This window comes from Leucopleurus acutus (assembly GCF_964270905.1).
Source record: "Leucopleurus acutus genome assembly, chromosome: 9".
Lineage (NCBI taxonomy): Eukaryota > Metazoa > Chordata > Mammalia > Artiodactyla > Delphinidae > Leucopleurus > Leucopleurus acutus.
Window position 1 is genome coordinate 14817198 of NC_139144.1, and position 72089 is coordinate 14889286.

The 72089-nt window shown below is 42.2% G+C and overlaps 1 protein-coding gene across 2 annotated transcripts; it reads left to right on the forward strand.

Annotated features, from left to right (window-relative positions):
- Positions 1-23441: 23441 nt before the first annotated feature.
- On the forward strand, positions 23442-44047 carry INHBA (inhibin subunit beta A). Of its 2 annotated transcripts, none has more exons than XM_082845991.1 (3): positions 23442-23629; positions 32342-32867; positions 41979-44047. In XM_082845991.1, exons 2-3 carry the CDS (start codon positions 32480-32482, stop codon positions 42866-42868), a joined length of 1278 nt encoding a protein of 425 aa, XP_082702117.1. In that variant the 5' UTR covers positions 23442-23629; positions 32342-32479; the 3' UTR covers positions 42869-44047. The 2 variants fall into 2 exon arrangements, with proteins under 2 accessions (XP_082702117.1, XP_082702116.1); XM_082845990.1 differs by lacking the exon at positions 23442-23629 and adding an exon at positions 28311-29917.
- The last annotated feature ends 28042 nt before the right edge of the window (positions 44048-72089 follow it).

Below are 72089 nucleotides of genomic sequence, written 5' to 3' on the forward strand. Positions count from 1 at the left end.
CAACAGTGTAGGAGGGTTCCCTTTTCTCCACACCCTCTCCAGCTTTTATTATTAGAATTTTTGATGATGGCCATTCTGACTGGTGTGATAAAAAGGAAGAAACTGCCCGTTGCAGCGACATGGATGGACATACTAAGTGACGTAAGTCAAACAGAGAAAGACAAATACCATATGATATCACTTACATGTGGAATCTAAAAAAAAAAAAAAGATACAGATGAACTTATTTACAAAACAGAAATAAATTCACAGATGTAGAAAACAAACTTATGGTTACCAAAGGGGAGAGCGGGGTGAGGGGAGGTAGAGATAAATTAGGAGTTTGGGATTAACATATACATACTAATATATATATATAATAGGTAAACAGCAAGGTCCTACCATATAGCACAGGGAACTATATTCAATATCCTGTAATAAACCATAATGGAAAAGAATATGAAAAAGAATATATATATGTATAACTGAATCACTTTGCTGCACACCAGAAACTAACACAACATTGTAAATTAACTGTACTTCAGAAAAAACAAGGAGGGCTTCCCTGGTGGCGCAGTGGTTGAGAGTCCGCCTGCCGATGCAGGGGACGCGGGTTTGTGCCCCGGTCCGGGAAGATCCCACATGCCGCGGAGCGGCTGGGCCCGTGAGCCACGGCCACTGAGGCTGCGCGTCCGGAGCCTGTGCTCCACAACGGGAGAGGCCACAGCAGTGAGAGGCCCGCGTACCGCAAAAAAAAGAAAGGAAAGTGTGTTGAATCTAACGTAGCCAGAAAACCTGAGTGTTGGATGAAGAAAACTCCACTTCAGTCACACAGAGGATGCCTAATGGCTGCACAATGTAGAGAAGGACGTGAGGGTGACCTGCCAGGACTCAAGCTAAGAGTATTCCACACACCTTTTCTGTTGACAGACTTAACCTGGACAGTCTGCATCCCACTCTGGTTCAGGCAGGGCGAGATCAAATCGAACATAGGGCTCATATTATGTACAATGAAATTATATTGAAAAATTCCACTGTCCACCCAAAGGTTCATAACGTATTGCTTTGTGAGTATACCCCCTGAAGAACATGAGATTCACATCCTCTTCCCCTAATCTTGGGCATATGCATAGAGTAGAGTGGCAGGTAGAATCACCCACAACACTGTTATGTACCCTCTTTCCTTCCACTTCAAGGAATTCAAATCGCACGAGTTAAATTTGCATATGATGTGACTGCCCTGTAAGTGGGAAAGGGAGCCATATACATGCGAGGTCTTGAGAAAATAACATCACACAGGGAAAAGCAATTATTGTCCAGGAAGTGCAAGGAAAAGCCTACTTCTAAAATAATTTTGGTGTGGAAACAGGAAAATTTTTTTCCTGTTCTCAGTAAGCTGTTAGCCTGAGATGAAGCCAAGGTTACTAAAGAAGATATGAACACAATTCTTTTTTTTTGTAACATCTTTATTGGAGTATAATTGCTTTACAATGGTGTGTTAGTTTCTGCTGTATAACAAAGTGAATCAGCTATACATATACATATATCCCCATATCTCCTCCCTCTTGTATCTCCCTCCCACCCCACCTATCCCACCCCTCTAGGTGGTCACAAAGCACCGAGCTGATCTCCCTGTGCTATGAGGCTGCTTCCCACTAGCTATCTATTTTACGTTTGGTAGCGTACATATGTCCCTGCCACTCTCTCACTTTGTCACAGCTTACCCTTCCCCCTCCCCGTGTCCTCAAGTCCATTCTCTACATCTGTGTCTTTATTCCTGTCCTGCCCCTAGGTTCTTCAGAACCATTTTTTTTTCTTAGATTCCATATATATGTGTTAGCATATGGTATTCGTTTTTCTCTTTCTGACTTACTTCACTCTGTATGACAGACTCTAGGTCCATCCACCTCACTACAAATAACTCAATTTCATTTCTTTTTATGGCTGAGTAATATTCCATTGTAGATATGTGCCACATCTTCTTTACCCATTCATCTGTTGATAGACATTTAGGTTGCTTCCATGTCCTGGCTGTTGTAAACAGAGCTGCAATGAACATTTTGGTACATGACTCTTTTTGAATTATGGTTTTCTCAGGGTATATGCCCAGTAGTGCGATTGCTGGGTCATATGGTAGTTCTTGTTTTAGTTTTTGAGGAACCTCCATACTGTTCTCCATAGTGGCTGTATCCATTTACATTCCCACCAACAGTGCAAGAGGGTTCCCTTTTCTCCACACCCTCTCCAGCATTTATTGTTTGTAGAATTTTTGATGATGGCCACTGGTGAGGTGATACCGTATTGTAGTTTTTATTGTTTGTTTGTTTTTTGGGGTACGTGGGCCTCTCACTGTTGTGGCCTCTCCCGTTGCAGAGCACAGGCTCTGGACGCGCAGGCTCAGTGGCCATGGCCCACGGGCACAGCCGCTCTGCGGCATGTGGGATCCTCCCGGACCGGGGCACGAACCCGTGTCCCCCGCATCGGCAGGTGGACTCTCAACCACTGCGCCACCAGGGAAGCCCCGCATTGTAGTTTTGATTTGCATTTCTCTAATGATTAGTGATTGAACACAATTCTTGAAATATACTCTAAAATGTCTCTAACTCTGCTTCGAGGCCACCACCCCAATTTTCCTGTTGGACTGGTCCTTCCTTCTCAATCTCCTTTGCGTCTTCCCCCTCACCTTCCCAACATCGAAATGTTGGGATCCCACAAGGCTTAGTCTTTGGATCTCTTCTCTCCTAAATATATGCTTGCTTGGTGATTTCTTCCATTCCCATGGCTTTATATACTATATACATATATATCTGATGGTTATGCCTTTATATCTACAGCCCAGAGCTCCTCTGGGAACTCCAGACCCACCTAACGTTTCCACTCCAATGCAATAGGCTTCTTAAGCAAACACGTCTAAAACTGAATTCTTGATTCCTTATTTTCATCATAGTGTCTCTTCCTGTACCATATCCTCTGTCAATGGCACCTCCATTCATCAATTGCTCAGGTCAAATATATGAAGTCATCCTTCACTCTCTCTTTCTTTCCCACACCATGTCAAGTCCATCAGCACATCCTGTTGTCTGAATATTCAAAATATATGCACAGTTTGGAGTCTTCTCAACATCTTTCTGGACACCACCCTGATTCAGGTCATGGGCATGTCTTGCCTGGACCACTGCCATCCTTCCTTAACTGGTCTTCCTTCTTCTACTCTTGCCTCCCACAGACTATTCTCCCCACAGTGGTCAGAGATGCCTTTTAAAGGTATAAATCAGAGCACCTATCTCCTTTGTCCAAAAGTTTCTGATGGTTTCCCACTGAGGCTAGAATAAAATCTCAAGTCTCTTTATGGCTTTCATAGTCCTCCAGGATCTGGCCTCTGCCTAGGTCTTCAACCACATCTCATGCCTTTGGACTTTTCTTTGACCAACCCCAAGTCACTTTGGCCTTTAATAGTTCCTAGAACACATCAAACTCTTTACTTCATGAGAACATTTTAATTTATTTTATCTTATTATTTATTTTATGTGTTAATTCCTTAAGCCTGGGATCACCCTCTGCAGTTTTAACATAGCTGTCTCCAAGCCTACAAAGTTCTCCATAGAGCAGAGGGGAGAGTGTAATTTAAAAAGATAACCAGATCTTAATTTACACTTCAGATTCTTAGTGTTATGGATCAAACTTATGTTGGGAAGAAGATACAGTTGTTTAAATCAACTTTATGATTGAATCTTTAATCTGGATGCATTTTAGTAATGAAAATATTATGGAATCTGCCCAAGATATTGTTAAGAGATATAGATGGGAAATTTACCACAGTGTAAACTTTGAAGACAAAGTTTAAGGGGAGATTAAGAAAAAATGAATAAAACACATTTCGTATTTGTAGTGCTTTAAGTTGACACATCTCAACAAACCAGTTCCTGTGGTTTAGGAAAGACCACTGATGCACACATATCACAATCAACCATGTTGCCAAACTTCCGTGTTCGTTCTAATAATATTACAGCTGATTTGTTTAAGTTTTCTGAGTAATGTATCTGGGACACATTACAAGAATATCATACCCCAATTGAGTAGTAGTGTGTACGAAGCAATACAAAAATTCTCAAAATGCACTCATAAAATGGAACTCTGCATGCCTTTACTAACACAAAGCAGAACAAAATAAACGTAAAGATGTACTTCAAATGATGAAGATGGAGATTTTAAATAAGAGCAACTATTCAAGAATGGAAAAGTTAAACATAAAAGGACTCAAAGTAGACATTCAAACCAATAGAGCATATAGAGTGATTACATTACACGTAAATTATACATGTATATATAAATTAGAAACATAATGCACAAGTCAAAACAGTTCTTTAAAATATAATGGCGCATCATGAAATTCATCATGTAATAACACAATGGATCTATTATCCCAGGTCAATTAATAGCAATTAAGAAGTAGAACAAGGGAAGAGTAGATGAAGTAAAATGCACCAAATTCCTTATGAATAGTATCAGGTTCCAAAATTACCGAGAATGAGAGATGTATAAGTTTAAATATGTAACCTGATACTCTACTATGACCAAAGTGGAATTAAAAAAAAAATTACAGCTTGAAAATTCCTACAGAATAGAAAGTAAAGCCCTTGCCGTCGATATAATTGTCGAGTCCTTGTGATCTGAAAAAAAAAAAAATCACTTTCATATTGCAAAAAAAAAAAAAAAATCTCAAATATAGGAAAAAAGTTAGGAAAATGTCAGAGTGCTGTAGTCATTAATACAGTGTCTGTTAAAGAGAATTATTTTTTAAAAAATCTTTGGCATGTGAAATGTATATAATATCCATAAGGATAAATTAGTATGTATCTATTTATTTTTAATTTAAAAGAATAAAAGTATGTCCTCTTTTTATATATTCATAAAACATTTAGAAAACATGAAGCATAGATTAAGATACAAAACTTCACTCATTTTCAAACAATAGAGATTACACAAAATATCAGATCAAAATTCCATGAAGTTAAAAAAAATAAGTGCATTTCATTGTATTTTTAAGCCCCACTCTCATTAATTTCTCTGTACCTTTGTTTAGCATTTAGTACACAGATTTCAAAATGCCCCAATATTAGTTTTTTCCTTCTTCCTTAGTCATAGAACCTCCAATTTTGGTTGGATATTTGGCCAGCCAGAATATTCCCTTGCATCCAGGTCTAGACGTGTGACTGCATTCAAGCCATTGAATTAAAGTTAAGTCACACTAGTGTGCACAACTTCTGGTAAACGTCCTTCAGGGGAAGGGATGCCTCTTTCTGTATCATTTCCTTCTTCCTAGTGGCTGGGCAGTGGATTAGAGCATAACCAGTCTTGGGCTCTGGCACATCAGCTAAGGATGGCTGAGAACAAGGTAGGTAATCCTGGGAACCTCATGTTACAAAGGCCTTTCATTGTCTTTGAGAGAGCAGTTCCTGATTTGTGATAGAAAAATAAAACCAAAGTGGGTTGTATAGAGGAGTGAGTGTTTAATGGAAAGTAGAAGCAAGGAATACAAGCTACTCTTTGCAAAAGCTTCGCAGTGAAGCCAGGGAAATACGGGGCCGTCATTTGTGGGAGAGTCAAGGTTGGGAAAGGGTCATACATTTTGGGTGGGGGAAGCGGAACGGTGGAGAATCTGGAATGTTTATAGTCTGAGTCTAAGGAAGAAGTACCTCGGGGAGAGAGAAAAACTGAACAGATCATTGCAAAAGCAAAAAAACAAAAAAGAGAGAAAAGAAAAAGGGGGTTGAGAGGGGGTAGAAACCAAAGCAAATGGAGAAAATGCTAATCTCCCATTGCAGAAGGGAAGAAGGATGCAGATATAAAGAAACCAGGAAGTGCAGGATATGGGAATTTAAGGTCCAGCAGCCTCAGTTTCTTTCTGAAAATTAAGAAGCAAATTGAGTGTTTAGAATGAGGGGAGAAGGCAAGGATTGAGTGATCCTTAAAGGATTAGAAAAGTAAGCAAACTACAGATAAGAAAGAACATGGTTGAGCATTCCTGAGGCCTCACCTGAGATTAGCCCAAAGAATTCATCATCAGCCAATGAACAAAGCAATATGATTTTCTTCAGCAGTGCTTCAAAGCTTAGAAATTGGAGTCAGTTAGAATGAATCATCAAGCTTTTGTAGAATAGATTATTTGCAAAGCTTATACAGCAGACGATCAAAGAGTTGGTGGAAATGAGTGGGTTGATGACAATGTGGTTGAAATAATAAACCATGAAGTCCAGACATGTTAGCACATAAATTGGAATAGGGAGGGGTGGAGAGTCTGATTAAACAGAGACCAGGGAGGGAGTCCAGGCTTGGTCTTGTTGACAGTGGGCGTGACGATGTTCGGTGGGTGGCGATGAAAAGAGGAACTTTGTGGTGCACAGGGGCCATTTCGGAGGTCAGAGCGGAACAGACAGGTCAAGGGGTGGTTACAGATGAAAGAAAGAAGAGAGCAGGGAGAAAGTGGGAAGAGCAGAAAGGGTGAAAGGCCTGTGAGGCTGACTTAGGAAATGTGGCAACCAAATGAAGTTGAAATCATGCAAGGTTTTGGACGAAAAAAGTTTAATAAAGAAAACTGGTCCAGGCACTAACTCCACTTCAGAGGCCACGGCTGTAAACCAAAAACTAATGGCATGGAGACTTGGAGTCACTGGAAATAAGGCAGCAGGGCAACCAGCTACCAAGGGGCTTCTTGTCCATACTTCCAGGAGTTTTTGTAAATGTAAAACCCGCAAGATGTGCACCATGAGCTCCATTAAATAAGTCATTTTTAGAAAAAATTTCGATCACGATCAGGTCACTGTGAATGAGATAGGTTGAGTTCTCGCAGTTCTTATTATTTCCCCAATAATAATACCATTTTAGTCGTTAGGACAAAACCCTACCAAGACCTCTGTGCTATTGATTTTTCACTTTTTTCTTGTTCCAGTAGAGGGCACTCAAAGCTCAAAGAAATGCCTACCATCATTTTTACAGCAATGGTGGTTTTATATAATTAAAGCTCATATTTAAATGCAAAAGAAATTCTGATTTAATAAGACTTAATTACCAGTCATGCATGTAAACGTCACTAAAATAAGATGAGATCTTATAAGTGACTAAATGAGGATGTGCCTCCCCAGACACGCTTCTTTCCTTTCCACTCAGCACATACTGAAAGTAGAAAGGAAATTCTCTTGTCTAAGAAACAAAATGGGCTTCCTAAATGCATGTCTGCCACGGATCCCTGACCTTCAGTTTTATTTTCATTCCCGTGTGACTTCTTTGAGAGGGGTCTTTTAAAATCTAGAAATAAACTGGTGGGCTACTGGAGAAATATCCTTCCATGGAAAAATCTGGGAAACAGCTAATTAGAGGAACGGGACTCTAAAACTAGAGAAACCTCCTGTTGGCAACTCTCTAGGACGAATCAGTGAGATCTCTAAGACGGAGGCTGCAACCACTATGCACGGCCCACAGAGGTCCTTAGGGAAGTTCCCAGAAGACCCTGTGCTCTAGAGAGTTGTGAAAAAGCAAGTATTGCTAGTACTTGAGGAGAGACTATTTTCCAAGCAGAATATTAACTTTGTGTGGCTTTGGTTGCCAATTTGGCAACATTACAGTGGAAGATGTGAACAGTGATAACGTAGCTGTCAGCATTTCATCAGACATTCTCCTGGGTTCACGAGCTCTCATCTTTGCCACAAAAAGGCTGCCATGATCCAAATACAGCAACTTTTCCAAACACAGAGGACCTTTCGGTTTGGCTTTCCACATCTTAGGTCGGAGGGAGGGTTATTTGCAGGAGGTGAATGGAAATCACTCCCAGCCTCCTATAACGGTGGTGAGGCATCAATATACGTTAGCTTCTTAGGTAGAGCTCAGGCTGCTAAAGGAGAGAGAGAATTCTCTGCCCAAAAAGTCTTTTTGGCAGAGATGGTGGATCTGGCATTATAAAGGATATGTTATGAGTTTGCAACTTATTTATAACAGATATTTTAAAGCACTTGTTGCTAGACTCTGAAGCTTTACTATTTAAACAACTCCCCTTATCTGCCCCCATTCTCACCAGACACACAGCCCTCCCAGCACTCATAAACTCGGTCCTGTCTCCTCTGGAGTACCTTCGTGCTGGGCGTCTTCAGTTGTATTATAAATGCGTTAATTCCCTTACACTCAGGAGGCAAATGGTAGTGGGCCAAGGGTCTGTGAACCTATGCAAAATGGAATTTTTTTAAAAGCACTTTTCCTTTTTTCTAATACCATGACGGTACAAGATAATGGATTTAGAATGTAAGACCCGGAGGCTGTGCAAACATCAATAATGAAAATCAAACAACTTTTAAGATCGTGGGGTTAAGTATAGAATATATATTTATGGCTTGGTTGTAACCGTTGGGCATGTCTAGCCTTGCCATATATTGGTGACAGATCAGGAGGCAGCTGTCTCACTGTTTATTCTTTTCCTCAGTTTTCTGACATTGGCTTGATTCATAGTGGTAGGCAATAAATTCTAAGGCTGAGTCTAGTTTCTTTTTTTTAAAATAAATTTATTTATTTATTTTAATTTTTGTCCGTGTTGGGTCTTCGTTGCGGTGCGCGGGCTTCTTGTTGTGGTGGCTTCTCTTGTAGGGGAGCACAGGCTCTAGGCACACGGGCTTCAGTAGTTGTGGCGCGTGGGCTCAGTAGTTGTGGCTCGCAGGCTCTAGAGCGCAGGGTCAGTAGTTGTGGCACACGGACTTAGTTGCTCCACGGCATGTGGGATCTTCCTGGATCAGGGTTTGAATCCATGTCCCCTGCATTGGCAGGTGGATTCTTAACAACTGCACCAGCAGGGAAGTCCCTGAGTCTAGTTTCTAACCCTCTGGCTAAAGATTTCCCATTCCCTGGTTAGGCAAGCTAAATATTTTATTTGAAATGACATCAAAATCGTAATAAGAAAATCATTCAAATGAAATTGAATGCCAGCGGATTTAATTTAACAAGCAACTCCCTATATGACAGCATGGTAGAGTGGAAAACACATAGTCTCATGAGCAAATCTGGCTTCTATAACTAAGGCAAGCCACATCTTCTCTGTGGGTCTGAGTTACTCTTTCTCCACGCCAAACAATCTCAAGATTCTGTGCCTCTAGGGATGATTGTTGTTATTATTTAGGACACATTCAGCTGCAAGTAACAAATGACCGAGTTAAAAGTGACTTAACAAATAACGAGGTTACGATCTCACTTCACAGGAAGTCTGGGCACTGGGTAATCCCAGGGAAGTTCATTCAGTAGCTCAATGATGTCAGCTCTCTTGCAATAATCTGGGATTTTTCTTCTTCAAGGTCACAAGTTGACTGAACCCAGTATCACATCTGAGTGACATTCAGAGATAGGAAAATAGGTATCTTTCATATTTCCATTTTCTTAAGGGCAAAGAAAACTTTCCCAGAAGTTCCAGACTTTACTTACTGGCCAGAATTGTGCACTGGGTCCATCCCTGGGTGAATCAGCGGTCCAGGAAATGGAATAACCCTAGTTAGCTTGGATCAGTCAGCACTGACCCCTGCAGCAGGAGGAAGGCTCAGCCTGCCCTGGAATACAGGGTGAATGTGAACAAAAATCAGGGCTCAGTGGGATAAAGGCGATGGTGACGGGTCTTGTGTAGGTGATGGGCAGTGTTTGTGGATTCCTCTCAAGCTCTGTTTGCATGTAACCGTGCACATAAGACTCACTCGCTTGTATGTTTAAGAGTAACCTGAGAGCACAGTAAATACCCCAAACGACAGATCTTCCTATCCAACTAAATACAATTCCATTAGCTACTACACAGTTTGAAAACCCTCCTCTTTGAACATATTTGGAGTTTGTTCAAAGTACTTAGGAACACATATTACATTTCTCAAGCAGGATCACCTAAACCTACTGAGTTTAACTGAATCCTTGTAACTAATGACTGAAAACACATGGCACTCTGTGATATAGATTATGGGGGAAAGCTGCTTCCTCATTACTGCCCAAACCTGACTACGTGGTGATGGCGGGGGAGGGGAGAAGAGTGCAGTGTTGCTTCTAGAACCCATCATGGTCAAATCGTAAAGTTCACACCATCAGTTTTTACTGCTCTTGGCATTGGATAATTTCCTTCCAGAAAGATCCAGAAGACTCCCTCTACCAGGTGTTTCCCACTCTTTCCATTTCAGGGAGCCTCTTCAGTTTAAGATGGTTTTGCTCATGACGGACACGATGGTCTTTCTTCACTTCTCTTCATGTGGATGGTAACACAGATGAAACCAGGGATCGCTTATGACCAGGACAAGTATCTAGAGGCTGCCACCCTTTATTTTCATCACTGCCGCTCTCCAAACCCCAATAAATTGATGGTGTAAATGATATGGAAGACCATTTTTACCTCTGGCTTTACTATATTGTCTGAAACTTTCCTGTTCCTGGGCATGGAGGGAAAATGGGGATTTTCTGCTGGAGTGGGGCTGGATTTCCTTCTCATCCGAGTCCAACTGAGACGGAGGTGCAATGTGAAGTTCTAGGAGATAGTCACGGTACAAGAACAACTGCACTCATAAATTATTAGAGCGGAGGCCCCAAATTCTAGAAGGAGAATCAGGATGTTCTCAGCAGTTAGGGGAGCAGGGTGGAGGTGGATGTCTGTTGGGAAGTGGATCCAAAAATTCATAGCCAGGATATTATGAGCAAAAGAAAGCCCACCAGGATCTAAGAGCACAGGTAGAGAGAAGGGGACCCAGCAACTGACACTCATGCAGGTGAGTCAGCCTGGCTTAACCAGCAGCAGTTTGGATAAAAAGAGTCTTCCAGATCATTTACACCATCTATTTATTGGGGTTTTGAGAATGGCAGTGATGAAAATAAGAATGCATTTCAATAAAAAAAATTTTAGAGTGGTTGCTTTGGGATCCAAAACTATTTACTCTCAGGGTAATCTGAGGTTCTGTCAACTCCTTTCTTTCTCATATTTTAACCTCATCTTACTCAAGATTCTTTCTAGATTTGGGGATAATTACTCCACAGGCAGTTACATTATGTCTTCAGGAATAATGAGTTGATGTGGAACTTGTTGTGTGTGCCTACCTATTATTGCTATAGGTTTAGGTGTATATATCTTGTAGAACAACACAAAGAAACAGTCTGAAGACACTACACATATTTTGAGTTCAGATTACAAATGTAGTCTATAGATTCACATCATATAGAGTGATTAAGCTGTATTTGCTTATATGTACCAGTATTGAAAAGAGTCAGAAGAGTTTTCAAGGGAGATACACACACACACACACACACACACACACGAGTTTAGGTTGGTTTGTGGCTTCAAGTAATAGAACACTTGCTTAATAGTGACTTAACCAAAGAGAGACTTGTATTTTTTCAGTTAACACTCCTCGAGACAGACAGTCCAAGCGCTGTTTTTTTCCCTTTTATTCTGCCATTCTCCGCATGATGGCTCATTGCCTCAATGTCAAAAGATGGCTGCTGTGGCTCAAACCATCTCTTCTGTGTTTGAGGCATGAGGTAAAGGAAATTGCTGGCGCCATCTATCCTTTTATCAGGAAAGGACAGGTTTTATTGACCAGAACCAAATCACATGGACATTGCTAGCTGCAAAGAAAGCTGGGAAAGTGTGTATATTATTTTTCAGACTTAATGTAGGAGGTGGCGAAGGGAGAATGGGGTTAAGAAGGGACTTGGAATAAACCAGCCGACTATGACTGCCACACCTTGCTACAATAAAGGTCCCACACAGGGAAGCTATTGAGTTCCAAAGGCAAGTTCTTATTTAAACAAAACTTTGTCTGGCATGCCGTAACAGCCCTGAAAAAGAGGAGAAACTTAGAGTTTCACAGACTGAATTTAGAAACAGTCTGAGAGCTGATGACTATGAATGTGAAAACCAGCTTTTAAAGTCTAATTTGCTTACTTATTTGCCTTCTTATTTTTCTATACCTATACCTATCTCTTCATAAAAGAAGTTCATTTGCCCTAATACTCTGCCCTGCAACCAACTTCTCTGAAGGCTGTTCTAGGAAGATTCCTGGACTTGGAATCGGAAGGCTTGCTTACTACTTCCTGATCTTTTACTTAATAGCTAGGGTAATTCACTGAAGCCTCCCAAAGCCTGGTTTATTTATCTGTGGAGTGAGGATGTTGCTAGGACCCCACTCACTTCCTGGCAGCGGTGGGGGGGAGGGGACGGATTGGTGTCAAACGCACCCTAGATCCTCTGTGTTGTAAACGCTTTGGAAAAATTCTAAGCTTTAATCACATTCAATGCATTATTTTTTATTTATTACTGTGATCTCAAGATTTTCAAGGATATATCATACAACATGGGGAATATAGCCAGCATTTTACAATAACTCTATATGGGGTATAACCTTTAAGACTGTGAATTACTATATGGTGCACCTATGACTTATATAATATTACAGTAGGTAGACTATACTTCAATAAAAAATAAAATAAAAATTCTTTTAACAAATTCTATTAAAAGATACTATCTCATTTTGTTGAATTTTGCCTTTCTTTGATGATTAATTGGATTAAACAGTTTTTCATAAGTAAAGAAAAAAAAAGATTTGTTATAGAGAAAATCTTACTTACCCTTTAGTTTTCCGGCTTCAGGTAACCTTTTAGGAAGGTCTGACCTTTCTGTCTAGGAAAACACTGACTTTGTGAACACACAGTAATCTGTTCCGGGTACTCACCTCAACTGTAATCAAATAATCAGCTCTTGTTGTGTGAGAAGGGAGTTTGCCTGCGTTATTTGAAGCTCCGTTCCCTGCACCCACTACACTGGTTAGTGGGTATCAATAGGGATTTGATGAATTTTAATGTCAAGGATACTGTCCTGCTGAGGAGTTACTTAGACAATTCCTAAAAGGTGAAAGAGTGAATTTCTCTTACCCTATATCACCTGCCAGTGGGGTCGTTCCTTTGGAAAGGGAAGGCTTTTCAGGTCATGCCCAAGGTAAATTGTTTTTGACTCAGACATCTCGCAAGGCTGACCCTATTCAGCTGTAAGAGGAAGAACTCATGCTGGAGAAGTAAGCACAGGAACTGCTAGATAATAGATCCTAATTGACATTTTAGTGCCCCCTTAAAACATGAGTTGCCTGTGTGCTGCATTTATTCACACACAAGCACATGGGCACTCATGCCTCTCTACATGGGCTCACGTGCGCGAACATGTACCATTGCACCGGGCACCTCTGAAGAGCCTTCCCTGGGCAGAAGGGTGACTTGAGAAAACCAGCTCATTCTCCTGTAGACCCCTTTGTTACTAGCAGCGAAGTCAGCCACCATGTAACCACAGAGTCAGGAAGTCTCTGGATCCAACCCTCTGGATTCCCAGTCTTCTGTCTCAGCATAATGCCCACAATTTAGAAAAAATAATAAGTGGAAAAAAAATTTTTTTTCTCATAATGAATGGACGCAAACCAAACTCAGCTCATACCTAGAATCCAGGATCATGTTCTTCGACTTGGTTACCTGGAAACAAGACATTTGAAGCAGGGTCCTCCCAGCATGACTGCCTAACCACCAACACAGATCGGGTACATGTACAAGACAAGAAACACAGAATATGGAAACATTCAAGGGAGACGGTAGGAAAAGTTTCTTTTGACTGTGCAGCCAGTCGAGCAATGGAATAAATTACTTGGGAAAACATTTGTGGCTCCCTAAACAGTGGCGTTCAGGAGAAAAGGGAGGTGGAACACACACCCCCACTGTCACTATTAAGCAGCATTTATTGAGTGTGGACAGGGTACAAGGTAGCTTTCCAAACGTGGAGGCACCCCCAGTTCCTGTGGTAAGTCTGGAGAAGAGCTGCATTTCGGGCAGCTCTGGGCTGCGGTGGAGCTCATGACTCATGGAGACTCTGCTGGCCAAATGTGCAGCTCCGTGGCAAGCTGACAAACTCTGAGATGCCTCTTGCTCAGAAAACCGTGTCTCAGGCTGGCTATGAACACAGAAACATCAATTACTGTCGTGATCACTAGTGGCAACTCTAACAATTAGTACGCTTAGAAGTCTATGTGTCATTGGACTTGTTACCATGTTTTAAAACATTACTAATCTGACAAATCTTTGTCTTTATTTGATAGAGAAAATTGTGATTGGGAATTGCACCCAAGTCGTGACATCTACTGCCTCATTTAGAATAGAAACAGGCTGGTTAACAGAAAATGGCATGCATACAGGGAATCTGCTTTTCCTTAGAACCACTTCACTGATGGAAAATAGAGACATAGTTGAATTGATTCATTGTTTCACTGAAAAAAAACATGCTCCTGATTTACTTTTTGGTTACCTTCAATACCAACGGACAACCAAACCGAGAATTTGGGGACCTGTTTCATTAACTCTGATTTCACTGGCACCTGATTGGCCAACCTGTGCATTGATCCATGAAATAAAGAAGCACTTTTCATTGTACAGAAGAAAGGAAAACATTTATTTCTCCCCAACATTTGATTCCTGGCTAGTCAACTTAGCATCCCCACTTTCACTGCATAGGTAGGGCTTTCCAACGGGGTTAAAACATTGCTCTTTTCCCTTCTTTCCTCTACTTTTCTGTCCCTTTCACCTTTCTGCATCAATCTTGGGACTGTCACTTCCAGAGAACAAAGGGACAGATACTGACACATTGAATTCTGGAAATATCACTCCCTTGGTAAAGCTCTCCTGCTTAGAAGTGGAAGTACCTCTTCAAGGGTGTCTTGGGAATCACAGGTTTTCATATATGCCATTGGTACAGAATATCACAGAATCAGTCCTCTTAAGAAGGACACTTGCCAGATTCTAGGAATCACTACAAACCTTCCTTCCAGGGTACTTCACCACATCATAGAAGTCAGAGAACAGAGCCGAGGAATCCACACGCTCTGTCTAATTGCAAACATCAAATGTGATAGCTCTCTTTGCAATGGAAGAGGAAAAGGAAAAAAGAAAATGCCAACATAAGAACTATGCAGTTGAAAAAAAGAAAAGTGCCCACGATATATAACATTCAATGGAAAAGTATTCTTCCTACAACTATTTATTAATAGAAGAACATTTTAGAAATCTGGCATTTTAAAGCAGTCTAAGAAAAAGTAACCTGGAAAGAGAAGGCGATGTGATAAAAGGCAATAGAATAACTTACAAAGAAATAAAGGATGAAAAAATAGCTATGAGAGATAAAAAAGACTTGTAAAGAAAATAAGATTGCAATAGCAGAATTAAAATCTGTACTAGAGACTATACAGAACACGACCCATATTAAATAACCTTTAACACTGATGTGAGTGACACACTACAGAAGCTCTTCCAGAAAGAAGAAACATACCAAGAGATGAACACTGAGGGAAGAAAGATATGTGGCTCAGAAGATGAAAAGCCAAGCTAAGAATGAAAAATTTCTCTGGAGAGGAAACCAGACGAATTATAAGAAAACTTTCTTGAGCTAAAAGAAACACCAGAGTATGCAGGTTGAAAGCTCTAAACAGGCTTCAGGAAATATTACTAAAAGAATCATCTATCATTGCATCACGATGAGTTTTTGAGATATAAAGATAAAGAAAAACAAAATAAAACAGAGCTTATAAGCATCCATGAAAATAAAGAAGAGAGGAAAAATCTAACATTGAGAACAACAAAAAAATCAAGTGGGCTCTTGATTTTTTGCGATTTTTTGGAGAGTGAACCTCTCCAGTAGCAAATAGAAAGCTATGAAGAGAGAACATCAGTAGAGTGTTAAGATTAAGAGATTAGTGCCAGAGAATCTGATTCAATCAAGTTTTTATTCACACATGACAACCCAGAAAGACATTCTCTGATATGTGCTGTGGTATGACTTATAGGTACAATTATACGTACATAATTATGGTGCATAGGTACAATTATGGTGCAATTATGAATGAAGGCTGGTGATGAGTATTTGTAAAACATATTGTTTTTAAAGTGATTGAAATAGCTTTTTAAGACATTTACTCAAATTCCCACAAAACCCTGGGAAACAAGCATTTGATGCGATTTACGGCCTCTATATTTAGAGAAACTAGGATCTAGCTAGATTAGGTAATGCCAATTAGAATCTCACTAATACCAGTGTCATCAGGATTCCTATTTTCTGCTTCTTGATGCAGAGGGTACTAGTAATCAGAGTAGCATTACCTCTTTCTATTTTTGATTTAATTTTAGGAAGTTTCTGTAATAAAGACAAGAGAAAAAAGAAAATTGGCTTGAAAGGTTGACCATGCTTAAAATATGTTCCTCTTCTCTTTCCCAGGTTTAGGTTAGTGCCTATGTTTCATTAGATGCTTTCTTTAGATTCTGCTAACAATCTTGTCAACTACAAGAAGGAAACTCCTTCAACAATGATGGGTTCTTATTTTTAGGTCCTAAGTATGTGCCAGGCACTGTTCTGGACACTAGGGCTTAAGAAACAGAGAACTAAACCAAACAAAACCACATGTTCATGTCTCTGACCGTCAAGAGTTACAGGAGAGGCTTTTTGGAGAAACAGACCTGCCCAGACGACAGCCAAGGCACCCATTCCAGTCTGGTAATTAACATGCCAGCTGTGATCATTAACATAGTTCAACTATGTGAATCGATATAATTAGGGTTTGTCTGGTTATATAAGCATGGATACAGTTTGGTTTAACACTGGTATGGGTTAGTTCTTCCTATCCTTCTCTTTTCCCCATGTGAAAGATAGAAAGCCAGGTCTTTTGTACATCTTTGCTCTGGGTACTTCTGCAGGGCAGACACTTCCTAAATTTGGAAAAGACAGTGATGAGTATCCAGAATAGGAAGGGAAGAGAGGACATGCAGAGTAAGAGAGGTGGGTGGAGGCCGGCGTTCACATTGTAGGACCAGTGGAGACTCACAGGAGGCTGGGTGGCGCACTGAGAGCAGCAAAGTCTCAGTCCTTCTGGGACCTTGTGGCCCAGATACTGGTATCTCAGCACTAGCCAGTGGGGACCTAAGGGCTCTTTCCTTTGGCTAAGGAAATAGAGAAAGTCTACATGTAGTGGACTCCAGAGAATCAGGGCCTGAGGAGGGAGCAACTGGTCAAGGACTATGTCAGGGCCACTATAGGAGAAGGGACCAGCAAGGCGGCAGCAGCGGCCGGAAGAGGGCTGTGGCCCACACCGTGATGACTGCAGATGGAAGGACTCAAAGATGACCGGAAAGCTCCCACAAGGGAATGAGTCAGGGTTAAATATATGCCAAGCCCAGAGTGCATGAGGCCAGTTTAGTTTTCTCTCACTAAGTTTTATTAGTGGTGGTACAGGCTCACCTCTAGAGAGAGGAGGTGGAGGACTTGTCATAGGTGAGAAAAGAAAATAAGGAATAGTGTAATGGATGTGGGGGATGAAGAAGGATAAAATACAGTAAAAAAAAGCAGTAAAAAAGATAAAGGCTGCACACTGTGTAGCATCTTTCTAACCCAGTTAATTCCAAAGCCAGGGAACAAACTGAAACCTAAGGGACATTCATCAAACAGAAAAGGGTGTGCTTCCAGCTTAGCAGAATGGGCCCTGGCCTCAGGGTCACATTGACAGCTCCTGCCCATAGCTCCAGAAACCATCAGCACCCAGCGCTCCAACTAAATGTCTAAGACTAAGATTGAAATAGTGTTCAGGGAAGTAGAGAGGAGGATAAGTGAAAATTCACCTACTGTTTTGTGTGGAACCATGAAAGCCACGAAAGAGCCAAAGCACTCTTGAAAGAAGAACAAAGGTGGAGGCATCCCACTTCCTGATATCAAGCTATATTGCAAAGCTATAATAATCAAAACAGTATGGTATTGGCATAAAAACAAACACATAGATCAACGGAACAGAGTAGAGAGCCCAGAAATAAACCCACACATATATGGTCAATTAATTTACAACAAAGGAGCCAAAAATATACAATAGGGCAAGGACAGTTTCTTCAATAAATGATGTTGGGAAAACTGGACAGTCACATGCAAAAGAATGAAACCAGACCCCTATCTTACACTATATACAAAAATAAATCCAAAATGGGTTAAAGACTTGAACATAAGACTTGAAACCATAAAACTCTGAGAAGAAAACATAGGTGGTAAACTCCTTGACAACATCCTGGCAATGATTTCTTGGTATGACACCAAAAGTAAAGACAACATAAGTAAAAATAAACAAGTAGGACTACATCAAACTAAAAAGCTTCTGCACAGCAAAGGAAGCAGTCAACAAAATGAAAAAGCAACCTATAACATGGGAGAAAATATTTGCAAATTATATATCTGATAAGGGGTCAATATCCAAAATATTTAAAGAACCCATACAATTCAATGACAACAATAAAAATCTGATTTAACATGGGCAGAAGAACTGAACAGATATTTTTCCAAAGAAGACATACAAATGGCCAACAGGTTCATGAAAAGGTACTCAACATCACTAATCATCAGGGAAATGAAAATCAAAGCCACAATGAGATATTACCTCACACCTGTTAGAGTCTGTTATCAAAAACAAAAAGAAAAAAACAAGACGTAACAAGCGTTGATGAGGATGTGGAGAAAAGGGAACCCTTGTGCACTGTTGGTGGGAATGTACAGCCACTACGGAATACAGTATGGAGGTTCCTCAAAAAATTAAAAATAAAATTACCATATGATCCAGAAATTCCACTTCTGGAATTTATATATACAAAGGAAATAAAATCACTATCTCAAAAAGATACATGCACCCTATGTTCAGTGAAGCATTATTCACAATAGCCAAGACATGGAAACAACTTAAGTGTCTACTAACAGATGAATGGGTAAAGCAAATGTGGTATATATAAACAATGTAAAATTATTTTGCCATAAAAAAAGGAAATTCTGCCATTTGCAACACATGGATGACCTTGAGGACAATATGCTAAATGAAATAAGTCAGCGCAAGATAAATATTGTATGATCTCATTTATCTGTAAAATCTAAAAAAATCACCCAAACTCATAGATACAGAGAAGAGATTGGTGGTTGCCAGAGATGGGGTTGGGGATGGGTGAAATGAGTGAAGGGGGTCAAAAGGCACAAACTTCTAGTTATAGGATAAATAAGTTCTGGGGATGTAATATACAGCATGAAAATAAAAATAAAGCTAAAAGAACAACATTAAGTTGGATAAAGATATGAATGGAATAGAAAGCTCAGCAACAGATCACTGGAATAAAGTATAATGTTCATATCTGTACACATTCAATACGTGATAAAAATGGCATCCCGGAAGGGCAAATGAATAAATGATACTGGTGAAAGCTTTGGAAAAAAATTTTAAGTTCTAGTTCTTCCTTCTATATATGCCAAAATATATTCCAGATATTCTGGATTAAAGAACAAAATGCAAAACAAAATTTAGAGAAAAGTATAGATAAATATCTATTTGATTTCCTGTTGGAGAAGGAGCATCACCAAAAAGTAGAAGATTCCTAGATTAGTCTATTTAAAAATGCGAATTCTTTTTTGGTCAGAACACTATAAAAAAAATTAAACAGCAAAGAACAAACGGAAAAATCAAAACAATGGGTTTAAGACAATGGGTTAGGGTCCTTAATATTGAGTTCTCATTAATAATAAAAATATTTTAAATACATACATATATATATAAATTTAATACAATTAATTTTATTTAAAATATAAAACTATTGATATATGAGTTCTTATAGATAAAAAATATAAACAATGGGCAAAGGACATGAACAGCTACTCAAAAGAAAACGGTGAGAATAGACAATAAAATGTTTTATTTTAACTAATAATTTTAAAAATTCAAGTTAAAACAAACCAGACACCATATCTGGGCTGGGGGAAAGACTACAATAACCTCCAGGCTAGATCATGGGGCAAGAGCTATGCCCTTACACTACTGGTTGTAAATAATTAAAACCCTTCGCAGAGAAATTTGGCAATATATATGACGATCTGAAATACATCCGTACTCTTAGATCCAGTAACTCAACTTCTAGGAATTTGTCTGAAGGAAATAATCAGAGATGCATTCAAAAATGTAAAAATATGTCTGTAATACTATTTATAATTGCAAAATTTGGTAAATGACTTCAATGAACAATAATAGTAGACTGAAAATAAAAATAAAAGCCACATCTCTATGCTAGATTACTCCCCAGCCATTAATATTTTTCAAGGACTAATTGGACCATTGAAAATAACAAGTGAAAAACACCATCGTGCAAAATTATATTTACAGTCTGATATCAATTTTATCTTACACATACTCATGTGCATACTCTTGTGTTTATATATGTATATATATTATATATACATATATAAACATATACATGAGTATGTGTAATCATATAGCTATAGATATATAGGTATGTATGTATATATAGCAACATTTTAATAATGGTTATTTCTGGTAGGGATGATTATATGTGATTTACATCTCTTATATCCATCTATTTTTTCCACATTTTATGCAAAGAATCTGTGTTACTTTTAAAATCAGGACCGATCCTATTTAAAAAGCACCAATTTTGGTTATTAGGTTCCCCTTATTGGTACCTTCGTGAGCTTTCTTTCTGTCCTGATGCACCAGAAGAGGGCGCCTCAGCCTCTTCCCACTTGCATAACAGCTGCATCACCTGGTAGGATGCTCCAGGTTCTAACTTGAGGAGTCTCACTTTCCCTGGAGGTCACATCCCTTTTCTGGGTCTCCCAGAAATTTGAATAGAAGAAGGAGATGTTGATGTGAATGCCCCCATGAAAGTTTCTTCTGGTTTGTTACAAACAAACCCCAGTGTTGATGACTTGTGCTTGTCACCCCTTTGCCCTAGTTCCACCGCGGCAGCTGCTAGAAATCAGGAGCCCCTCCTCACTAGAAGAAGATGGAGGCAAAGCGTGACTCTATTCCCTGGCTTTGCCTTCCCGGCCACAAACAGATTCGTGGAAGTGGCCAAATTCACACCTACAACCTAATAGACTTAACTCAGTACCTGAACTTTGCTTCTTGAAAAGGACCTGCTATTCTTCATGGTATCAGTTAGGGGGCAGCAGATATCCTGGCATCCTTTGCTGTCGGAAGGAAGCTTCCAGTTTGGAGATCCTAAAGTTGCTGTGTAATGTATGACTATTTCACTTATGGAAAATGGTCTGGCAGTTCCTTCCTGCAACAGCTGATGATCTTTGGGAACCAAACCTCTCACCTATTAGAGTGCTTATAATTCAACACTGGGCAAAGGTGAACCCAAGTAATAAAGTGTACTTACTGCACTCTGCTTCATCGAGTCAGTTTCATCACTATCTAAATATTACAGAGCCCCAGCCTTCTCTTTTGGTCTATCATTCTGTCTGTCACACACACCTAAGTAAGCTTTATTTTGACTCCTTAAAATACCCTCAGGATGGGACTGCAAGTAAAGGGAGGAGTGAAGACATTTATAAAATGCTTCTGCGAGGGCCCAAGTTTAAGAGGATGAAGTATAACTCGGCCCTGATAAAAACGTCTTTTTTTCTGATGCATACACATCATGGAGATATTCCTTTTTAACTTATGCAGAGAGAGAGGGTACCACTTCCCAGCTTGACAATTTTGTCTGTTCAAAAGGTTTTAAAGGAACCACAGTATCTTGAGTCTGAGCTCTTGAACATCTTCAAACCAATGTCTCCTTTTGACTTTAGTCACATGTCTTTTTCAGTTGTCAGAAGTTCCTTATTGGACAAATAGGACGTGGGGAAACGAGGCGGACTGACTAGTAATGGTCAAGCCAGTGATATGGCCCAAACGTGCAGTCGGGGCTCACCAGGACCAGTCTGCCCAATACCTTCTTATAGCACATCTGCCCATCTTTCCAGTGGTCTAACGGCAGGATCCAGAAAGGTCAGTTCAGTCAGCAAAGCCTTTTAGAGAAAGGAGAAGTAACACTACTAAGTAGCACTTACTCTCTGCCAGGCACGTTCTCCATGCCTTGCAGGCATTAACTCATTGATTCCTCACAAGAATCCTATGAAGGAGATACTGGTATTATCAGCATTCATTGGGAACTGAGCTAGGGATAGGTAATTTGTCTAGCATCCCGCGGCTCAAAAGTGTCGAACGCTGAATTTGAACCCAGTCTGTCTAGCTGCGGGGCCCACACACTTGACCACCACCTTTGAGCACGGCTTCCAATGGTGCTTTTCACATTTCAGATCCTTGGGGCGCAGAGCCTATGCCTTTGGTTACCATGAGGCCATGGGGAGCTGCATCCACCCAGGTCCTCTGGTCCTCCTCAGGATGAGCTGTCCTCTGCCGTCAGAGGCTGGAGTAAGCCACGAGTTATTGGGATGCTGTGGTTCTAGGGACCACCTTCATCTGCATCTTAAGACCAGGAAGAGGTGTTCTGAGCAGGACCTTCCTCCCTGGGACAAGGACCCTTGGTGAGATCTGGCCTCTATGTGTCTCCATCTGAGAGCTTAGCTTTTCTATGGGAGTTTGGATTTGAAGGTTAGGGATGACGGCTCAGAGGAGGAAAGTGTGAAATGCTAATCGCTTTCATATGACACTTGAGAGATGTTATAATAAAGCTGAGTAAATTGGAACATGAGTTAGCCGGCCCTTTGCCTAATGATGTCACCCACTTTCTGCTTCCTCCAGCCTATGATTAATAAAAGGGGGATTATTACAGTAACTCACTCCTAGTGGGCAGTAGTGACTTCAGCACCAGCTGAGCAAACTGACTACATTTAGTCGTGCGTGTGCATGTGGGCATTTTTTTTTTCCCTGTGACTAACATGAAACTAACAGCATCTAATAAAACAAAAGCTCCTTGAAATTTGGGGAACTTACTGGGTGAACTCTTTTCTACAGGGAGCACCGTTTTATTTATTCTCATTTCATACTCAAATGATGCAAAAGTACAGGATTGTACTTTTAATGAATTCCCATTCATTAAGTGATCACAAAATCACCCCTGGCCTGTTGGGAGAGAGGTGTTCTGAAGCCTTTTTCCTTCACATACAATGGCTCTTCCTTCCTCTATCATTCCATATCGCCTTTAAAGAGGAACTCGATGAATATCAAAAAAAAAAAGGGACAGTGGCCGTAAGTTAATTTTTGAAAGTTTAAGGCTAGTTGTAGACTCCAGAGATTTCAGTGAAACTCTCCAAACACTGTGCTTAATTATAGTTTGCTTTTCCAAGCTGATAAAGACTAACAGAAGTCCTGCCTGCCAAGGCACCTTTGCAAACTTGACCTTCCTAAAATTAGAGTGGGGCACCTGTAAATATTTACTAACCAAGCCAAGGCACTGCCAGAGCACACTGCCAGTGTCTATGAAAGAACACCGTGCCCAGAACAAGGGCACTCCCATCCTGCAGGCCTGGATGGGCCTTGGAGGTGCTCTGATAGAGGGGCAGAACCTTTGGACTCTTTCTATTAGCACACGAGGGAGGCAGCAATGCACTGATAAAAAGAAATACACACAGGACTGCCCCCAGCCTTTTCTGTGTCTTCCCTCCAAAGCTACCACTTGGGAGCAAGTTGTGGGGCATCTTTGTGGAGAGACGACACTGGATTAGGATCAAGATTTCTGCTTTCAACAGTCCGATGGCATCTATAGGCTAAGCCTATATGTCCTCAAGTCAGCAACATGGAACTTTTAACCCAAGGGCATCCAGGTGAGAAACACGATTAGGACAATCTGTTATCCATTCTCTTGTAAGTACTTTTCGTAGTCTTCTGGGGCAATAGGATGATCAATCAGATGTTTCCTGATTGGATTAGAACTGAGTTTTGATAAACAATTTGGAAATATATGTTGGTCAGGAAGGCCTTTGAGGGCATGTTTATTCCATTTGCATTAGTGTTGGGTTTCGTTTTTTTTCTCCTCTTTTTCAATATCTATTTTTCTCTAGAGGTTTCTCTCTCTAGATTGAGTTTTTCACAAGTACTAAATGGTTACTTCTTGGGAAGAAATGCGGGCTTTTCTGAAGCATTTGGCCTTTGGTTCTAAAATAACCATTTACCTGAGGAGACAGTGATTCAGGTGTTGGAGTTGATGAGATGGCTTCCAAGCGTCTAAGACATTCCCCTCGTGCTTTGTTCATCTCAGCACAGTCTCTGACGGACCCTCTCCTCTCTAGATGATGCAGGTCACTCAGGGACTAAACGATAAGCCTGGGAAGTTGGCCTCATCGTACGGACAACAGCATTTCACATCTAAGCTGGTTAGATCCAGGCAAATCCCCTTTTGTGGGTTTCACCAACATTTGTTGATGATGATGATGATTTTCCTTGATGTGGGATCCTTCACAACACTGCCCCCAACTCTCACAAGAGAGTAACCCCTGAAGGCCTGTGGCCTTCCTAAGGAAGTCTGGAGAATATAGTCTTGCTTGGAACATGCATTAGGATTTAGCAAAGCATTCTGTTTTCTCTCTGTGGATACTGATTGTGTGTCATTCCCCTGAGGTATTAAACAAATAAAACCAGCCACATCATATTTGTTTGCTCTGGGGGCAAGGCATGGTAATCTCGCTTTCGTGAATTTAACTTCAGGGAATTCACTAGTGCGCGGATCTCTCTGATACCGAATTGCTCAAATGAATAACTCATTCCTCATTCACTTTTTGTTTTCCATGATCTGTCGCCTCCTAACGACTTGGGTGGGGGCCAGCTCATCTCATTTTGTTGCTGGTCACCAAGATTCTGCTTCTGACTAGAACACAAAGCCATCAGGGAAAACATGGAGGCCACACTGGGAAGTTGGTGAGGACGCCCGAGAGGTACCGTCACGGTGTCAGTATCTGCTGTGTGGTGTGGGCCTCCATTCATCAGGAAGCACCAGACACATGAGGAAGCAGAATCCCTTGAACTATTAGTCTCTTGCCTGGTTGCTAAGGCCCCTTGGGTCATGGATGGGAAGGAAAGTAGGTGAAACTCTTAAATGATAACTCTAAACAAGGGTGTCTCAACTGCAAAAGCAATTAACATTTGGGGCCGGTAATTTCTCTCTTGTGAGGGCTGTCTTGTGCCTTGTTAGGACGTTTAGCAGCATCCCTGGCTCCTACCCAGTAGAGGCCAGTAGCACCTCCCTTCACAGTTAGGCCAAGCAAAAATGTCTTCAGACATGGCCAGATGTCTCCTGGGGAGTAAAATCATCCCAGTTGAGAACCACTGCTGTAGATGGAGAGATAGCAGTTTGTTTACTGGGTTTTTTTGGTTTTGGTTTTTTTTTTTTTTTTTGCGGTACGCGGGCCTCTCACTGTTGTGGCCTCTCCCGTTGCGGAGCACAGGCTCCGCACGTGCAGGCTCAGCGGCCGTGGCTCACGGGCCCAGCCGCTCCGCGGCATGTGGGATCTTCCCGGACTGGGGCACGAACCCCTACATCAGCAGGCGGACTCTCAACCACTGCGCCACCAGGGAAGCCCTGGTTTTGGTTTCGGTTTTGGGTTTGCTTTTCTTTCCTTAGTCATTTTAGTTCTAGCCTCTGGGTTCCCTTGGTTCAGATAAGGCACTTCCAAATACGCTTAAAACAGAGCAGTTGCGCATAGCACAAAGCCTTGTGGGATATTCTGGTGGTTCTCAGAGAAGTGGGACGCTTAGGAATAAGAGTTTTGGATTAACTATTTCTGACCCTGTTGTCTTCTAATGAATTTTGGAGGATTTTTTAAAATTTTATTTTGCTGAGGTATAGTTGATTGACAGTTTCTGCCGTACAGCACAGTGATTCAGTTACACGTATATATACGTTCTTTTTTCGTATTCTTTCCATTATAGTTTATCGTAGGATATTGAAGTATATGGTTCCCTGTGCTATACAGTAGGACCTTGTTGTTTATCCATCCTATATATAATAGTCTGCATCTGCTCATCTCAATCTCTCAGTCCATCCCTTGGAGGAATTTTAATGTTTCCCTCTCTCTCTCTGTTTAGCTGTATTCATTCATTGATTTGACATAAAAGCAAACAGCTTCCTAACTCAGTTTGGAATGTGAAATGCTCATCCTTCATTGTCCCAAATCTCTCTACCTAACCTAGATCCCAGGCAATGGGCAGACTCCAGCTGTCCAGGAAACAGGCAGGGGTTGCCAATCTTGCATTCAACCCAAACCATTTGATGAGACTCCAGAAATCTCGCTGCAGCAAATATCACTCTGGATCCCGCCCACGTTTTCTGGATCCCGAGCTGCCTCTCGAGGGAGTCCACTCCCCATTGGGGCAAGGTTTTCCTGCCTTGAGCCCAGAATAACACGTCAGCTGCTGAGAACACCTCGAGTCCTTTTGATTTCTCCCTCTAGTCACGTTTTATGTTCCGTTTCCCAGACGGGATGAACCAGAAATCATGCTTTTGGGGGAACAGATTTTTCACAGGAAGGAACTAAAACACCCTGAGTCGTCAGCAGTCTAGTCAGTGCTCTGAACCCCGCAGCCTCGTGCCATTTCAATTGAATCAGATGACAACTTCCCAGTCACCTGCTTGGGGCGTTCACGCCTCCTGGTGTTTTATTTATTTATTTTTTTGAAACAGAATAACAGCAAAGCTAAAGCCACAGAGCCGTGAAAAACGGGCCCCTTTTCTAGGCCTGTCTCCTTGTTCCAGGAGTAGTGAGTAAAGAGACCAATTAATAGCATGGATGGAAGCCGAAGGACAGACGGTTTGCTTGAGAAGAAAAAATGAACATTCTCGCTCCTTGATCTATGCCAACTTTGTACGGGGACAGCTGTTGCCACGGGTAAACGCCACTATAGGTTAGCCGTGCCCCAAGGTGTGTGTCACCGCGGGCCCCAGGATGGTACGGGGACGCTGGTCTCTCCCCCGCTTACACCACTGAGCCCTTATCCTTAAAGGAACTTTGGTTTTTGACCAGCTCACTAATTGTGATTGAAAACACCAGCTTTCCCAGCAAGGCACAAGCCCTGGAGTTTCGCAGCAGCAAGACAGGCCCTAATTGCTCCATTTACATAAAAGTAGAAACATACAACTTCTAAATATACATCCCTGGCACATCGCGCCTTTTGCAATTACAGTAAAATAAGGTACCACAGTTTCCCTCCCGGCTCCTCGAAGCAAGCTGCTCTACCGGGTTCTCCAGGGGCCGCTCCTCCCGGCGAGAACAGAGCCCTGCAAAAGGCTCCAGCGAGGAGTCGGGGAGCTTTGTGAAGTCGCCAGTAAATCAGGCCGCCTGCACTAGGTGAAAAGCGCGGTGGCAGCGGGCCACCGCGCTCGCGCACTGGCTGGGAGGACCCGGCTCCGCGATCGGAAAGGGGACAGAGCCGGCGGGGCAGGAGCGCTCCCCGCGCGCGTCTGTCCGCCCCGGAGCCAGCCCGCAGGTCCCGGTCCCGGTCCCTGACATTGGCCGTGCTTTCAACCCTGAGCCCTGATGGCTGGGTTCAGAGATTCCCAGCCGCCCTCACTGATCAGTGATTTTTTCCCCCCTCCCTCTCTGAATTCTCTAGCTGCCAAAAGGGGGGAAAAAATCAAGAGCTGCTCTTAAAAGAAGTTGCCCTTGCTGGTGCTCGGGGTAAAAATAGAGGCGGCCGCTTGCGCACTGCTTGGCCCGGACTCCGGCCCCGCGAGCCGGGCCCGAGCAGCGGCCGCGATCCGGCGTGATCCCCGGGAGCTGCCAGCAGGTGTTGCTCAAGGTACGGTAGCAGGCCGAGCAGCGGGACCGCAGGGCCGGGGTCGGGGAGCCGCGGGGGGAGGGGGGCAGGAAGTGAAAGAGAAACCAAGCCGAGGAAGGAACGGGAGATGCGTATCAGGAGCTGGGCGAACCAGCTCCCCGCCCCTGGGCCCTGGAGTCCGGGACGGAAAAGATCATTCCGCCATCCAGAATAGTCGACAGAAGTTATTTTAACCTGCCAACTTCCCCTCCCACTCCCACCTCATTTCCACTGAGTGAGGAGGCATTTCCAGCGTGGCTCAGCTCTGAGGCTGGGGATTCAGGTGGAGAATGACATCACAGCTGGTGGGCTGACCTAGGCAGGTGGGCCCTTCGGTGGCATCCGTGGCCAACGCGATCTGAGTCACCCGAGAAAGGGTGTCTCCTCTGGTCGGGGTGCCGCAGATTCCTGTGACACAGATGTTCAGAGGGAGGCACCGGGGCATCTCCGAAATCGTATCACCTAGTATTTGCTGAGCACCGTGCTTGACCCTGCAGTGGAGTATTGCGGATCCCACTTTATAGATGAAGACACTGAGGCCCGATGTTATCTGGTTAGTAAGCAGTGGAATCAGGGTCTCATCCGGGTTGGTTTGTGCCCCCAAACTCATAAACATGGTGGTATTTCCAGGACACCAACGTTCATGTTGGGGGGAGGGGTGCGTTTAGATGCCCGGCCAGACACTGCTGTCCTGGACTGCTCATGCGAAAAGGCTGGGAAAGTTCCTTTCTTAGAGAGGGGCTGGCTCCGTCCAGTTTGAAACTGATGGGCAGCTTTGGAGTTAACCAACACTGATCCAGTTTCTATCTTTCCTTCTCAGATTCCCTCTGTTCCTGTACAACCTAAAGATTTTATTTCCTAGTTCATTTCTGCATATGCAATTCTCAGAACACTCCCCCCACCCCAATACACAGCTCAGCACCCACACTTTCTCTGTGTTTAGCCAGGACAGACCCCCTGAGACAGACTTCTGGTGTCCTAAAGGAACCTGCTTAAACTACACATCAGGAGGCCAGAGCCTCTATATTTTGCTTGTGGGCGCAGTGAAAAGTTTATTTTATGCATGTTAAATCCTGCATACAAAACAGCATATCTGGTCATATGGCTTTCATTAGCTCCCAATTTTGCACATTTTATTCAACTTGTCATGAGTGCCCAGCTTAGGCTTCAGCTATACTCCTTCAAACAACCCTTCCCCAGCGTTCTTGTCTGAGGAGTTCTTTCTCCTGTGTTATTTCCCTGGCTTGCTAACACTGCCTTCTCCCTCCCCCTAAACACCCTGACCAACTTAACTCCCGTTTCAAGAAACGTTCACTTCTTTTCATTAATCTCATGTTATATTTGTAACAATTTAGAAATCATAGGACTTGACGTTCTGGTAAAGAAGAATGATGTAGTTTTTTTTTTTTTTTTTTTTTTTTTTGCTAGTTAGACTGGGATTCTAAAGACTGGGAAGGATACACATAAAGTTCGCTAGCAGAGAATGACTATTTCCAAAGTTCTTGGTGATAAATGATTGATAAAGCAGGCATTCAATTTCAAGATGGAAAATAATAGTGTAAGTCAGCAGAGGGGAGATTATCAGCCTGTAAGTATACATATTTTCCTTTTCTTTTTCTCAATACAATATCTTAATTTTTAAAATTAAGTTATTCAAGATGGAAAATAATAGTGTAAGTCAGGGGAGGGGAGATCATCCCATAGAGGTATACATATTTTCCTATGTTTTCCCCCCTTCCTGAACTATCTTATTTTAAAAAGTAAACTCAGAATCTCTCTGAAAAGCGCTGTGAATTTTTCTTCCCTGTTAGGAACAATAAAATACTTTGTAAATAGAGGCAACTTCATGAAGTAACAGATGTTTTATGTGAAGATATAAAACCAAGCCTGAATATAATGAGAAGTGTGTGCATGTTTGGTCAAAGAAAAGTTGCAAGTTGGAACCTCAGTGAGCTAGAGCTGTTGGATTCCGGGATTTTTCTAAAAGGGAGTCCAGTCAGTCAGAGGTTTCTCACTGCCTCAGTGATCACCCAGTAGTGTCACAGCAGCCAAGAAAGGCTTTCCATTAGATAATGAGTTATGAAATATGTCTCACACTGGAAAAACCAGTCATCTGCTGATGTCATGTTGCTTCTAACCAATCCCAAACAAAGCCCCAGCCCTCTTCTGGTTGACTGGTACCCGTGTGTGACTGTACAAGTAAGTAGTACAGTATAAAACTGCTCAGTGCCAATAGCATGAAGAGGAACTTGGACAGCTCTTACCACATGAGACGAGAGTCTGCTGGTGAGAGGACCGGAAAGGTAATGCTTTTTCACTCTTACTTCTGAGCTCTTTCCACGTTCATAGTCAGAATGGTGAGCAGGAATTTACAACTTACTGGCCCTTCCATGCAGATTGTGATCTGTACCTTTTTACGTATTCAAGCAAGTTAGTAGAGCTTTTAATAGTAGAGCATGCAAATAGATTATGCGTTTCTACAACCCAGTTCAGCACCTCTCTACAAGGACCTGTGCCAAAGAGAAAGCTGATTTTTAAGTGACATTCACAAACAGTCAATTCAGGGAACACACACAAACTCACATACAGAGAGAGTTCAAAGGATGAGTTGCTCTTATCTAAATGCAGCTATTGGGACTCTCAAGTTGTTGGTAGTCGTGAAACTTTGAGTTCTAGTTCAGCCTCTCTTGTAAAACTTAATTGGGCTACAAAATGCTTTGGGTATTGCATATGTGACGCCAAATAGGTAGATTATAAGTCTTCTATTTCCAGGGTATTTTATTAAGCGACGATTAACACAAATGCTCCCCCTCCTTCCCCATTCTCTTTCACCATCCCCCAATTAAAAAAAAAATTAGACTCTTCAGGGAAGGTCAACAAAATCTTAACAATAATAGCAGAGTGTAATTGATGGTAACAGAGAAAGTCTCGCAGGCAGATGCTTCAGCAAAGGTGGGCAGGGTATCCAATTCAGAAAAGCATTGTTACCTGTGCAAACTGTAATTGTAACTTAGTATCACACTGGCCTCACCCTCCTCCCCTTGCCCTCAGCTCTTATGCTTGCAAGTAATGCTGTTTATTAACTTTTCCCACCCAAAGTGCATTGCCTGACTCTAATGCTGTGAACACACTAGGTGTCAGATATAAGCTGACTGTATCTACAGAAACTGAGAGGGCTTATGTGTGGGGAAAAAAAAAAAAAAACCCGAGAGGGAAGGGAAGCTTTAACAGATGGACCTCTTAAAGATACTTCTGCAAGATAAAAGCAATAAGACAGAAAATGAAAAAAAGGGGGGGCAGGGGGAAGAGAATTTAAAAAACTCAGAGAGGCATTGTTTAAAAATTCACATTTTTCTTTTTCCGTGAACACTGAAATCCATGATGATTTCATCTGTGCTGTTCCTTTGAGAGAAAAAGAAGCCATCGAGAGGCCAGTCCGTGAACAGACTGGTCCGGGATGGGGGTAGGGGGCAGGCTGAACAAACTACCACATGACAGAGAAAATAATTTGCCAATATATTTTAGAGATTCTTTCCCCCTAGGACCAGTTATTCAAGTCACAGGAGTGCACTACTTGTATAAAATAATGTGGGAAAGGCCAACGGAATTTTGCATTTTGTCTGTGAAGTCAGGGCCAGCGGTGGTGAGCTGTCATCCGGGAGTGTGTGTGCCGGGCAGGAGGGGCGGCGGCTAAAGAGAGGGGACAGAGCTTCACATGACAAGAGCGTGTACCATGCTGCCTGCCTGCCTGTGGATCTTTCAATGCCCGGCTGCATTTTGCAGTTGGGAAAAGTAGAGTGTATTATATGACCCCAAACAAAAGTTCTATTGCGCTCCCCTCTGATAGCCTGCCAGTGTTGATGGCCCTGAACGTTGAAATATGAATGAATGGGGGAAAAGGAGGGTCTGCAGGGATTCCCTCTGGCCAGCACGATCAGGCTGCCCCCAGTGACCCCTCCTTCCGAGCCCCACCTTCCAGGCTGTGGCCGGGCAGGATGGAGGGGTGCTGGGGGCAGGCTGTTTCCGTGTGGTCCTCCCTGTCGATGGAGACAGGCCATTGATTGGGGCTTTGCTTTCCCCTGCAAAAGAGGAAGAAGGTGAAGCCAGGGGACTCTGGGCAGAGAAAGAAAGGGGAAAGAAGCAACAGCAAGAGCAGCAAACCAGGAGAATTTCTTGCAGAAGGGAGAGTAGAACTCCAGAGGAGATCGGTGATATTTGAAGAGAGGTGTGTGTGAGGGAGCAGTGAGTAGAAGGCAGGCAGCCTGTCAGAAAGGGCTGTCCCTCCCCTTCCTAAGCACAGCCTTTACTCACAGACAAACTCCCTCCCTCTCTCATTCACTCACTCACTTAGGGCCAATCACTCCCTCTCTCTCCCTCTCCCTCTCTCTCTCTCCCTCTCTCTCTCTCTTTCCCTCCTTCCCTCCCTCCCTCCCTCCCTCTCTCCCTCTCCCTCTCCCCCTTCTCTCCCTCTCTCTTCTCTCCCCCTCTCTCCTCTTTCCCAGTCTCTCTTTCCCTCCCATCCATTCTCTGTCTCTGTCTGTCTCCCCCCCCCAACCCTGTCTCTCCCTCCCTCCCTCCATCCCTCCCTCCCTCCCTCCCTCCTTCTCTTTTACTGGGAGACAGTCAGAACTCTCCTCCCTGACAGCTACAAACCTACAGCACTGACTGCATTCAGAGAGGGAACCTGCAAACAAAACTTCACAGAAAACTTTTTGTTCTTGTTCCAGAGAATTGACTGAAGAGGAGAAAGAAAAAAAAAAACCCAAAAAGGAAAAAAAAAAAAAAAAAAAAAACCTGTGCGTGAGTGGGGGGGAGGAAAAGCAGAGCCTTTAAAAAGGGCAATCACAACAACTTTTGCTGCCAGGATGCCCTTGCTTTGGCTACGAGGATTTTTGTTGGCGAGTTGCTGGATTATAGTGAGGAGTTCCCCCACCCCGGGATCCGAGGGGCACAGTGCAACCCCCGACTGCCCGTCCTGTGCGCTGGCCACCCTCCCAAAGGACGTACCCAACTCTCAGCCGGAGATGGTGGAGGCCGTCAAGAAGCACATTTTAAACATGCTGCACTTGAAGAAGAGACCCGATGTCACCCAGCCGGTACCCAAGGCGGCGCTTCTGAACGCGATCAGAAAGCTTCATGTGGGCAAAGTCGGGGAGAACGGGTACGTGGAGATAGAGGATGACATCGGCAGAAGGGCAGAAATGAATGAACTTATGGAGCAGACCTCGGAGATCATCACGTTCGCGGAGTCAGGTGGGTGCTGGCCCTGGGGGGATGGGGCGGGGGGGGGGTCACGTAGCTCTGACAGTCCTGGGAGGAACTTCTTGCCCTCCAGCGGTACCCTGCCGGGCAAGGTCAGGAGTTACTGGGGGACGGCATGGGAGGGGGAGAGGACCGCACAGAGCCGGGCTCCTGGGCTGAGCCCCGGCAGGAGGTGGCTAGGTCACACTTGCGTATCTCAGCCCGTCGCCCGGGAGGAAGCTCTCGGCCGGATCTGCAGCAGGAAGCCGCTCTGAGAGAGGCTCCCTCGGCCTGCCGGGGAAACCAGATCAGAGCAGCCCGGAGGAAAGCCGGGGCATTTTCGGGTGCTGGCCGCGGGGAGGGGGTGTCGGGGGAGCCTGGAGGCTTCCGGACCCCATCCCAAGTTTTTACTGGGGGGAGGGGAGGGGCGGCGAGCGCGGGATCGGGGCGGCATGGCACAGATGAAGTCATTGTCTTAAAAACAACCCCTTTTCTTTAAAAAAAAATCCAATCAGGGGCCACATCCGAGAAGCAGGGCATATTAGTGACAGTCATTTTGACCTTTAGAAATTCTGCCTGTAAGAGCACAGCATCACATTCTAGGCAGCGAAAAGCAACTTTGGGGGCTGGGGGGGTTAGGGAACAGATGACATTGAACCAGCAGTCCCTTTCGGAGCACTGACTTTTGCTCTCTGAACCAAAAAAAAAAAAAGAAAAAAGGAGTTTTGTTCTCTGTAAAGTTACTAAGAGCTCTCGGCCAAGGAATGCAACCTTGACAAAGTGCTCTCAGATACTACGCTGAGCGCTCCCTCAATCCTTAAGAGGAAGAACTTTAATACATAGATTCTCATCGTTGGCTCAGGACCGAGCTAACCTGTTGCTGAAGAAAAAAATTACCTGTCAAAAGGGCGGGCTGGAGACCCTGGGGGCCAGGTTATTTTTACAGTTAGGTGACCCAGATCCTTTTCCCAGCCTACCAGCCCCTGCATGCAGCCCAGCCACACAGATGTGTTAATTTCATGTTACTTTCATGGTAATGCCAGGCTAAAGAACTGTCTCCCTTGCCAAATCCATTTGAAAGGAATGCCATTGTTTTGTTTGGTGGAGCATATGGCCAGTAAAGTATGTGCCGGGACTCCCAGCATTGCTGTTTAAAAGTTTGCCGCAGTAGTATAAACAATTAAGGCAACACTCAGAATTTCCAGTCCTGAAAACCTGTTGACTCAGATGTTATATTTCCAAGAAAACCATCAGAGACCTGGGCATCCTTCTGGGGGAGATAGCTTGCAGGCTTGCTGGCTTCCCGTAGGAAAAGCCCTGGTGTCCTGCAGGCAGTTTAGCTGTCTCACCAGAAGCTTCTTTCTTTTCAAGAACGCCTGACTTCCTTCGCTTAAATCTTTTGTTTTTTTTTTTTTTTGGATGCAGCTGCAAAGGACATGATACTTTTGACTTTATCTTGTGAAGCTTATTGAGTGAAAAAAGGCAGGTTGGAGTTTTTGAGTTGCCACCCAGTTTTTCTCAACCATTCCTGGGGTCCTGAGCTGGGAATGGGGATTCCAGTGGTCTAGGGACTGCTTCTTCTGCCACAGAGGGACCCTATATATGTTTCTATATACCAGTTGCCACACAGAATGGCCTTAATTGCAGCTCTTCCTCAATTGGCTTTTCCCACATCATATGACTAGGTAGACCTCTGCCTTTGGCCACTTTTAACTCTACGCCTGATGCTAGCAATATGCCCACTTTCTGGCTTCTCTGACTTGTGTAGCAAATCACTCTCTTGGCATTGAGAGATTTTGCAGTAAAAGAATTTGACTTTTTGCCTTCTTTCTTACTTATGGCCCTCATCTCAGCGCCAATCTTTTTCTCAGTTATATGAAATCTCGTCATTTTTAAAAAGATCTTTTCCGGTAGGTGTTCAGTTTGAAAGAAATTGAGCTACTTTTTGAAAAGGTGGATCCATTTGACTCACATGTTGACTAAAGTTTAAGGTCTGTAATGCAAAAGTCCTCCTGGTTGAGTTTACGAGTTGACTTTGGGCGAGCCGCTGGATTCTTAGAAAAGGCTTATGACGCACCTGCTTGTTCTCGTTTGAGAAGTTTCACGCCTCAACTTTAAGTCGATTTTGTATGATTTCACAAAAACGACTGCTCTGTGGACAATCTACTCTCCAAATAGAGTAAGTACCATGTGAGTATTTTGCTGTTCTTTTGCTGACCCAGGAAAGAGATTTACCTTCAGGTTGATTGTAGTGAATATACGAAAATGTCGTGTTACTTTTGGAACAATTCAACCTTAGCAATGCTCAAACGACGTCCAACGTCAAGGTTCTGGGGGAGGGGGTAGCAAAGGGCATTCATTTTTCTTTTCTTTAGAAATTGTTCTGTACAGCATAGAATCCAGTCAGTAAGTCATCTGTCACCTGCATGCATGTCACAGATGTTCCCCCCTAGATGCATCCTTCAGGCTCGGGATTCCTGTTTAATTGTGGCCTCTGCCCATCAGGATGGTTGAATAAGGCCAAGACATGGCCACCGCAGTTGAGGAACTCCAAAAACTCGAGGGCCAGGGACTTGTTGAACCGAGTCTGTCCCCTTGTGCTTAGGTGGAAAGCACCCCATCTTGGTAAAGCTGATATGAGCTGTTATTGACTAAGCAGCGAAGCCTTGCCCTCAGGCTCTCTGACGTGTATTCCCACAAACAAAAATGATTTTCAAGTCTGTCACCCCAGACTGCTCACTGAGGTGACTGTATTCTTTGCAAGGGTGGCAACAGAATAATCCTCTGTTGTTTACTTTAACGCCTTAAAGGAAAGGAGGAAGAGATGGGTAGGGCCAAGCCAACTCTCACCATAATTGTCATTGAAGTCAAAATCACTGGTCTTCTTGACCGCTCTATCCTGATTTCTCTCTCTTTTTTTTTCATTTGTGACAATAGCTGGTCAAAAGCACCCTTGAGCCCTCCACCCTTGTATCCTTGAGTCCTCCTATGAGGCCAAATTTATACTCTGATTCTGGTAACGAAGTTAGCAATTGATAGCACTTTTTGAAGAATGGATAGGCGAAGAAAGACAAACCAAGCACCACGAAATAGAAAATGCTTACATAGCCCAGCCATGTGGGTTTGAAAGCAACACATAAACCTCCTCCCTTGGAAGGTACTAGGTACAGAAGCTTTGAGTTAGAAATGTGCACAAATGTTCCCCAACAGGGGTCGAAGGCAGCTTGCTGGGATGACTATTTTCCTCCACCCCAAGAAAGCCGTCTCAAGGTGGAGTTGACTCCCATCACCCCACGCCAGTCTTCTGAACTTGCCTGGGAGTTCACCCTCACTGGAGGGTGTCTTTAGGGGTTACACGCTTTCTTCGCGGAATACTGGGAAATGATCGGCCACAAGAGGGCGCATTCCAAAGACTTTTGCTCCTTAACCAGTTAATCTTTTAGGGAAACACAATTTCACCTACTGGAAGCCCTAGCCTGAATCGCCCTAATCTTGGTGATTATCAGCTACCCCCTCCTTCTTATCATTCTGCAGGAAAAGTTAGGATTTTATGGGTTGGGAGGGACATGACTACTACCTGTAACATTTTAAATGAGACAGAAGGAAAGGAAATGGGAATTCTAGCGATACAAGTGAACATTCCAGAGCTCTACGGAAGACAGAGGAATGATAAATTTCAGAAGCAAACAAAGCAGAGCGGGGAGAAATGTGACCATGAATCATCAGCAATACTGCTTTGCTCACACATCTCTCCCTAATACGGCCGCCTGGGCTTTTACAAAAAAACCTCTTCCATCTCCCCTGATGTGGTTGCCTAGTTGTCCTGTCTTATCAACGGCTTTCAACAGCGACAAATGACAAGTGACTTCGAACAGGGAGGAGAAAGTCTATTTATTTAACACCTTGTGGGAACAGAGCTTATGACTTTGGAGTATGTGTTTGTTTCCGAACCGGGAGTGTTACAGAGAAATGGTTGGGAAAAGATGGGAAAAGAGATGTGTTAGTAGTTTGGGCCGGTGGGGGAGATGCACTGCAGTCGGGGTGTGGGTAGAGCGTCAGGGTAGAAATGCAGTTTTCATATTTGGTGAGCCAGGAATCGTACCTTCCCAGGACTTTTCCTGAAAACACGTATTCGTCTTGCCCCCTCTTCTGCTAAAATATACTCAGGCACGATCTCTTAGCTGTAGTTCAGAATGCTTCCTACCCAACTGATTCCTAGCTCCAAAATCCGTAGTGTAAGAGTTCTCAGGAACTTTGCAAGAAGTCTCTGAAAGACTGTGGGTTGAACCTTCAGAATTTTTTCTACTTCTTTTAGGAAACTAAAATCCCTTTCTCTCTAAATATTTAAACTTTTGCATCGCCCTTTAAATGAAAGATGCAGGAATGTGGCTGAGCACTTACAATTCAATAGCACATCCTAAGAAAAGATATTCAGGCTAAAAAAAATCAAAAGCTAATTTATAACCAAACTTGTAGTTCTGCTACAGGCAAGACCCTCTCCTGTAGGTTAAAGGAGGCATAACCTTTAAGGCCTCACTGGCTGCTTTTTGCAGAAACCCCTGGAAACAGTCCAAATGCAAAAGTAGTGCTTCAGGGAACACACATGCTAGCTCTGTATTCTCCCACCAATGACTATACCACGTCTAGGCACAGGGAAACCTTGGTGAAGGACGGAAAATTAAAGTCATAGCCGCGTTTTACGCCGAGGCTTCCCTCCACCCGCCATGGTGACTTTAATTTCTCCATAAACAACAAGGTTCTTTACATTAACATTAGGGATTTAATCATTACCCACATGGAGAAGGGCAGCATACTTTGAGCAGGACCCCGGTGAGGAAAAAACCATATCAAAAATGAAACACTGCTTGTTACTATTGCTTGTTTCACTGGAGTTGTTCAGGCGCCCGTGAACCTGAGATGCTGGAGGGGGGCTGTGGGAAGGATGTGCAGCATTTTGTATCCTGATGTGGGTGGAGGGGAACAGCCAGGAGCTTGGCCGCTTAACCCTTGGCATGCCGGTTCAGTGAGTTCTTAAAAACACTTGAAAAATTCTGAAAGCACAAAAGCAAAGGAAAACGTGCTTTCAGGTGTTTTCCCTTCCAGCCTTCCAAAGTCTTTCCTCCCGTCCGGCAACATTTCTGAGGTGTTCCCTGTGAGGTGCAGTAGTCATCCCTCCTACCCATTTTTAGGCCCTTTTTTTCTCTCCCTTGGGTATGTGTCCACCGAGCTCAAGAGGGGTTTAAGTGATGAAATATTATCACCCACATGCGTTTGCGTGGGACTTTCTTAGTGAATTACTCAGGCGGAGCAGGCTGTGATACAAGCCTTGCTCACAAGCCTCGGGAGAGAAAAAATAGCACAGAGGATGAAAAGAATATTATCAGAGAGCAGGTAATGAAAGGTTAGCAAAGCCTCCAGCGATACCTAGATAGGTAGGTAACAGTGTAGGAACCCAGTGCACACCTGTATCCACTGATGCTGTACCACAAAGCACTATGGGAAGACTTCCATTCTGAGATTTTATAGCAGGAGATATTTAAGTCCAACCTGAAACTGACTAGCAATTGATCCTAAACACCTCAGCCTTAGGCAACCTCCTTCCATTTTTCGAGTTGCTGTGCGTAGCGATTTGAGGCTTGGAGCAGCCTGAAAACATCACTGCGGTATAGCCATCTGTCTCAGGTAAAACACAGATAAAGCAAATATAATCAAGTGACTACTTATATTTTTCATGCCTAAGAAATTTGAGGGTTGTAATATCTTTCGGAGACCTACAGCCCTGGTATATATGAATTCCATCCAGCGTCTAGCTGTCTCATTCTCCCAACCCCCTTCTGCAATGAAAGCTCGATGTAAAAGAAAAAAAATATGCACTGCTTAATAAGTCAGAATACAATAGAACTTTGAAAATGTACCTGCATGTAAGGTAGACATTAGGAAGCCTTGAATCTCTCTCTTCCCCCCGTTCTCCTGAGCATTATGGCAACAGCATTTTCGTGAAATTGGATCTCAGTTTTATTTTTTTCCCTGATAAAACCTCATGCAATATACAAATAGCAGTTCCAGAAATGGACACCAGGAGAAGGAGGCGACAGGCATGTCAATTAGTAGGGGGAAAATCCAAATGTCAGAAATATGGGGGAGAGATCCGTACGCAGGCAGTGGAGGCAAGTACAGGGAACCGAGTCTCTCTGCTCAGATCATTAAACCGATGCATATTTCAGCACGGTGCCTCTTCCCAGTACGCAGGCGATGCCATGCAGTTAATTACCAGCCAGGACCAGGATGAAAGTCATTTTATGATGACTCTCTGATCCCAATATAACAGCACCTGACAGATTGAGCCCCCTCTAATGAGTACTCTCTTTGTACAATCCTCTCTCAGGAACACTAAATCATTTGCTTCCAAGTAAGGCTGCCTGCGAAGAAGGGGCGGAGGCATATCTTGCATTAGAAACCAGCTCTTGTGAAATGAGGGGCCGCCCTGTAGGCTGTTCCTGGAAGCAAGGGGCCTCGGCCTCGCTGACCCTCCAAAGGCAATTTGCACGCGCTGTCGCTTGTACAGGTCGGCCACTGAGCATCTCACCACCTCCTCCCAGCATGTGTAGACTTCTCTGGATTTTATTCCAGGAAAGTCCAGTGTGGGTGGGTCCACCCTGCCGCCTGGACCCTCTCTTTACCCGGGGACCATCTCCCTTCACCCTCAGCGCCCCGCTGGCAAACATGGGTTACAGCAGAGCAGAGCCTGTGGGAATGAGTTACGTCAAACCCAGAGGGCTCTCCCAGCCTGGGGACGGACAGACTCTCCCGTTTCACACTCTTTCCTAGAAAAACAAAACAGAACCTTGTGGCCTCTGGCTTCTCTAATTTTGCAGCTACTACCTCTTTGTCTTTAGAGTGGCACCCTGTGCGGTTTAGGGTTTCAGAAGCCGGCCGGGGGCGGAAGCAGAAGGGAGAACAGCGGGGAGCTTGTTAACACCCTCCGTGGAGCAGGGCGGATGTGCAGGAGCTGGAGGGGACCACACTCTCCTCCGGGCCGGTTCGCAGAGCCTAGGGCAGCTTCCGGCATCTTTTTCCTCCGGTCTCGGCAGGACCCTACCACGTTAAGTCTACAGCCGACCGTCTTTTTAGATTGAAATGATGAAGCTCGGTCTCCTGGACTCTCCTCTTTTGCTCTCTTAGAAGACAAACAATGACGACCATCCCCCTCCCCCCAACCCCCCACCACCCCGCCGTTTTTAAGCAAAGGGGAGTACTGGATTCCCATTTTGGAAAAAAAAGTCATCATGCTTCCTAAAAAAAGACAGTTTCCTCCTCTGACTGCTCCCCGCTCTGGTGATCTAATCATAAACCTAACTTCATGATTCATTTCAACTCCCGCCAGAGATGCGAGGTCTGCCCCTCACCACCACCGCCATCAGGGCCAGTGTTCCTCCCAAGTTTATACAGAGATGCAGGAGGAGCACCTTTCCTAGGCAAACCTTCTCGGCCCCGGCCTCCGTGAATTTACCACTAGCACAATCACACTGTGCAGAGTGTGTTAAATTAAGAACAGCATCTACAGCTCGCCATGCAGAGAAGAGCCTGCTTTCTGCCGCAGAGAACTTGAAACCGGGCCTAAGATTTATAGTACTGTAAACATCTCAGGGCTGCGAGTGATAAGTATGGCTGGATTTCCGTTAGCTATAGAAATCCAGGCAGGGAGCCTCCCACCCCACCCCACTCCCCAGGGAGTTGTGAGTTCTATGATGAACTTTCAGATGGTTGTCAGATTTGGACTCGGAAGAGTGGGAAGCAGGTACATGCCGGCAGTGGTCTGGGGGATGTCGGGGGTAGGAGATGGATCCCTTCATCTAACTCAATGCTAAGGGCGCCTCCATGTGTTAATGAGGAAGCAAGTAATTGCCTACTTTCTGCTGAATTCTGGGCTATGACAGTGAATGACACAGACAGGACCTCAGACCTGGGGCGTCCTAAGCTAGACGGGCAGGAGGGTGTGGGTGGAGATGGCAGAGGTGGCTTAGGAAGAGGGTCATCCCGTCTGAAAACTGAAACCTTATTAAGGGGCAGCCACTGAGGATGGCGTTTTGGGGGCAGGAGTCTTCTCGGCAGAAAGAACAGCAAGTGTCACTGCCTGGAGGTGTGAGATTGTATGAGATGCTCTTGCTGCGTGGCTGTACCATGAGGTTGGGGCAGTGGGAGACAGTGAACTGGAAGGCGGGAGTAGCTCAGGCAGAGCCCAGAGTTCTGTGCAGTTTCTGTTTTATACTGAGGGCAAAAAGAACTCAGTAAAGGATTGGAAGGAACAAGTGATGCAAACAGATACGCCTGTGGGAAAGATCCCTTTACCTGTTTAATGGAGAAATGATGGGAGAGGGGCCCTGACTCCATGCCGGCCTGGCTGCTTGCACATAAAAGAAAAGGCTGGGTTGTGGCCAAGGAGGAAGAGTAGGCTAGCTCTGTGGGTACACGCCATGCAGACTTACACAGCAGGGTGTGTGTGCATATTTGTGTTGGGGAAAATAGTATTTCCACAGCTTGCTAGAGTTTATAGTGTGTCTTCATCTATGTTATCCCATTGGGTCCTTCCAAACCTATGGGATAATGGGTCAAATGTCACTATGTCATTCCCATTTTATAAAAGATGAAACAGAGGTTAAGTTAGTTAGTTAACAGACCCAGTGTCCCAGACACACTCAGATCCAGACTCTTTTCTTTCTAGAGCAAGTGTTGACAAACTTTCTCTGGAAAGGGCCAGAGAGTAAATCACTTAAGCTTCGTGGGCCAGACGGACGCTGTCTGTCACGGCTCCTCAAATCCAAGTTCTAGTGCAAAAGCAGCTGTAGACAACCTATAAAGAAATGAGCCTAGCTGTGGGCCAGTAAAACTTTATGGGCACTGAAATTTAAATTTCATATAATTTTCACATGTCACAGCATCCTAGTTTTCTTCAACCATTTAAAAATGTCAAAACCGTCCTTAAGATCTGTGGGCCTTCATTTCAGGAGCCCGGTTGGAGAGGGTCTGTAACAGAGGCCCCCATGCTTGCCTGAAATTAGGGAGTGGCCGTGAACCCCAGAACTAACAGTATCCCTGCTCTCTCTTGGGCTGTTTCGTCCTCAGGCACAGCCAGGAAGACGCTGCACTTTGAGATTTCCAAAGAAGGCAGTGACCTGTCCGTGGTGGAGCGTGCAGAAATCTGGCTCTTCCTGAAAGTCCCCAAGGCCAACAGGACCCGGACCAAAGTCACCATCCATCTTTTTCAGCAGCAGAAGCACCCGCAGGGCGGCTGGGACGCAGGGGAGGAGGCCGAGGAAGTGGGCTTAATGGGGGAGAGGAATGAAGTGTTGATATCAGAGAAGGTGGTGGATGCTCGGAAGAGCACCTGGCACATCTTCCCCGTCTCCAGCTGCATCCAGCGGTTGCTGGACCAGGGCAAGAGCTCCCTGGACATTCGGATTGCCTGTGATCAATGCCACGAGACCGGCGCCAGCCTGGTGCTGCTGGGCAAGAAGAAGAAGAGAGAAGAGGAGGGGGAAGGGAAGAAAAGGGACGGAGAAGGAGGGGCGGGAGGGGACGAGGAGAAGGAACAGTCGCACAGACCTTTCCTCATGCTGCAGGCCCGCCAGTCTGAAGACCACCCTCACCGGCGCCGGCGGCGGGGCTTGGAGTGTGACGGCAAGGTCAACATCTGCTGTAAGAAACAGTTCTTTGTTAGTTTCAAGGACATTGGCTGGAATGACTGGATCATCGCTCCCTCTGGCTATCACGCCAACTACTGCGAGGGTGAGTGCCCCAGCCACATAGCAGGAACGTCGGGCTCATCCCTGTCCTTTCACTCGACGGTCATCAACCACTACCGCATGCGGGGTCACAGCCCCTTTGCCAACCTCAAGTCGTGCTGTGTGCCCACCAAGCTGAGACCCATGTCCATGTTGTACTACGATGATGGGCAGAACATCATCAAAAAGGACATCCAGAACATGATTGTGGAGGAGTGTGGGTGCTCATAGAGCACTCAGCCCAGGGGGGAATGGGAGCAAGACGGTCCAGAGAAGACAGTGGTGACATGAAGACATGTTTAAGGTTTCCGACTGAAACAACCAGAAGAATAGAAATTTTTTAAAAAATAAACTAAAAACAAAACCTGAAGCAGATGAAGGAAGATGTGGGGAAATTCCTTAGCCAGGGCTCAGAGATGAAACAGTGAAGGAGGTGGGAATTTGGGGGGAGAGGGAAAATGGGGTGCCCTTCACTTCTCCCTCCAGCATTCAAGGGGTGACAGCAGTTGCTCAAATGGGAATATTGTCCTCTCCTTTTCGGTTCCCTTTCGGTATGAGCCTCGAAGTCAACTTGTCCGGTCTGCAGTAATGTGGGCTGACACAACCCAAGTAGCATCTAGAAAGCCATGAGTTTGAAAGGGCCAGTTATAGGCACTTTCCCACCCAGTAACCCAGGTCGTAAGGTATGTCTGTGTGACCCTCTCTCTGTGTATATCAGCCCATGCACACACACAAAGACACAACCACACACAAACGCACACAGCCCACCACACACACGGACCAACACACAGACACATACAGCACACACACACGCTGCACAAAGACATGCACACAGCCCACCACACACACGGACACACACACGGACACACACACGGACACATACATCACACAGCACACACACACGCTGCACAAAGACATGCACACACACCCCACACACGGACACAGACACACACACCATACAGACACCACACACACAGAGGCATTTCCACACCACACGCACACACACACATTCTGGTAAAAGAACACTAGTGTGCAGGTGGTCACACCTTTTTCTGCACCACTTCCACAACAAAACAAAAACCAACATGAGAAAAACATTGAGAACAAGAATGGGAAGCATGAAAGATCAAGGAGAAAAGAAAACCAAGTTACATTTCGTTAAGGTGCTTATGATCTTAGAACTATGCAACCTAATAGGTTTGAAACTGTTTACCTGAGAGAGAATAAAAAAGAGAGACTTTTTTGTATTGGAAGTAACCTGATTAATTTTTATTTTCTTCAAGGAGAGATACTTGAAAGGAATATGTTTGTCCATCTGTTGGATCCAAACATTTCTATATTTTGTAAATGTTGTGTTTTTTTTTTAATCGTTTACTATTTGCACTACAATGGTGTTCGACCTGTCTAATCCTTATTTAACAAGTATTTTCTTTGGGTGGGGCGGGGCGGGTTCTGAGCTGCACTTAATGTGAGCTATAAAAGAACTGCTACAGCACACAAAATAGCTATTTTTATTATTATAATTCTAATTATTATTATTATTTTGTACCTTAAAAAATAGACACATACACCAAAGACATTTGTGTGAGCCTTTAAACAGTCTGTCTGTGGTTGGTATCATTCACCGTCGATGAGTCAGGGGTTGGGATCCACGGTTGAGTAAGGTGGATTGTGTTCAGGCTTGAAAGACCTGAGAAGTTTGGTTTTTTGACTCCTTTTACATCCATGAAGCAGGACATTTCATACTGGATGTACAGTAGTTGTACACTGTTGGCTATCAAGTTCAATCAGATTCATGGGACGCTCCATGCTTGTATGGGTATATATACAGTGCTCGGGCACATGCATGTCTGTGTGTATGTATACATGTGGCGCATCGTGTCCATACACATTTTAAGCACTTCAGGCTGTCATTTTTTAATGTTCTTAAAGCAATGAATGTTTGTGTGCAAAACACAGTATTTTTAAGAAGGATAGGCTATCGTTTTTGCTTTTACTCTGAACTAGGTGGGCACATTTCAGAAATTTGGATGGGAAAAAGCCTCGGAATTCCAGCGAATATTCAACAAGACCCTCTTTCAATGTACAGGGATCCAGTTCCCTCCTCTCTCTTGTCCTTCACCCCCATTCTACAAGTTATTTACTCCCTGCTGGGAAAACAAAACAGGAAACTCATGTTCAATCTAGGCTGATTATTTTTGGATAACATATGTATTATCTGTTGGAATCAATCTTAAATCAGAAGCTTTTCGGACAGAAATTAACCTTTAGGCCAGGATAAAAGGGGTGGCTGTGTTTGGGGTTTTTTTTAATTTTTTTTTATGATTAAGGCCTGGTTGTGAGAAATACTACCTGCACAGCTGGGCTCAATAATCATGTTGTCACTAGTAAAACGATAAATAATTTGGGGGAAGGTGTTTAAGACAGTAGGAGTAAGGAAAAGAATGGAGAGCAGGGATGGGGGGGGCAGTAGTAAAAATTGTGAAGATTTTAATTTACAGCCCAAACTCTTGATGTATAGATGGGTATGCGTTGATTCGGATGCAAGAAGGAAAAAACCCAAAAAACAAAAACCACTGTGTTTTATAAATATCAAAGTACATGCTTAAAGCTAAATTGTTACTAATTTATTCTACAGTATTTAGCTTGCCTAGATCAGAAGTTATTCATTTATGTGCTTTTTAAAATACAGAACCTTATTTGTACTGACTTGTTTGAAGTTTGCAAAAATTGGAAAAACAAAGTCTAATTCAGAAAATTACATTATTAGCATTTTGCAAAATATTGAAGCTTTCAGCCCTATGTCAGTTCATAGATTTTTAAAAAATATTAATAGTAGGAAAATAAAATAGCAGTGAGAAACCAAATATTACTCAAGGTGGTTTAGCTCTTCTTGAGAAATAGACCAGATCAGTCTATCACACTAGGCTGCATGGAGGCAGATTTAATGTCGTTACCTGGCTGTATTTACTAAAGTCTAGAGGTTGGAGGGCTTTTTGAACTGCCTCTTTTTTTGGCACTGGAACTAATGGAAACCTGTAAATAGCCTGGGAAACCCAGTCGTAGTTCACTGTGTGATAACAGAGCTGGCCCAGGCAATGGCCAAAGCAAAAAGAGGTTAAAAAAACAGCTGATCCCCCTTTGTGGCTTCCATTCATCTCAAATACGTATGCCATCTACTAAAGCCTTTAAGTCCTGGACGTATTGAATGTACGATGGGGTTTGATGAGTGGCCACAGTAATTAGAAGCAGAGCTAAATGATATTCCATACGACAATATTTTAATGGGAAGATTTCATTTACATTAAATTACACATCTTTGAACTTTAACCAAAACATTTTATTAAGTGTATACGGCCTTGAAATAAAATGATAAATTGCTACTATCTTTAATAATCTTGGAAGTTATGCAGCTCTGCGAACAGCCACACTTTTCATGGAATAGCATGAGGTCAAAAGAAAAAGCTTTTAAATTCTACCAGATTGGGTCTTCCTTGTCTGTTTTCCTAAAACAAGTGTGGCTTCCTCTGATATTTGCATCTCTCTACTGTTTCTGTAGGGCCATCTCTAGGCTTTTAAAAATCTACCCACACCAATCTTCAAAGCTCTGAAAAGCCTTTATTACCAAATATTTTTTTTTCAAATATTTTTTTAAGGATGATAAATATGTTGTAGATTGGATTGACATTTTCTTTTCTTTTCTTTTCCAAAAAGTAAGGTGAATTCTGGCACACTGAGTTGGGATTTTCTTGTCCCTGAAGGTCAACCAATTTCATACTTATTTAAGATTGATTCCACACTCTGATTTTAAGGAGAGTACCTGCCTTCTCCTCTTAGATAGAGCAAGTGAATTTTTGGTCACCCTCGTGGGATTGGACATCAAGATGACTCTAAAAATCAGAGAAGGTATTAAGCTTAGATTCAAATTATCATGTTCACTTGATAAAATGATTTCCTGTGGGCCTTTTGGCGACTTCCCTTTTCAAGGTAGAGAAAACTTAGTCACCCTGAAAACCTACACAATAAATGGAACTTGTAGAAGTGGGCGGAAGTCTTGGGGGTGGACACTGTGTGTGTTTAAATTAAACCCTTTATCACTGAGAAGCTGTTGTATGGGTCAGAGAAAAATGAATGCTTAGAAGCTGTTCACGTCTTCAAGAGCAGAAGCAAACCACATGTCTCAGCTACATTATTATTTATTTTTTATGCATAAAGTGAATCATTTCTTCTGTATTAATTTCCGATGGGGTTTACCCTCTATTTAAATGCTTTGAAAAACAGTGCATTGACAATGGGTTGATATTTTTCTTTAAAAGAAAAATATAATTATGAAAGCCAAGATAATCTGAAGCCTGTTTCGTTTTAAAACCTTTTATGTTCTGTGGTTTATGTTGTCTGTTTGTTTGTTTGTTTTATTTTGATTTTTATTTTGGTTTTTTTTCTTTGGTTTTTTTTTTTTTTTTTTGGCATACCACATGCAGTTCTTTAACCAATGTCTGTTTGGCTAATGTAATTAAAGTTGTTAATTTATATGAGTGCATTTCAACTATGTCAATGGTTTCTTAATATTTATTGTGTAGAAGTACTGGTAATTTTTTTATTTACAATATGTTTAAAGAGATAACAGTTTGATATGTTTTCATGTGTTTATAGCAGAAGTTATTTATTTCTATGGCATTCCAGCGGATATTTTGGTGTTTGCGAGGCATGCAGTTAATATTTTGTACAGTTAGTGGACAGTATTCAGCAACGCCTGATAGCTTCTTTGGCCTTATGTTAAATAAAAAGACCTGTTTGGGATTTATTATTTTTATTTTTTTGTCTTATTGGTTTCCCAAGATCAACCTCGCACACATATTGCTACGTCGTTTGCTGGGTGATAATTTCATTTCTACTGTAATTATCTGGAAGAGTATGAGAAAAATAGATCGAATGGGAGAGAGAGAACAAAAGCTAAATTGGGAGAGCGCATATAGAAAAAGAATATATATTGCTGTGGCAGAGGTTTGTAATGGGCTGCAGGTACTTGGACCAGCAATATTTATATTCGATTCATTTTTTTAAATTTCCCATTTCTCAATGGGAAAATTCTTGTAGTGGCAAGTAACATGAAATAAAGAGACATTCTCTCTTTCCCTCCCTCCCTCCCACTTTCCTCCTTCCCTTCATCCTTCCTTCTTCCTTCCCTCTCTTTTTTCTTCCTTCTTTCCTTTCTGGATAAAAAACTGGAATTGCATGGAACAACCAGGGCTCAAGAACTACATACATAGGAAAGAAAAGTACTGGGACCAACCAGACCAATTTGGAATCACACAAGTACAGTCCAGAATGAATTGTTTGTACACCCTTTTCTTCTACAGGATTTTCTTTATTATCTGTGCCCATCCCAGGGGTTATATGGAGAAACTAATTTCCATAAATGCCCGTATGAACAAGCATGTCTCCATTCATCATCTTATTTGCTGTTCCCACATTGTCGTTTCAGCCAACCAGAACAGTAGATATTGACAGCCCTGCTTTTACAGATGAATCTGAGGCAGGGTTAGGTAACATTAATTGGAACTAGGATTCCAAGCCAGGTCTCTATTCAAGTCTCAAGTTAATTTCTTTTTGCCGTTCCATACTTCCATTTTCTTTGTTAGTTCCAAGGAAAAGAAGGTGGTGGTGGAGGTGAGGGTTGAGTGTGGAACACACTTCTAACTTTTTAACACAGGTACTTTATTTATACCCACCAGACAGTTTACTTATCTCCAAGTGAAATGCCCAGTTTATGTAAATTCATACCAAACCCTTCTTATCTGTTTTAGGTAGGAAAGTTACAATTTTTTAAAATTAGAAAAAGAGAATTGTTATAGCTTTGCTTTATATTTATTAATTTGTCTTTTCTCTGCTTATATTTTGCTAGAGGAAACCTTTCGTCCGAAGTATTTTACTTTACGGGCTCAGTGATCTGTGTGTGTGTGTAATTGTGTGTATGTGCACACATTAACACATGCATTAGCCTTCATTTCCTGTCAAGTTTAATGATGAACGTAAATTAGGAACTAAGTAAAAATCCCACTGAATTACAAAGGAGTAACATTATTATGAAATTTATACAGATGTTATCATAAGTAAGAAAAAATAACTAAAAGAAAACAAAAGTCAGTTATAGAAAAATACATAAATACGTGTATGTGTAAAAACACATATATGTACATGTAATACACATATTACACATCTAACATATGTGATGTATATATACATATCTGTGGGGCAGAGAGAGAGAGAGAGAGAATTTGTCATCATTTAAAGGAAACATCTAAATCCATTTCATTTAGAGGTTTGATCCTTTCTCAGAAAACAGTTGTCTGAGGATGTGTTCAAACAAAAGGGAAGAGAGCAGTGCAGTAATTCCTTCCTGCATCAAATCAAGTGTCTGCTCCCTTAAAAGAATTTTGGTGTTTCTTCTATGATCCGACGTTTTCTTCTCTTTGGTCCATGAAAAGGCAGGATCTATAGAAATTCTCCATAACTCCCTTTCAGGGTTTCTTTAATTGTCATGTCACCAGTGCCTACAGTAAGAAAAAATAAGGAAGACAAATTGTTTATCCACAAGCAAGTCTCACAGAGCTGTTTCAAGACTTCTTAGATATAGACGATTGCCCCACTTGACAGTGTCCACTTTTGAGAAGAGCCTGTCATCCTATGAATCCTACCACGCCTTCAATTCACTAGAGGGATACCAGAGAAGTACTTTTCTTGCAGAAGACTTGGCAGATAAAATCTGAAAACAGTTTTGCGAAATATTAGGCCAACTGATTGAATAAAAACGACGAAGGATCGTCTTTTTAAGAAACTGATTTCTGCTCAGGAAGCAGTTAGAGGAAGTGTTGAGAGAAGGTCTAATCACTGTTAGAAAAGAGCATCGAAAGAGCCACCCAGGGCAAGAGTTAATTTGCTACTGTCATTCTGACTGTCATGGTGGTGGTGGTACCCGCATCATTGTCATGTGGAGGACACAGTGTTTTAAGACAAATACAATAATGTGGCAACAAAGATCCCAGGGAGTACGCCTTTCATCAATGAAGTTGTCCACACAGTTCAGGACCATAGCTTAAGCTGTTTGAAAAGCTTGGTACTCACATGGGAGAAAAACATTCATTATGGGGAAACTCTTCCATTGTGAAAGAGAGAAAGAAAGAAATAGCAAACCCTGCTAATCTATGCCAGAAAGGGCAGGCCTGAGGCAGGGGAATGACAAAGCATTGGGCTTCAAAGTGTTTATTGTCCTAGAGTTGCCAAGCACTTTGAAGACAATCATCAAACCCTTCTAAATGGAACCAGGGAGGCTTCTCACCATTGATCTCAATAACAAATGTTTGTGTTTCATGGTCAATTTTTTTTTTTAATCCTTCAAAGACTCTAAGTAAAATTGTCATTAAGTAGGCTATTTTAGAAGATAAAACTAATTTTCCATCGGAGTAATCATATCCCAAACACGATCAAATTGCCAACTCGATGAAATGGCTTGAAATGGTATCGCAATAATACACGTAGTAGCTATTTTTATGCCAGATTATTATGGGGGTTCACAATCCTGAAACCAACTAACCCTTATGAAATCAACTAACTAAATCGCCAGTCTCCATAAGATCATGGACAGGCCCATGTTGCCAGGAAGTTACTACTAATGGCCTCAGATTAAAAACATGGAGCAAGGAAACACAGCCTCTTCCTTTTGGACTTGGGATAAGATTTGAATTACATTGAAGATTCTAGCTAATTTGGTTGATTTAATCATTCATTTAGCTGCTTTACAAAAGCAGTCTGGGCAGAGGACTCAAAAGAGTTTTCTCCAAGTTAAATGTTGCCCAGTAGGTAGGATGGCGGTGTGACTCCTCGAAAGCAAATGCTCGATGGCCCCACCAATGTCCCAGCAAGCCAAGTGTCAACAGGGTACAGAGAATCAGGATAAGCATGGCTTCCTTCTCCCAAGAGAGCTTGCTCTAACGCCTGTATCTGGGGCCCCTCCAGATCGCTCCTGCAACCAGGCATCATAGGGTGAAGGTGAGCAGCTTTTATCTTTGGGCTTTAACCACTTCACAAGACAGGAAATGTAATGTGAACCCATTTTATAAGGAACAAGTACCCAATTATGCTTCTGATTCGATCTATCCATCATTTGGAAAACTGACGTTCAAAGTAGTCATCCCAGAACTGAGAGAACATGGATTAAGCCCTGGAAGTACATTCTATGGAAATCCCTTTAAAAAACACCTTTCAGATGATCGAAAAATGGTGGGTGGTGGGTGCGGAAAGGAGATGAGACCCAGGGCTGGTAAGGATGAGGTCAACTGTGACTTAGCTTCATCAGGAAGGGATCTGATCAGTACATGTGCTGACCCCTAGGAATCAGAGTGCTTGAGGGTTTTTTTGTGTTTTCCTGAAGGAGGAGTAGGTGCCCAGGGGAAAGCAAGGTGGGAAAAGCTGCACCCTCCACCTGTCAGACTTCCAGGACTTGGGTCTATACCAGTGGAGAGAAGAGGCTGCAGGCAGAAAAGGAAGAAGCCTTTACATCAATGACTCCATGTAAAGGGGCTATTCCTTTGGTACCCAAGAAACAAACTGCGATACTCTATGGAAAAGAGGACCATATTCCCAAATTATGCATTGAAAATAGCACGATGGGTGATGCATAGAAAATAGTCCAACAGCTTTGGGAGCCGTGAGAGATAGGACCTTCACCAGATTTTGGCATTGTCAAGGTGGCCTCTGGAAGCAGTGGCATTATGATGGCTCCCCACTGGAGGTATGGAAGAGCCTGAGAGAGACCTTGTAGGAACTGAAGCTGACTGGGTGGTTTATGGGCACATGTGAAACACCTGAAGTTTCCTAGGCAGAACTGGATAACATTTAGGGATGGGCTATGGACTTGACTCAGTTCCATCTTTGAAAAGGTGGGGCAAGAGCTGATGAAATTCAGCCTGTTTTATTCAATGCTACCATCTCTGCTTCTACAGATTTGTAAGGGTGGAGGCAACTGGGTTTACATTGGCCTTATATATGGTGACACAGAAAAGTGTCGTAGGTCCTCAGGAAATATGTTTGAACACAAATTCAAACAAATCACAAAGGTATTTGTCTTATTAATGAAAGTCTTTAAAAGCAACTCCTTATAAGAACTCTAGGAGGTGGGACTTCCTTTTCAAAGATGGACCATAGCCACCATTTGGCAGGTGAGAAAACTGTGGCACAGAATAGTTAAATAATCCATTCAAGGTGAAGCACCTAGCATGTGACAAGAAGTAGGGTTTCAACCCCAGGAAGCCTCGAACCCACCATTGCACCCTCAGCCATATGCTTTATTGCCTTTCCACCAAGAGCGTGATTCTGCTGATTACACACAACTGCCTTATTCTACTTCTGCCTGTGGATTGTGTATTTAGAGCTGATACAACCAACTACTTCAGTTGGTAACCTGCGGAGCAGAGACATTTTAGTGAGGAGAAATAAAATGCTGGAGCATGAGTCAGGAAATCCAAGCTTTAGACAGCCTCTGTCATGAAATAACTCTGTCTTGTTCAGTCCCATTCACATCTTTGGGTTTCAAATTGTCCCTGTCTATAAAAAGAACTGAGTTAGAATCTCCCCAAGTGCATTTCGGCCTCAAGATTCTAACATCCAAACTGTCCAGATCTGGGTTAGACACATATCTTTTGGCCAAAGGCCCTGCTTCCCCCTTTGTAACAGATATTACCCCCAAGGACATACCTAATTATGAGATATACTTTTAAATTGATTGTCATTCTGTTTTTGATGTCCCATTCAGTGCTTTTGTTGTAACAGGAACAACAGTGAAACATTTGGCTTAATTACTTCTTGTGGAAAAAATAATTGTCAAAAACACTCAACCAAATTGGCTAGAAGAGTTGCTTCAGAATTACTCATGTTGCTTTGAAAGAAGAGGTCAAAGCAAAGAGATGAAGTTTGGCTACACGGCAGATGTATTTATGTACAACTTAATGTTCTTTTTAGCCTATCTGGCTGTTTCTTGAATGTATTTATATATTTCTGGACTGTGTTTCACTCTGCACATCACTGGATTTCTACCTCTTTTCTCTTTCACTATAAAGAGAGTGTAAGTTTTTGCTTCTGTGTTATTTTTAATCATTCTTTATTTCTTTTGAGTATTCTTCTGGCTTTTTCTGAAAGCCAAGGTAAGGTCATTAAGGGTAAAACATTTAGGCAGAGAAAGTTTCAAATGGGGCTTCATGCCTAAGGCCAGAAATTCTACAAATTTAATGTACACAATCTCCTGGAAACCTTCTTAAAAATACACATTTCCATGTTCCACTCACTGAGATTTTTGAGACCGTGGGTCTGGGATAGGACCAGGAATCTATTTTATAAAAGTTCTGGAGTAGTAGCTTGTTGCTTTCCACTTTTTAAATTATTCAACAAGTCAATAAAGGGGAAGGGCTCAGTGAGGATGAAGTTTTATTGGTTTGGTTTTGGTTTTGGTGTTTTTCCAAGTGAATGGAGGTAGCCAAATTAGAAAAGTTGGGACCTGCCATACTGTATTGGTAACCCTGAATTCCTCTCTGGGAACAAGTAGTAGGTGGTGTGGCTAAAAATTATACCTGCCCAGTCTGGGTTTTTTTCTCTGTTCCAACAGTCTTTTCCAGAAATGTGGGTAGGAAATGTGAGCCCATGGTGTAATGACTGAGGAAGTAGACACTTTCTTCAATAGATTACTAGTAGTTGTTATCTAATTAGAGATGGATAAGGTTTTAAACTCTATATATAGGGCTTAGTGATATATTCCTACCTCCTTGTTTTCCCTTTAGATTTAATATGAAGGCAATTTTAATAATCATATAAATTCATCTCTGAAAAAAATCAACCTAGTTGCACACTGCATTCACCTTGCTAGAAATTGTGTACACATGGAGAAATGGAAGATCAGTGGATCAGGAAGTGAACACTAAATGTATTTGGTCCAGGCTGTCCTTGGACTTGGTGATGTGACCAGATGTTCGCATTCTAGATTTATTCTTCTGTATGTGGGAGCTGATGATACCTATTCTGCTTATGTTCCTGAGGTGCTATAAGAGTGAGCTTATGTCAAAGTGCTCTTTCCATTTTCTTTGGTCAATAAATACAATCTCCCAAGGCATCCGTTTTTTTTCTTTACATCTTTATTGGAGTATAATTGCTTTACAATGGTGTGTTAGTTTCTGCTTTATAACAAAGTGAATCAGTTATACATATACATATGTCCCCATATCGCTTCCCTCTTGCATCTCCCTCCCTCCCACCCTCCCTATCCCACCCCTCCAGGCAGTCACAAAGCACCGAGCTGATCTCCCTGTGCTATGCGGCTGCTTCCCACTAGCAATCTACCTTACGTTTGGTAGTGTATATATGTCCATGCCTCTCTCTTGCTTTGTCACAGCTTACCCTTCCCCCTCCCAATATCCTGAAGTCCATTCTCTAGTAGGTCTGTGTCTTTTTTTTTTTTTTTTTTTTTGCAGTACGCGGGCCTCTCACTGTTGTGGCCTCTTCCATTGCGGAGCACAGGCTCCGGACACGCAGGCTCAGAGGCCATGGCTCACAGGCCCAGCCGCTCCGTGGCATGTGGGATCCTCCCGGACCGGGGCACGAACCCGTGTGCCCTGCATCGGCAGGCGGACCCTTAACCACTGCGCCACCAGGGAAGCCCCTGTCTGTGTCTTTATTCCTGTCTTACCCCTAGGTTTTTCATGACATTTTTTTCCCCTTAAATTCCATATATATGTGTTAGCATACGGTATTTGTCTTTCTCTTTCTGACTTACTTCACTCTGTATGACAGACTCTAGGTCTCTCCACCTCATTACAAATAGCTCAATTTCGTTTCTTTTTATGGCTGAGTAATATTCCATTGTATATATGTGCCACATCTTCTTTATCCATTCATCTGATGATGGACACTTAGGTTGTTTCCATCTCCGGGCTACTGTAAATACAGCTGCAATGAACATTTTGGTACGTGACTCTTTTTGAATTATGGTTTTCTCAGGGTATATGCCCAGTAGTGGGATTGCTGGGTCATATGGTAGTTCTATTTGTAGTTTTTTAAGGAACCTCCATACTGTTCTCCATAGTGGCTGTGTCAATTCACATTCCCACCAGCAGTGCAAGAGTGTTCCCTTTTCTCCACACCCTCTCCAGCATTTATTGTTTCTAGATTTTTTGATGATGGCCATTCTGACTGGTGTGAGATGAAATCTCATTGTAGTTTTGATTTGCATTTCTCTAATGATTAATGATGTTGAGCATTCTTTCATGTGTTTGTTGGCAACCTGTATATCTTCTTTGGAGAAATGTCTATTTAGGTCTTCTGCCCTAAGGATTGGGTTGTTTGGATTGGGTTGTTTGTTTTGTGTTATTGAGCTGCATGAGCTCCTTATAAATTTTAGAGATTAATCCTTTGTCAGTTGCTTCATTTGCAAATATTTTCTCCCATTCTGAGGGTTGTCTTTTGGTCTTGTTTATGGTTTCCTTTGCTGTGCAAAAGCTTTGAAGTTTCATTAGGTCCCCTTTGTTTATTTTTGTTTTTATTTCCATTTCCCTAGGAGGTGGGTCAAAAAGGATCTTGCTGTGATTTATGTCCTAGAGTGTTCTGCCTGTTTTCCTCTAAGAGATTGATAGTTTCTGGCCTTACATTTAGGTCTTTAATCCATTTTGAGCTTATTTTTATGTATGGTGTTAGGGAGTGATCTAATCTCATACTTTTACATGTACCTGTCCAGTTTTCCCAGCACCACTTATTGATACTTATTGTATCCACTATACATTCCTGCCTCCTTTATCAAAGATAAGGTGACCATATGTGCGTGGGTTTACCTCTGGGCTTTCTATCCGGTTCCATTGATTTATCTTTCTGTTTTTTTGCCAGTACCATACTGTCTTGATTACTGTAGCTTTGTAGTATAGGCCGAAGTCAGGGAGCCTGATTCCTCCAGCTCTGTTTTTCTTTCTCAAGATTGCTTTAGCTATTCGGGGCCTTTTGTGTTTCCATACAAATTATGAAATTTTTTGTTCCAATTCTGTAAAAAATGCCAGTGGTAGTTTGATAGGGATTGCATTGAATCTGTAGATTGCTTTGGGTAGTAGAGTCATTTTCACAATGTTGATTCTTTCAATCCAAAAACATGGTATATCTCTCCATCTATTTGTATCATCTTTAATTTCTTTCATCAGTGTCTTATAATTTTCTGCATACAGGTCTTTTGTCTCCTTAGGTAGGTTTATTCCGAGATATTTTATTCTTTTTGTTGCAATGGTAAATGGGAGTGTTTTCTTGATTTCACTTTCAGATTTTTCTTCATTAGTGTATAGGAATGCCAGAGATTTCTGTGCATTAATTTTGTATCCTGCTACTTTACCAAATTCATTGATTAGCTCTAGTAGTTTTCTGGTAGCATCTTTAGGATTCTCTATGTATAGTATCATGTCATCTGCAAACAGTGACAGCTTTACTTCTTTTCCGATTTGGATTCCTTTTATTTCCTTTTCTTCTCCGACTGCTGTGGCTAAAACTTCCAAAACTATGTTGAATAAGAGTGGTGAGAGTGGGCAACCTTGTCTTGTTCCTGATCTTAGTGGAAATGCTTTCAGTTTTTCATCATTGAGGACGATGTCGGCTGTGGGTTTGTCATATATGGCCTTTATTATGTTGAGGAAAGTTCCCTCTATGCCTACTTTCTGCAGGGGTTTTATCATAAATGGTGTTGAATTTTGTTGAAAGCTTTCTCTGCATCTATTGAGATGATCATATGGTTTTTCTCCTTCAATTTGTTAATATGGTGTATCACGTTGATTGATTTACGTATATTGAAGAATCCTTGCATTTCTGGAATAAACCCCACTTGATCATGATGTATGATCCGTTTAATGTGCTGTTGGATTCTGTTTGCTAGTATTTTGTTGAGGATATTTGCATCTATGTTCATCAGTGATATTGGCCTGTAGTTTTCTTTCTTTGTGACATCCTTGTCTGGTTTTGGTATCAGGGTGATGGTGGACTTGTAGAATGAGTTTGGGAGTGTTCCTCCCTCTGCTATATTCTGGAAGAGTTTGAGAAGGATAGGTGTTAGCTCTTCTCTAAATGTTTTATAGAATTCGCCTGTGAAGCCATCTGGTCCTGGGCTTTTGTTTGTTGGAAGATTTTTAATCACGGTTTCAATTTCAGTGCTTGTGATTGGTCTGATCATATTTTCTATTTCGTCCTGATTCAGTCTTGGCAGGTTGTACATTTCTAAGAATTTGTCCATTTCTTCCAGGTTGTCCATTTTATTGGCATAGAGTTGCTTGTAGTAATCTCTCATGATCTTTTGTATTTCTGCAGTGTCAGTTGTTACTTCTCCTTTCTCATTTCTAATTCTATGATGTGAGTCTTCTCCCTTTTTTCTTGATGAGTCTGGCTAATGGTTTATCAATTTTGTTTATCTTCTCAAAGAACCAGCTTTTACTTTTATTGATCTTTGCTATCGTTTCCTTCATTTCTTTTTCATTTATTTCTGATCTGATGTTTATGATTTCTTTCCTTCTGCTAAATTTGGGGTTTTTTTGTTCTTCTTTCTCTAATTACTTTAGGTGCAAGGTTAGGTTGTTTATTCGAGATGTTTCCTTTTTCTTAAGGTAGGATTGTATTGCTATAAACTTCCCTCTTAGAACTGCATTTGCTGCATCCCATAGCTTTTGGGTCGTCTTGTCTCATTGTCATTTGTTTCTAGGTATTTTTAAATTTCCTCTTTGATTTCTTCAGTGATCCCTTCGTTATTAAGTAGTGTATTGTTTAGCCTCCATGTGTTTGTATTTTTTACAGATCTTTTCCTGAAATTGATATCTAGTCTCATAGCGTTGTGGTCAGAAAAGATACTTGATACAATTTCAATTTTCTTAAATTTACCAAGGCTTGATTTGTGACCCAAGATATGATCGATCCTGGAGAATGTTCCATGAGCACTTGAGAAGAATGTGTATTCTGTTGTTTTTGAATGGAATGTCCTATAAATATAAATTAAGTCCATCTTGTTTAATGTATCATTTAGAGCTTGTGTTTCCTTATTTATTTTCATTTTGGACGATCTGTCCATTGGTGAAAGTGGGGTGTTAAAGTCCCCTACTATGAATGTGTTACTGTCGATTTCCCCTTTTATGGCTGTTAGTATTTGCCTTATGTATTGAGGTGCTCCTATGTTGGGTGCATAAATATTTACAATTGCTATATCTTCTTGGATCGATCCCTTGATCATTATGTAGTGTCCTTCTTTGTTTTAAAGTCTTTATTTGAAAGTCTATTTTGTCTGATATGAGAATTGCTACCCCAGCTTTCTTTTGGTTTCCATTTGCATGAAATATCTTTTTCCATCCCCTTACTTTCAGTCTGTATGTGTCTCTAGGTCTGAAGTGGGTCTCTTGTAGACAGCAAATATATGGGTCTTGTTTTTGTATCCATTCAGCCAATCTGTGTCTTTTGGTGGGAGCATTTAGTCCATTTACATGTAAGGTAATTATCGATATGTATGTCCCTATTCCCATTTTCTTAATTGTTTTGGGTTCGTTATTGTAGGTCTTTTCCTTCTCTTGTGTTTCTTGTCTAGAGAAGTTCCTTTAGTAGTTGTTGTAAAGCTGGTTTGGTGGTGCTGAACTCTCTCAGCTTTTGCTTATCTGTAAAGGTTTTAATTTCTCCATCAAATCTGAATGAGATCCTTGCTGGGTAGAGTAATCTTGGTTGCAGGTTTTTCTCCTTCATCACTTTAACTGTGTCCTGCCAGTCCCTTCTGGCTTGCAGAGTTTCTACTGAAAGATCAGCTGTTAACCTTATGGGGAATCCCTTGTGTGTTATTTTTCCCTTGCTGCTTTTAATATGTTTTCTTTGTATGTAATTCTTGACAGTTTGATTAATATGTGTCTTGGCGTATTTCTCCTTGGATTTATCCTGTATGGCACTCTCTGTGCTTCCTGGACTTGATTAACTATTTCCTTTCCCATATTAGGGAAGTTTTCAACTATAATCTCTTCAAATATTTTCTCAGTCCCTTTCTTTTTCTCTTCTTCTTCTGGAACCCCTATAATTCGAATGTTGGTGCGTTTAATGTTGTCCCAGAGGTCTCTGAGACTGTCCTCAGTTCTTTTCATTCTTTTTGCTTTATTCTGCTCTGCAGTAGTTATTTCCACTATTTTATCTTCGAGGTCACTTATCCGTTCTTCTGCCTCAGTTATTCTGCTATTGATCCTACCTAGAGTATTTTTAATGTCATTTATTGTGTTGTTCATCGTTGTTTGTTTCATCTTTATTTCTTCTAGGTCCTTGTTAAATGTTTCTTGCATTTTTTCTATTCTATTTCCAAGATTCTGGATCATCTTTACTATCATAATTCTGAATTCTTTTTCAGGTAGACTTTCCTCTTCATTTGTTAGTTCTGGTGGGTTTTTATCTTGCTCCTTCATCTGCTGTGTGTTTTTCTGTCTTCTCATTTTGCTTATCTTACTGTGTTTGGGGTCTCCTCTTTGCAGGCTGCAGGTTCGTAGTTCCCGTTGTTTTTGGTGTCTGTCCCCAGTGGCTAAGGTTTGTTCAGTGGGTTGTGTAGGCTTCCTGGTGGAGGGGACCAGTGCCTGTGTTCTGGTGGATGAGGCTGGATCTTGTCTTTCTGGTGGGCAGGTCCACGTCTGGTGGTGTGTTTTGAGGTGTCTGTGGACTTATTATGATTTTAGGCAGCCTCTGTGCTAATGGGTGGGGTTGTGTTCCTGTCTTGCTAGTTGTTTGGCATAGGGTGTCCAGCACTGTAGCTTGCTGGTCATTGAGTGAAGCTGGGTGCTGGTGTTGAGATGGAGATCTCTGGGAGATTTTCGCCGTTTGATATTATGTGGAGCTGGGAGGTCTCTTGTGGACCAGTGTCCTGAAGTTGGCTCTCCCACCTCAGAGGCACAGCACTGACTCCTGGCTGCAGCACCAAGAGCCTTTCATCCACACGGCTCAGAATAAAAGGGAGAAAAAGTAAAATGAATTAGGAGAAGGAAGGAAGGAAGGAAGGAAAAAAAGAAAGAAAGAAGATAAGTAAAATAAAATAATTAAAATTAATTATTAAGAAAAAATAATTTTTAAAAAAACAAAAACGGACGGATAGAACCCTAGGACAAATGGTGGAAGCAAAGCTATACAGACAAAATCTCACACAGAAGCATACACATACACACTCACAAAAAGAGGAAAAGGGGGAAAAAATCATAAATCTTGCTCTCAAAGTCCACCTCCTCAATTTGGGATGATTCATAGTCTATTCATGTATTCCACAGATGCAGGTACATCAAGCTGATTGTGGAGCTTTAATCCGCTGCTTCTGAAGCAGCTGGGAGAGATTTCCCTTTCTCTTCTTTGTTCTCACAGCTGCCGGGGCTCAGCTTTGGATTTGGCCCCGCCTCTGCGTGTAGGTCGCCAGACGGCGTCTGTTGTTCGCTCAGACAGGGCGGGGTTAAAGGAGCCGCTGATTAGGGGCTCTGGCTCACTCAGGCCGTGGGGAGGGAGGGGCACGGCGTGCGGGGCGGGCCTGCGGCGGCAGAGACGTTGCGTGACGTGCGTGACGTTGCACGAGCCTGAGGCGCGCTGTCTGTTCTTCCGGGGAAGTTGCCCCTGGATCCCGGGACCCTGGCAGTGGCGGGCTGCACAGGCTCCCCGGAAGTGGGGTGTGGAGAGTGACCTGTGCTCGCACACAGGCTTCTTGGTGGCGGCAGCAGCAGCCTTAGCGTCTCATGCCCGTCTCCGGGGTCCGCGCTCATAGCCGCGGCTCGTGCCCGTCTCTGGAGCTCCTCTAAGCAGCGCTCTGAATCCGCTCTCCTCGCGCACGAGGAAACAAAGAGGTAAGAAAAAGTCTCTTGCCTCTTCGACAGCTCCAACCTTTTCCCAGACTCCCTCCCAGCCAGCCGTGGCGCACTACCCCCCTGCAGGCTGTGTTCACGCCGCCAACCCCAGTCCTCTCCCGGCGCTCCGACCGAAGCCCGAGCCTCAGCTCCCAGCCCCGCCCGCCCCGGTGGGTGAGCAGACAAGCCTCTCGGGCTGGTGAGTGCCGGTCGGCCCTGATCCTCTGTGCGGGAATCTCCCCGCTTTGCCCCCCGCACCCCTGTTGCTGTGCTCTCCTCCTCGGCCCCGAAGCTGCCCCCTCCGCCACCCGCAGTCTCCGCCCGCGAAGGGGCTTCTAGTGTGTGGAAACGTTTCCTCCTTCACAGCTCCCTCCCACTGGTGCGGGTCCCGTCCCTATCCTTTTGTCTCTGTTTATTCTTTTTGCTTTTGCCCTACCCAGGTACGTGGGGAGTTTCTTGCCTTTTGGGAGGTCTGAGGTCTTCTGCCAGCGTTCAATAGGTGTTCTGTAGAAGTTGTTTCACGTGTAGATGTATTTCTGGTGTATCTGTGGGGAGGAAGGTGATCTCCGCGTCTTACGCGTCCTCCATCTTCCCCAGCAATTCCAGCCTGCTTCCCAAGGCATCCATTTTTTTTTAACCTTTATTTTTTTTCATTCAATAACTTGATGTCGTAACTAAACCACTCAGCACACCACTGTGAGATGAGTGGATGAAAAAGCACAATCTGTTTGAACATAATTTTTAAAGAATGATAGTGACCTTCATCAAGCTGGATTTTTGATAGTAGTTTTTTTCTAAACTTGAAAAGCTATTTCTCCATAAAATAGTGGAATCAGCCTCAGAAGCTCTTTGGACTGATGTGTTATACATTTACTATCTCACTCCAAGGTAAAGTCACTGCAAACGCATTTATTGTACCACTTTCCAGAAACCCACAACAGAAAGCTCTTCTTTTTGAAAAGGCAGAAGGACCCCTTTGGCCCGTTGAGAGGGTACAAAGGAAGCTGAGTTAACTGTCAGTAAAGGAAAGTGTTGGAAGATCTTTCTAATCATTATAGTTATGCATGCCCTGTAATACTTGGCTTCCAAGTTTTTTTTTTTCTTTTTTTTTTTAGCTTTTGAGTTAAAGAAATGAATTCAATTAAACATATAACATAGTGGTGAATAGAATAACTTCTAGGTTAGGTAACAGAAATTTTAGGTCAGCTATTTAGTGGTACTGTGACGCTGGGCAAATTATTTAACTTCAGTAACCATGTTCCTTTCTCCCCTTTACTTTAGGATAAAAGTAATATTAGGTAGATATTTTTCCACTGGAAAGACATCTGGTTGGTAGAGCTCAGTGTCTGGCGTGGTGAGTTTACCATTGACCCCAGCTAGAAATATCTAATTATGTTTTTATGGTTCCACCCTCCAAGAGTGAGCAGAAACATGTCCTTCAGTTAGACCCTTGGCCCATGCATTCTAGAACTTGAGTTCTGACAGTTTCCCCAGAGGATATTTTGAGAGTTGATGTTGTTGCCTGCTATGATGTCAAACATAGAGGGTTATTGTTTTTGACCCAAAGGGCTTTCTTTAATAACCCTGTTATAACTATCTTTTTCATCTTAGTCTACCTCTTGAGGTAACAAATTCTATTAGTTTAATATATAAATTAAAGTAATACCTAGTTTTGTTGAATTGATAGAAACTGAAGTGCCCCCTGTAGAGAATTCTTTTTCATAATTGAAGAAGAGTTTTAAATACTGAAAAAGAAAATAGGGCAGGTTTGGATTTAAGGAGTAGACATGTGACCTAACAAGTTTAAGTAATAAGGACATTTGTTGCTCTTGTAACTTGGAACCAAGTTTTCTGGCATAGGGTGATCATGGCTCGATTTCTTTATAATTCTCTAATCACTTCCCTCATCGGTATTTTGACTTTGTCATCAGGTTCATGGTCTCAACAAAGCCCTTAGGAAAAACCTGGGCATTATTTATTCATCTTCATTTGCATTCAGCATAGAATGCTTCCCATGGCTTTGTTTTAAAAGCAATGAAGAAATTTCAGAGAAGTTAGGGTGAGTAAATCTTTTTTGGTGACTTTCTGGCCCAAGTGGGCACAGGCCAATCACAAGGACAGGAGACTATGATTGACTAAGACAAATCAGAACCAACTTTCTGAGAATGGATCAGTTCCCTAAATTGCATTGCTGCTGCGTATGTGGGGTTCCTAAGGTGAATGGTAGAGACTCACACGTCACAGGTACCAAACTTTTATTTCCATGTTCTGGATGGAAATCTTTATACCATGTCCCCACTGTCCATATCCTGAAATAGACTACACTGATCATAATTTAGCCTTTTTTTTTTTTAGATGAAGAGGTAGAGATTATTATTCAGTGATAATCTCCTCAACTACTTCAGGTGGGCAGAGCTGGTTTGCTCTTAACTAGTTCACGGTTCTTTTGGAATTTTATGGCTACGCTTCTGAATATTTTGTCTCTTCAGTTGCTGTGATGTTAACAACTTAAGTTCTTGGGGCAGATGGCCTTCCTTTCCCAACTTTACTCTTTTTTTAAAAAATTTATTTATTTATTTATTTATGGCTGCGTTGGGTCTTTGTTGCTGCACGCGGGCTTTCTCTAGTTCCAGCGAGCGGGGGCTACTCTTCATTGAGGTGTGTGGGCTTCTAATTGCGGTGGCTTCTCTTGTTGCAGAGCAAGAGCTGTAGGTGTTCGGGCTCCGTAGTTGTGGTGCATGGGCTTAGTTGCTACACGGCATGTAGCATCTTCCCAGACCAGGGATCGGACTCCTGTCCGCGTTGGCAGGCAAATTCTTAACCACTGCACCACCAGGGAAGTCCCTACTTTACTCTTTCTATGAGAAGAAATAGCACAGAAAATCTTTTAATGGATTCCACTTAACTGACTCTGGGATTGAAAGATGATCCCAATTTCTTGCATAAAATACATTGTCTGATATCCTCAGACTATTGAGTACTTATAGCTCGTGGGTCACTCTGTACATTACCTGTGCAATATTTGCTCTCACTGGTTGAGTTGTATGCTTACAAACTTGTGTTTGTTCCCAAATCTGTTTATGCCAGTTGTAGTTGTGATTGTATTACATAAAAACTTGAAATCTTCTATACAGTTAAAGGAAAATCACTAAAAACATGTTGTGGCTAAATTAGCCAGGGGAGAGACAGCTGCAGAAGAATGAAGAAAAATGACAAACCATGAAAAGATTCTACAGTCATAAAATTGTGCAAGGACCTTTAAGTTAAGTTTTTATTCTACTTTAAGGACTCCCAAACTGGAAATGGTAGAAGATGCATTATAAATGCAATTCATACAAGAAAATGGTGGCAACCTCCGATCAGTAGATACACTCGCAAAAAAAAAGACCTTGGCTGTGTATCAAAAGCTTGGGGAATTCAGGTACAATGACGTACTTTAAGTTAAAACCAAATGTTAAAGGTACATATCCTTTTGTGTAATTACTCTCTTTAACCAGCTTCTTCTGTTAACCAACCAACTCCACATCAGGCGAGAAGGCTTTTACGGTCTATTGGAGAGATGAAATTGTGGAGGTATGCGTATGTGCACGGTGGGGCAGGAGGGCGGCCGTTGGGTTACGGGGGTAAGAACGCTGCGTCCTCACCCAGAGTAGCAAGACAATCTCTAGAGGTGATCACAAATCATATAAATGTATGTTGTGTATCACCTTAGAATAACTACTCAAAAAAAGCTAACAATGTTGAAAAGCATGTATCTTTGGACAGCAGAATTGTAACAGTTGGAGAGGAGGGGGCTACCTACAGGGAAGTGATGTTTGCGTTATATACTTATTCTGATTTTTTAATGGCATGCAAATTTTACTCTTATGAATATAAAAATACTAACCAGGAACATCTGCCCGTCCTGATATTGTTGATGTGGCAGCCAACTTCCAATATCACCCCCAGTGAACCTTGCGTCTTGGTATTCTCACGCTTGTGTAATCCCCTCCCACATGCCACATTGTACCAGGGTTGATCTGTGTGATCAGTAGGATACTGCAGAGGTGATGGTATGTCACTTTGGGGATCAGTTATAAAAGGGCCTTTGGCTTCTATCTCTCTGTCTCTGTCTCCCTCTTCCTTTCTGTCTGTCTCAGATCACACACTTTGGGGGAAGCCAGCTGCCATGTCAAGAGAAGCCCCATGGAGAGGCACGGGTGGTGAGGAACCAAAGCCTGCTGCCAACCTCTTTAAGTCTCATTCCTTTTTTATACGTTTAGATAATCATACCTTCCTCTTGAGTCATTGTGGAGTTTAGATATAAAATATACAAAGTTCAAAACAAGAAATAGACCCTCAATCATAGCTGACTTTATCATTAATATTACTGATATATTTATTAAACTTATCCAAGTCATTCAGCTTGTATGTGGCAGAGATAGGATTTCAGAACGGTTATATCTGCATCCTCAACCCGTTGCCTGTCTGCTGTACACTAGTGTCAACTGATGCCCATAAGAAATTTGGGTACATTTTTCTTTTTTTTTTGGTTATACATTTGTGTGGATTACAGGTATCCCTATAATTCTCCTCCAGTGACTCCTGCAAAGAAGGGACCTCCAGTTGGGTCAAGGGGATGCATGAGAACATAGGAGCAGAGTACTAAAGGACAGGGAAAATTCTGTGGTTACATACTCATAAGAAGAAAGAGAGAAAAGAAAAGAAATATGGTACATGTCAACTCAGAGTGAAGAGAATGGAGGAAACGCCATGTTAGAAAGCTTTCGAATAAAGAAGCAGGGGGTGGAATGATGGGGGGTAGGTGAACAGTTGCAAGGAGAGAGAAGCTAGATGTGCTGTTCTGGGGGAGTGGTTCTGATTAGCAACATGGATAAAGATCTTCTTTAAAAAAATTTGTTGGGGTAGAGTTGATTTACAATGTTGTATTAGTTTCAGGTGTACAGCAAAGTGATTCAGTTATACATATACATATATTCATTCTTTTTCAGATTTTTTTCTCATATAGTTTATCACAGAATATTGAGTAGTGTTACCTGTGCTATACAGTAGGTCCTTGTTGGTTGTCTATCTTATATATTGACTTATATAGTGTCTGTATGTTAATCCCAAGCTCCTGATTGATCCCTCCCTTCCACGTTTCCTCTTTGGTAACCGTAAGTTTGTTTCTGATATCTGTAAATCTGTTTCTAGTTTATAAATAAGTTCATTTTTTAAGATAGATTCCACATATGAGTGATACCATATGATATTTGTCTTTCTCTGTTTGACTTGCTTCACTTAGTATGATCATCTCTAGGTCCATCCATGTTGCTGTAAATGGCATTATTTGGTTCTTTTTTATGGCTGAGTAATATTCCATTGTGTATATGTACCACATCTTCTTTATCTATTCCTCAGTCGATGGACAAGTTCTTGATGTACATCACTAGGAGAAAGATCAACCAGAGTGGATTCCTTCCTGTGGATTTGAACCCAGAGTGTGGGTGGTGGCCAGGTTTGCAGTGAGGTAGTTAGGGCTAGGAAAGTTGTTAAAATTGAGCCAGAAACACATGACCAGTGTTGATAGGAAGACGGAAGAGCTCATCTTAGCTGGGAGGTGGAAATGGGGTGAGTGGAGCAAATGAGCAGTGCTCCCAACAGGGAGAGATCAGAGGAAAGGCTGAAAGAAACAGAAGGATGAGACAACGTGAAAAGCCCACGAGGAGCTGCTGAATAATTATACTTGGTGTTGCGAGCTGAGTCTCAGGAGACTGGTTGTTTTATTTTGGTTTTAAGGAACATATACCTAAATATGGTAAAAAAAAAAAAATAAGTTGTGTGCTTAAACTATTGGATGAGCTGAATGGGATAAGACTTGAGGTAGAGGCATCTGATGTCAGTGGTACAGAATCTGGGAGAGGTCCATTTTTTCCTCCCCTGTACTTGGTCAGCAACCACAGTTCACTCTGGTGTCCTGAGGGTTAGAACACAGCCCACAGGGGAAGACAGCTGTACCTGGTGGCCATGGTCCTCTCTGGGAGGACCTGGCAGGATAGGTAACAGAGAGACACTTCGATGAGATATTGAAGAAGAAGAGAGAGTGCAAAGATTTTCATAAACCCAACTGAGAAGCAGAAATGACATGCAATAAATGCTGTATCCACTCCAGAGTATGAGCTTCCTGATGACAGGAGCTCTGTCCACCTGGCCCTAACATCGAAGAGTGTCTGACCCAAAAAGCCCAATAAACACTTGAATGAATGAATGAATGAACGAATAGCACATTTTATGAATCTGTCCAATATGGTTGGGTACGTATGTCTGATCACAAGAGAAAGAGATCTTGGTTCAGTGCAGATGTGGGAGTAATTAAATCAAGGCTTTGAACACAATTCCAAGGACAGACTGAGAGACAGGAACCTACAGGGCATCAAAATTCAAGGAGTGAGCAGAAAAGGAGAGGACATGAAGGGTCTAAAGATGTGGCTGTAGAAGCAGGAATAGTGCTAGGAAAGAATGGTGGAGAAATCACGTGTAGAAGAAAGGAGTGCTCAAAAGGGACAAATGCCCCAATAATAAAAAGACCCAGGAAGATACTGACTGAAAAATATCTGTTGGATTTAGCAACAGGGAGGTCATCTGTAACTTTGGGGAGAGCCATTTCATTGGAGTAATGGAAGCAGAAATCAGATTATTCTGACTTAAGAAGGCAATGGAAAATGAAGACATGAATACAGTGAAAGTATTGTTTTAATGAGCTTAACTGTAAAGGGGAGGAAAGCCACCAGACAGCCCTAAGAGAGGAGCAGAAAATGAGAGATAGCTTTTTAAATGAAAGATTTCAGCCTGTTTGAAATTTTAACCCAAATTTCAAATTGGACTTCCCAGACTCTTTTTTTCCCCCCGTGACTCTTGTGATCAAAACAAGATTGACTTGAAGTCCATCCTCAAGTAGTTGTTGTGGTTACTGCTTGGGGTGGGGATTATTGATGGCTTATTTTCTTATGGTCTGACCTCATTTTTAGCTTCCTCAGTCATCACTGAATTGACCAGACTGGAAACTTAGCCCCTCCTCAAGTTTGTTAAAATCTATACAAGTTGGCAATTTGGGGGCATTTAAGGGGTATTGTTGAATGTAAGCTATGATCCATTTTCTACTTCCAAAATAAGCTTAAGTTCTACTTTCTAAGAGTCTCTTTCTTTCTTTAGCTATTTCTTGGTTCTACGCACTAAAGAAAAATCCTTGCTCAGTCATCTTTGGGTTTGATCATACATGACCTTATTATAATAATAATAATTAATATTATGAACATAAGATCCTCCTCTTCCAATAGCCCCTTGAATAATGGTTCTTCTCAATTGGCCATGTTTGCCTTCTGTTTTATGCTCCTTACCAGAGACTTGTAAACCATCACCATGTAGATCATGTCCAGGTAATACAACATTTTTCTTGACCTGCACAGTATTTTTTAAATTAAAGTTTTAAATTTGAGATATTCATAAATTCACATGCTGTTTTAAGAAATCGTACAGAGATCTCATATACCTTTTACCCATGTTCTCCCAAGGGTATGCACAACTCTGGACAATAGCACAATCAGGATATGGACATGGATACAGTCAAGATACAGAACAATTCTCTCACAAAAAGATGCCTTCTGTTGCTCTTTTATAGTGCCACCCACTTCCCTTCCATTCCTGGGCCTCCTTAACCTCTGGCAACCATTAGCCCATTCTCCATTTCTGTAGTTTTGTCATTTCCAGAATGTTATAAGAATGGAATCACACAGGATGCAACCCTTTGAGGTTGGCTTTTGTTCACTCTGTATTATTCTCTCAAGTTTCATTCAGGTTCTTCTGGGTATCAGTAGTTCATCCTTTTTTTTATTGCTGAGGACTATTTCATTGCATAAATGTACCACAGTTTGTTTAGTCATTCACCCAGTGAAGCACATCTGAATTGTTGCTAGATTTTGGCTATTAGGAATAAAGTTGCAATAAATGTTCATTTTGTAGTTAGATAAACCTTCATTTCCCTGAAATAAATGCCCAAGAGAGCAATTGTGGGTCATATGGTATTTGCTTGTTTAAGTTTATAAGAAATTGCCAAACTGTACCATTTTGCATTTCTACCAGAAGTATATGAGTGATCCAGGTTCCCTGCATCCCCGCTAGCATTTGGTGTTGGCATTTTTTTATTTTAGCCATTCTGATAGATTGGTAGTGGTATCTCATTGTAGTTTTAATTCGCTTTTTCTTGATAGCTAATGATGTTGAATATCTTTCAATGTGCTTATTTGCTATGGATATACCTGCTTTGATGAAATGTCTCTTCATGTCTTTTGATTGTATTAGCTTTTTCACTTTTGAGTTTTGAGGGCCCTTTGCCAGACACATGGTTTGCAGATTTTTCTCCCACTTTGTAGCTTGTCTTTTCATCCTCTTAATGGGTTCTTTCACAGAACAAACGCTTTTAATTTTGATAAAGCCCAAGATATCAAATTTTCCTTTTATGGATCATGGTTTTAGTGTCAAGTCTAAGAATTTTTTAGCCCTAGATCCTGAAGACTTCCTCTTATATTTTTTTCTAAAAATTTTCTAATTTTGCATTGTACACTTAAGTTCACTATCCATTTGAAATTAATTATTGTATAACACACAATACTTAGGTTGAGTAGTGCCTGTGTTCGTGTCCCAGCACCATTTGTTGAAAAGGTTAACTATCCTCCATTGAATTACTTTTGCATCTTTGTCAAAAATCAATTGGGCATATTTTTGTGGGTCTATTCTGGGTTCTCTGTTATGGTCCATTGGTCTATGTGTCTTTCCTTCTGCAAATACCTCCCAGTCTTCTTTACTGTAGTTACAAAGTATATCTTAAAATTGAATTGACTGAGTCCTCCCACTTTATTCTTTTTTAAAACTGATTTAGCAATTCTAGTTTCTTTGCCTCTCATATAAGTTTTAGAATAATCTTATTTATATCCACAAAAAAATTTTATTTGGATTTTTTAAGTATAGCATTAAGCTTGTATATCAATTTGTGGACAATTGGCATCTTTACTCTGTTGAGTCTTCCAGTCCATGAACATGATATGTTTCTCCATTCATTAGATCTTCTTTGATTTCTTTCAGCATACAAGTCCTGTGCAGGTTTTGTTAGATTTTATCTAAGATTTTATTTTTTGTGTGACTGTAAATGGTTTTGTATTTTTAATTTCATTGTCCACACATTTATTGCTACTACATAGAAACACAATTGATTTTTGAATATTTATCTTGTATCCTGTGATGTTGATGAGCATACATTTTAGTTCTAAGAATATTTTGGTAGATTCCTTGGGATTTTCTACATATACAGGCATGTAATCTGCAAATAAAGACAGTTTTTTTCCCCCTTCCTTTATGATATGTATGCTTTTATTTCCTTTTCTTTCCTTATTGCACTGGCAAGAGTAAGCTAGTTGAGTTAGAGTCAAATAAAAGCAAACATTTGTATCTTGTTACTGATCTTAGGGGAAAGCATTCACTCACCATTAAAATTATAATGTTAACTATAGGGTTTTTTTTTTTCATATGCTTCATCAAGTTAAGAAAGTTCCCCCCTGCTTCTATTGTTTCAGAGAGTTTTTATCCTGAATGAGTATCGAATTTTGTCAGATGCTTATCTGACATAGCTTCTTTAAAATCTTTGTCAGATAATTCTAACATGTCTGCCATCTTGATGTTGGCATATATTGATTGCCTTTTTTTCATTGAGTTTGAGCTTTTCCTCGTTCTTGCTTTGATGAGTGGCTTTCAATTGAAATGTGGACGTTTTTATATTGTCTTATAAGACTCTGGATATTAAACCTTCTGCTTTTGCTGGCTTCCACTGACACTCATTCTGCAGGAGAGGAAGGGGAGCTATCTTGTTACTGCCAGGTGGATGTGTGAGTCCAGGTTCTCCAGTCAGCCTGATACCCAAGGTGGAAAATCCTTGTTATTCCTGGGTGGGGTGACAGCTCCATCTCTGCATGTAGTCTCCACTAAGACACCACTGCATGGTGGCCTTATTACTGTTGGGTGACAGTGACAGTTCTCACTCTCTACTAGGCTTCCTATGACACCACCCTATATCAGGGAAGCGGAGGGGTGCCTCATTACTGCCCAGTGGGGTTGGATGTCCAGGATACCCATGTGGTGTCCACTGATACAATAGGACTGGATGGAGCTCGCTGTTGGTTGGTGGGGATGAAAGCCCTAGCTCCCTACTTGGCCTTCTCTGATGCCACCCTGTCAAAGGTATTGAGGCACCTTGTTACAACTTCGTGAAAGTAAAAGTCTAGGCTCTCCGCTTGGCTTTAGCTAGCGTGAGTTGGGGAGGGGCTACAGTTTTTTCTGTGGTACTTTACTAGATGCAGTAGACCAGTCATTGTCTAAAATTTTCTGACTTGATAGGCTTCCCCTTTCCTGCTCCTTTGATTGGAAAGAGCAGGCTTTGTTGGGCTCTTTTGTCTGTGTCTGTTGTTTCCAGGTGGCCAGCTTCTTCAGCCCCAAGTCTGAGATGTATGAGAACAAAGAAAACCCTGGAAACTTCCCAACATATTGCTCCTCTCATTCTAAGGTCCTGATAGATCTGCCTTCTTCTTTCTACCTCTAAGAATCTTCCTAAGTTTGTTTTATAAATAATGTACAGGGTTTTTAGCTCTACTTAGTGTAGGAATAAGGAAAGGTATGTCTACTTCATCTTCCCAGAAGAGGAACTCTGCTCCCCTTAACAGTGTTTTAAATTCTTGTTGCTATTCCCAAATCTAGATTGCTCAACTAGACCCATCCACTGAGCTCCAGGCGGGTGAGTTCACCTTTCTGAATGTTTTCACCTGTATATCCCATGAGAAACCTAAATTCACCATGAATATATGGGCTCCCCCGTGGTTGCTCAACGCTTCTGCTTCTCAGTAACTCATCCTGGTTATTATCACCATGTGGCCATCCAAGCCAGAAACCATTCCTACATGCCTTTCTTTTCCTCATCTGCCATGTCTTATCCAACCAAATATTTAGCTCACGCCTGCCTCTCTCACCCATTACTTCTGTGGATGTCTCTTTTTTCAGGCTCCAGTAAAACTTAAAATTTATAATGTCCAAAAATGATCAATTCACATCATCTTCTGTTCTAATCATGCTTCTCTTCGTTGTTCAATTTTAATTAATGCCTCCCTCATTTTCCTATTCCCTATAGTTAAAAATTTTACTGCATTTTCTACTCAAGTTTGCCCTGTATCCAATATTTCCAAATTTTGTCAATTCTATGGTGCCGATACCTCTCCCATCGGCACCTTCCTATATGTTTCCACCGTCATCATCTAACGCCTCAATTTTAGTGGAACTACGTTTATGTCCAGTTCTACATCCCATCTCATCTATATTATTGCAGTTACCTCCTAACTGGTCTCTCCTCCAGTCTATGGCAATCCTTCACGTACAATGCAGGTAGGTTAATTTTCCTGAAGCTCTGTTTCTTAACTTGATTCTCTTGCTTCAAGACCTCCAGTGACTCTCTATTGAATCATGTCCAGCGGTTTTGGTTTGATGTTCAG

Coding starts and splice junctions, on each gene's coding strand:
- INHBA (XM_082845991.1), top strand. CDS start 32,480: ATGCCCTTGCTTTGGCTACGAGGATTTTTGTTGGCGAGTTGCTGGATT. Junction 32,868..41,978: donor CATCACGTTCGCGGAGTCAG/GTGGGTGCTGGC, acceptor TTTCGTCCTCAG/GCACAGCCAGGAAGACGCTG.